The 56,154-nt window shown below is 40.2% G+C and overlaps 3 protein-coding genes and 1 long non-coding RNA gene across 6 annotated transcripts; all 4 read left to right on the top strand.

Annotated features, from left to right (window-relative positions):
* Nucleotides 1–1,285: 1,285 nt before the first annotated feature.
* On the top strand, nt 1,286–15,375 carry RNPC3 (RNA binding region (RNP1, RRM) containing 3). 3 transcript variants are annotated; one of them, XM_068199678.1, is made up of 15 exons: nt 1,286–1,534; nt 2,615–2,662; nt 3,755–3,873; nt 4,495–4,575; nt 5,299–5,410; nt 5,884–5,952; nt 6,526–6,674; nt 7,595–7,720; nt 8,460–8,596; nt 9,384–9,545; nt 9,713–9,807; nt 9,887–9,945; nt 10,495–10,627; nt 11,476–11,548; nt 15,148–15,375. In XM_068199678.1, the coding sequence occupies exons 1-14, from the start codon at nt 1,301–1,303 to the stop codon at nt 11,533–11,535; spliced, it is 1,584 nt and encodes a 527-aa protein (XP_068055779.1). In that variant the 5' UTR covers nt 1,286–1,300; the 3' UTR covers nt 11,536–11,548; nt 15,148–15,375. The 3 variants fall into 3 exon arrangements, with proteins under 3 accessions (XP_068055779.1, XP_068055778.1, XP_068055780.1); XM_068199677.1 differs by having other exon boundaries at nt 14,236–15,375; XM_068199679.1 differs by having other exon boundaries at nt 14,163–15,375.
* Nucleotides 15,376–16,624: 1,249 nt separating this feature from the next.
* Nucleotides 16,625–24,771, top strand: LOC137479301 (pancreatic alpha-amylase-like). The gene is made up of 11 exons (XM_068199681.1): nt 16,625–16,757; nt 18,687–18,886; nt 20,347–20,493; nt 20,774–20,971; nt 21,505–21,735; nt 22,610–22,743; nt 22,829–22,951; nt 23,052–23,151; nt 23,363–23,484; nt 23,594–23,719; nt 24,308–24,771. Exons 2-11 carry the CDS (start codon nt 18,719–18,721, stop codon nt 24,492–24,494), a joined length of 1,536 nt encoding a protein of 511 aa, XP_068055782.1. The 5' UTR covers nt 16,625–16,757; nt 18,687–18,718; the 3' UTR covers nt 24,495–24,771.
* A 4,771-nt stretch (nt 24,772–29,542) lies between these two features.
* Nucleotides 29,543–35,624, top strand: LOC137479297 (pancreatic alpha-amylase). Its single transcript, XM_068199676.1, has 10 exons — nt 29,543–29,861; nt 30,467–30,613; nt 30,808–31,005; nt 33,075–33,305; nt 33,964–34,097; nt 34,183–34,305; nt 34,406–34,505; nt 34,717–34,838; nt 34,948–35,073; nt 35,321–35,624. Exons 1-10 carry the CDS (start codon nt 29,691–29,693, stop codon nt 35,508–35,510), a joined length of 1,542 nt encoding a protein of 513 aa, XP_068055777.1. The 5' UTR covers nt 29,543–29,690; the 3' UTR covers nt 35,511–35,624.
* Nucleotides 35,625–36,062: 438 nt separating this feature from the next.
* On the top strand, nt 36,063–45,135 carry LOC137479298 (uncharacterized). Its single transcript, XR_011002147.1, has 3 exons — nt 36,063–36,389; nt 41,742–42,288; nt 44,581–45,135. It is a non-coding gene; the product is annotated as an uncharacterized lncRNA (long non-coding RNA).
* The last annotated feature ends 11,019 nt before the right edge of the window (nt 45,136–56,154 follow it).

The following is a 56,154-nucleotide window of genomic DNA, read 5'->3' as shown; positions in this document are numbered from 1 at the left end:
AGAGTTTCAACAGCCTCAGAAAAAAAAAAAAAACAAAAACAAAAAACAAACCAACAGTACTGCTGGTGTTATCTAGAGAAAATACACTGCTCTATTTGCACAATGTGTCAATTATTCCACCTGTTTCCCACTTCATAGATGTTTCCTAGCTTATACTTATGGCAGCTACAAAAATGCAGTAACAGATCCTGTAAGAAATTGCTTCTACATTTCTGCTTTTCTCATAGATCTCTTTAGAAGATCCTTTTTTACCCATCTCCTTCCCAAACTCATTTGGATGAATTTGGATTGTTGTCTGATCGACTTAAGAGACTGCTGTGAGCACCCACAATGGCCGGGTCTTTGCCCCAGCTGTCAGTGTTCGGTCACCAAATGTGCACGGCCAAGTCCTTCCAGGTGCACCGTGCACACAGCGCCAGGTCCGTCATGACCACTCAGGAAAACTGAAGGGGCCTTGAGGACTTTATGGGCTGAAGGCCTTGCTTTTTCTATGGAGAGGTGTGGGAAGCAGCCGTCCCTATGGACCAGGTTCCAAGCACGTTCTCTCCGTGGCTGGCTCCAGCACAGCCTGGGTGTCCCTGTGTGCTCCAGCTGCCGGAGGCACGGCAAGTCCTCCAGGCCCGGCACCGCGCCTCCGTGGGACCCACAGCCTGTGGCAATAATGACACAGGAGGCACGGCTTTTGCCAGCCAGCAAACAGCTAATTAAGTACGGTGAGACCTGAGATTTCATCAGTCAGGATCGGGGATTCCACTCTCTATTTAAAGATCAGAACCTGTATCCTCCAGAACAGGGCAGGCTTCAGAGCTGCCTGTGTGGCTGCGGTGGTAGGTGGCAGGAATCTGTGCATCCACAGTGCTCCCGCTGATTATCCCCTCACAAGTTGTAATTATGGCGGTGTTTTCCTCGGCCAGACACAGCTGCTGCCCCGAGGCAGCAGGTTCATGCCTGTGCCAGCCACGCCCCAGTTCACGGGAGGCAGACAGGGACAAGTCTCTGCAACTAAAGGCTGAGGAGAGGGCATTTTGAGAGCAACATTCCTTAGGATTTGGTGTGAGGACAAGCTCCTAAGTATTAACGGGGAAGGGGTGGCTCCCCCTCCCTTGGGAGCACCCCGCGGACCTCCCCAGGCGGGCTCTGCGCGAAGAGGCGCGGCGCTCCCGCCTCAGCGCGCACTTCCCGCCACCTCCTGGGGGCGCCAGTCTCGCGAGACCTGAGGCAGCGGCCTGGCCCCGGCTCTCGCGCGATTTGCGGCGCTGGTTCCGCTGGCGGCGCTCGGCGGGGCCGGTCCTGCGCGGCGATGGCGGCGCCGGGCGCTGAGGAGCTGCGGGCGGGCGGGCCCGGACCCGCGGCCGGCCCGGGGCTGGGCCCCGTCCCCGGCGCCGTCCCGCCGCACCCCGGCGTCTCGCGGCGGCGCGGGCGGACGCTGCTGGTGCGGCACCTGCCCGCCGAGCTGACGGCGGCGGAGAAGGAGGATCTGCTGCAGCACTTCGGGGCCGTGTCTGTGCGCGTCCTGTCGGACCACGGGCGGCTGGTGAGGGCCGGGGCCGGGCCGGGGCGCAGGCTGGGCTGAGCCTGGAGCCGGGCTGGGCTGAGCCTGGCGCCGGGCTGGGCTGAGCCTGGAGCCGGGCTGGGCTGAGCCTGGAGCCGGGCAGGCGCGGGGGTCCCGCTCCCGGGGAGCCCCGCGGGGCGGTCGGGACAGCGGCCGGCTCCGGGTTCCCGTCCCGGCCGCCGCCAGCCCTGTGCCCGCGGCTTTGGCCTCTTGCTGCTGCCAGCGAGGCTGGGCTTAAGCCGTGCAGAAGGGCCTCTTGGCACGTGCAGGGATGCGGTTGCACAGGACTCTTGACATCTCTGGTTTGCTTTCTTCTTCCTCTAGATTACGAAAATGTGAATGTATTTGTTTTGCGATAAGTATTCTTTAAAAAGAGCCTTGTGTTTTGCAGAACTGTAGATGGATTATGTCTGCATATTTTATCAGGGTCATGCTTCATAGGACATCGGATATACTGATTTTGTTACAGTGATTTTGGGTACGGAATCGTGTAGTGGCAAGATGGGGTTAATAAAATTTGTTAAAACAAATTTAACTTGGAAAGGTGTATTCTGTGAGGATTTGATTTAATTTGGAAAATTAGGGGGAAAAGTAGAAACCATAGAAACGTTCAGAGCACAATAGTTATAACTTCTGTAGCAGGAGGAGCGTTACCGTTAGTAAGAGTTGCTTTGATGAAAATGTTTTGTGAGGTGCTCCAACGAATTTTCTGGTTTGGAAGAAGATTAGAACTCTTTATGTCCTTTCTTGCAGTTTAGAATGGTTTTTGCTTGCTAGAAAAAAAAAAAAAAAAACCAAAAAAAAACAAACACTTGTCCTGTATGCCTCAAACTACTGAGCTCATGTCTTAATTTTGACTGCAGGAAGTACTTTTCCAAAATTCATAAGAAAAATGTTTTCTAGTCCTTCATGTTTGCCCCAGATGGGAGTTAGATGACTCCCATCTGATAATTTTCAAATATGTAAGGTTGAACTAACAAAGTGCTTGTGGCTCAATGTTTTACATGCAATCTCTGACATTTTTTGATTCAAATGCATTTTAACTTTTTGTTTGTTTTCTAGAAACATACTGCTTTTGCCACCTTTCCAAGTGAAAATGCAGCTGCAAAGGTTTGTATTGAGTTTGTTATTGAATGTTTTAGCAAAGCAGTGAGTTACCAGTGCTCTAATGTGGTTTACACATCATCTGATACTTAGTGCTAGGAAAAAAACAAAGCAACACAATGTAGTGTAAGAGTTCTGTTTCAGGATTTGCTTGCAGGACTTGATGACATTCTGGAACACTTCTGTAGAGTTCTAGGGAAGGTGGATTGAAAGGGGTTTGTGGAAGTCAGCTGATCCAGCCTGGCCAAGTTAGAGAAGCTGAGGCTGGTCAGAGCGCTGTTCAGGATATGTGTGCATTTATATGCAGACTATAAACCAGAGTTTCCTTGTCTCCTGCGTAATTGTGTATTTGCCATAAAAGTCAGCCCTAGTGATTCTCACAATCCAAGTCTGCCTTGAATGCCCAACTTTGATAAGAAAACTACTGTATTAATAGAGGATATGGATGCCAAAAAGGTAATATCAATAATGCTTTTTAAATACTAGTCTGGTTAAAAAGCCTGTGTCAGAACTTTCCTTTTATACCTTGGGTTATTTTTTTCATTGCTTCTGTTTTTTTGGCCACATTTTAAAGGACTAAAAAAGTTAAAGACTGTGTGAGGTGAACAGTGGTGAATTAGCTGCTTGTGCCAGTTGTTAGCAGCCTGCTGGGCTCTGGACTTGAAGAATGCTGGATCTTCCTAGTGCCACTGTTAAGATCCTGATTTTAAAATTCCTAGCTGTTACCGACAGAGTTTAGTTTGTTTATACTGCAGGAGCAAAAGCTTAGTTACTTGAAATTCCAGCAATTTAGTAGGCTGTGTGAAAAGTCTGATTGTTAAAGCTGCTGCTGTGTTCAGGTGACCAACCTCTGCAGTGGTTCTGGCTGTGCAGCCTGGACCCTTTCCTTCCTGCCAGCAGGGAGTGCTGCTAAAAGCAGGGCTGGGAAGCCACAAACACTGCAGAGCTCTCATGTCCACAGTAGCACAGGCTTAGCTTAAAGCAGCTGGGACTGCATCCTGTGGCCAATGTACCACTCAAAGGAAAAACAGTTATGCTTTAAAATGATTCTCATGTTGGTCCTCTTCCCTTTCTTTTCTCCTCTGTAATTACTTGAAGGCTTTATCAAGACTGCATCAGCTGAAACTTTTGGGTCACACGTTAGTTGTTGAATTTGCAAAGGAGCAAGAGAGTGCACAGGTACTTAGCCAGCCTTCTGCCTCAGACAAGTGCAAAAGGTATGTGCAGAGTAATTTCCTTGCTGTGTTTGTGGTCAAGGGAAGGGGATTCTAAATTCATGATACTTAGGTGGTACTTGTAACTCAAAAGGATGAATTGTAACCACTTGGAAGTCTTAACAACAGGCTCAGATCTATAGGACAGTGACTGCATTCCTCCCAACAGAATTGTGTCATTTGCACCTGTGGAATGAGCAAATAAGTGATAAAAGCTATGTACTAGTGCTTAATTAAAAATAGCGTAGTAGAGTTTTCAAGTTATTTTTTCCACTTTCTGAATATGGGCAATTTAATACCTTTGAATTTATAGTCTCTGAAGAGAGTGCATGATAAATAATTTCAGTTCTTTTCCTTTGGATTTAAGTCAGGAGTGTCTGAATATAGGAAGACTTACTTAAATCTGCCTAAGTACTTATTTTAGAAGACTGTCACTATTGTAATTATCCTCATGTATTAATTATGAATTGGTAGCAGCTGTAGTAATGCAGTTGGTAAAAGATGTTCAAAATATCTGTGCTAATTTATTTTTTATATTTATTAATAGATGATGCATATTTTATGTATTACATAAAGCATACTTAATTTTTGCCCTGTTTTAATTAAGACTAAATTAATTTTCAGTTTAGAAGAACCAGTGAAAGAAGAAGAGAAGATAGAACCAAACTGTGTTAAAATAGAGAATGGAATTGCACCCAACCATGGGTTAGTGTTGGGTTTTTATCTTACTTACTTTATTCTGTTACAGATTATTTTGAGCTGTATTATGTACTGAACAAGAGTCTTGTTTCCTCCTATGCTGCTGTTCCTCAGGCATAGCTATAGAAGTTGTCATAAAGAAAAGATGGAGTTTCAGTTCCTCAAGTTTAGAATTCTCACATCTGCATAGTGACTGGTGCTTTGAGCTGTGGACTTGTGGATTGCAGAATGGCCTTCTAGCACTATGCATTGCTTTCCTGGGAGGTTGGAGGGCTGAGGTTCTCCCAGTGTTAACAGCAGAATACCACTGACTTCTTTTTCCTGATGTTTCTTCCTTTTCCCTCCCCCCATTTTCATTTTAGCATACAGGAAGTAGTCCATTTTTTGAAGCTAATGCAGCCCTTTGAGCATAGAGTTTCTGATATTTGTACAGGCTGCTATGCTGTGCTTTTGGTTTTGGAAATGTTGATTGTTTCTGTTTGCTTTAGGCTTCTGCATGGCTTGATACTTTCAGAATGCCCAAGTCCAGTAAATCTGTCATGCACTGGGGACTATTTCATGGTGTTGAAGGCATTTTAAGTGGCTCAAAACTGTTCTAGAGGAAATAATAATATTTCAGTGTTACTTAAGATGTAATCAATAGTTAAGGCTCTAGTAATCATTAATTGTTACCAGTGATTAAGTGGCAATAATGTTAAAGTGTCTTGTTTTCAATCGTTTTTTCCTCAGGCTCACCTTTCCCATCAATTCTTGCCTCAGATATTTGTATCCACCACCTTCAAGTGCAATTCTAGCAAATATAGCAAATGCCTTGGCAAGTGTGCCCAAATTTTATGTCCAGGTAAGTAAAAAACAAGAAAAAAGAGTATAAAATTAAAGAAATTTAATTTTTCCTCTTATAATTATCCACAGAAAGAATTATTTTTGTCATCGTAAATACTAACTTGTATTTTCTGTGACAGTGTTAACCAATCTTAGTTTTTTGCTATGCTGAGGTAATGAGATTTTATTAACCTGAGGTAGATTACTTAATTGACACTGAAGATTTAACTGTATATACTCTTCCTAATTAGATGTGACTTGAGTACCTGGAATTTCATTCTGAGAAGATGCTGTACTTTTTCTATTAGCCTTGTTAGGGTGTTGCTTATATTGACCATTAGTGTAGGATCTCAAGTGCAAGTTTTACATTGTTCATGGACATTGAAACTGTGCTGATTTACACCTGCCAGGAGTGATAGGCTCTTTTAGCTAGCAAGGAACTGTTATCACTTACTTATTCAAAGGAAACCTACTTATTTTGACTCATTTCAGGTACTCCATCTGATGAATAAAATGAATCTTCCTCCACCTTTTGGACCAATCACTGCTCGCCCTCCCATGGTAACATTTTAAATATATGTTTTCAGTACTGTAGGATTGTAGGATTAATAATTTAAAATGTTAGCAGCATAGTAGGAGATCTAAATTTCTATAGGATTGCAAATCCTGCTGCATTTCACTGGGTACATGTTGGTCTTCTAAAGCAATTCTTTGGACTGTACTTAGAATAAACCATCTATGGTAGCAGAACTGGAATGTTTCAAACTGTTGGTTTACTGTTGAAACTCAGATGGTTTTGGAACCTAAGCCTTCACCCATATGCTTTGACTGTATTCTTCTCAGGAAAGTCCTTGAAGCTGAGTGCAAAGTGAAAATCCAAGGCCATAGTTGCTGTATTTTTTTATCATCTCAACTTAAAAGAATTAAACCATTCACTGATATGCTTCAGAAAGCAGATTTGTTTGCTTGTGGAAAGTTTTTTATTAGTAATGTAGTTTACCAAAATGGTATCTAGATCCCTATAAGCATACTTGGAGAAAATACTTGTTAAACTGTTGTTATTAAGAAAATAAGATATGTTTAGGTTTTTTCATTTAAAAAGTTTAATTTTTTAAACATTTTCCCCATAATTAGTATGAAGAGTATTTACCAGTGCCTGTGCCACCTCCCCCAATCCCACCTCTGCCTCCTGAAGAGCCTCCTTTGCCTGAAGAGGAAGAAGAAGGACTGTCTAGTGGGGATGAATCAGAATATGAAAGCGATAATGATGAGGAAAAGGAGAGGTATGCATTTTACAGTCATTTGCAAGGTTTTGGGCTCGCTGAAAGGGGTGGTTTTACTTCTCCAGCTTCTAGTTCAGCAAGTGGTAATGTTTGCAGTATATAGATGTAGCATCTTGTAGACAGTATGTAGAAATATTTCCAGATGTTTAGAGAAACTCCAGAGTGCAGAAGGTCTGTGCAGGTTTAAATGCAGTAAGAAAAGGAAAGTGGTCTATTGGTGTGCAAATTTTCATTTGTTCCCATGTCCAAAAAAAGCCCAACTAAACAAAATCTCAGCTTGAAGAGTGCAGATTTATGGAAGCAGAAATTACATTATTTTCTGATGTATTCATTGTTCCACATCTCTCTAAATTGACTCCTCAGCCCGAATCGTATGTGCACACCAACTTCGAGAACATTCTTTGTACATCAGCAGGTATTGCTAGGGGTGTTAATATTTGTGCTGAGGATTCTCTTGCAGTTTTGCAAGTGAATTACATCATAGCTGTATTTTTTTTAATCTTTAAACTAACTCTGAATTAAAAAGTAGCTTTTTTTCTTTGCTGTCTAAACTGAGAAGTAAATCAGAAAGTCCCTATGCTGTATTTGGAAAAACACATCATTTGGAAAAAGGTACCCCTGTTGAGCATTATAAAATCAGGTTCAGCTTGGGGCATCACAGCTTCAGTGTCCCAATAAGGAGCATGCTTGGGGAAGGAAGGGCATCACTGACATGTTAGGATTATGGTCAGTCCTTAAGTGCTCTGTGTGTGTTGATTTGCTGTGTGTTGCGGCTTCAGTTTTAAGTTAGTTAATTTTAAAATTGTATTCTGAAAAGTTCTATGTCAAGGGCTTTGAGGAAAGGGGAAAGGTTTTTAAAATTAGTACTTTCAAATAAACTGTAAACCTCTTTGTTTTGTTTTTATTTTTGTCTTAAATAGAATGACCAAGTTGATGGAATTAGCAACCCTTAAGCCTAAAAGACCAATAAACACAAAGAAACGTGGTGTTAGAAAAAAGCAAAGAATTAAAGACATGTTGAATGTTCCTGTGTGTACTTCCCACAGGTTTGTGGTTTTTGCACTTATCCTATTGGTTTTATTGCCCTAAAAATCCAAATTTTCCTCTAGTTTGAACTAAAGTCTGCTTAACAACATTAAAGTGTGCCTGATTCAAGCTCTGTTTCTCTTCCTGTCAAACCAATAGAAATTCCTTTTCCTAAAAAGATGACTAGTTTTACATCACAGCTGTGACTGAAGCAATTTGGATTTATTGTTTGGGCTGCTTCTTAAAACAAAAAATTAAAAGTATAACACTGGAAGAATAGAAACTGGCTTGTTTTAAAGTAAGATTGAGTCTTAGAACTTCAGTTCTATGCCATAGTAGACAGCAGTGCAGTATTTCTATGTTGTGATGAATGGTTGTGAATACGTTTTTACTAATGGCTGCCTGCTTCCTCCAAGTGATTTACTACATTTTTTTTAAATGTTGTATATTTTATATACTAGGTGAGAGCAGCAGCAAGGCCAGTTATTTTTCATGCTTAAGTTACTGATGAAGGTTTTAATAAATGCCTGTGTGGATGTCCTGTGGTACGTGATTGTTGTTTTTGCTCCCACTGCCAGACATACCTTCTGTATCTGCAGTGTTGTAATCACCTGTAACTCTGTTGGGTGAAATGTATGAAATGGAGAACGTGTGTTTGTAGTAAACAACTGCATAAAATCTAACTGGAAGAAATCTTGTGTTTGACCATGCATTCATCAGTGTCTGAATCTTTAATTAACGTGTTGTTGTTTTAAACAGTAACTCGCACCCTACACTGTCACCTTCAGATGTCTTTGAGCAGCTGCAGCACGTAGGTCATAAAAAAATAGAGTTTCATATTAGTACTGAGATCCCAGCTGTTCTTCAGATAAACTCAGAAAAGGAAGAAAAAAATGGTAAGAGAGTTTGTACTTCAAATGTATTTAATGTTCAAGTCATGTGGCTTCAGTATATAAAACGGTGCTGAAATTTGCACCAGGAAATTCTTTTCCCTTACTGTATTGGAGCTTGCAACACCGAGTTGCATCATATTTGTATTTGCTGTTTTTCCCATGTTACAAGCTTTGGAAAGGATCTAGAGGATATTAAAGGTCTCTCTCCCATGTGCTCTATAGATTCATGGTGAATTGCACTGTCTTTTAAATGTTAGGATGCAAATGTTACAAATTTTCAGTATTTTATGGTGTAAATGAATATATCAGGCTAGTTTCAGGTTTTCCTTTTCCAGCTTTTAGAGAGCAGCATCCAAGTGATTGCCAACCCCTTTTCTCTGGTGCACTGATTATCTGTCATAAAAGTGCAGGGCAATGATAACAATGAGGTATGATGGCTTTTTAGAGGGTTATGGTCAGTCTGTGGTCAATCAATATTACTTTACAGTAATATCCAGTTTCTTTAAGGGAATATAGTGAAATGGATACAGGATTGAACAGCAAGGCAAGTTGTATGCTAACTAATGTGTGTCATGGCCTTTATTTGTACTACCTGGGGTTTTATAGGACTGTACAGAGCAGGTGCTTTTTTCAAACCAGGGATTAAGACTCATTTTTAAGGGTGTATTCAAATTGCCTTACAAAGTCTACTCTATTATAATGTTGCTGGAAAGAGAATTGTTTCTTTCTGGCTCTTGATCTTGGTGTGACTAAAGGTACAAACCACTTATATAATTTGTTGAAATTTCAGATCTTTATGCAGCCACGGAAGAAATCAATAATACAGGCTTTGGAAGGATTTTCCCAGCTCCTAGCTCAAATGATAAAATGGAAACTGAAGAGGAGGATGATGAAATACCATCAGAATTTATTTCTAGAAAGGATCTAGAAAAAAACAGACTTTCTAGAGAAGGTAAAATTGTGAGAATAGATGATCTAGTAACAGCTTTTTGATTTGTTGCAACAAATAGCTTAAATAAGTGTTTATTTTCTTAATTGAACATATAGTAAATTATTTTATACTGAGCAAATTTGCAAAGTAAATTAACTAAAGCATGGTTTATTTTTTTTGCCTTCAAGAAATGGAAAGATATTCTGTTTTCAAAAACTATGAGCCAGGTGATCCAAATTGCAGGGTATATGTGAAGAATTTAGCTAAACAAGTTCAAGAAAAGGTAAGTAAACTAGCAAATTAAATATCTATCAAAAGGGCTTTTTCTTAGCATTTATCTTACACCTTCACTTTAATTTCAGGATCTTAAGTTCATTTTTGGAAGATATGTTGACTTCCAGTCAGAGGTGGAACGCAATATGTGAGTTCATTTTGTACTTGGTTAGAATTAAGCCTTTTATATTAACTTCTGTGGCACTTCTGAAAACTGGGATTTTGAAAAGGGCCATATTCACATTTTATGTCTTTCTGTATAAACAAATAATGTATTAGACCTAAAAATCTTATTTTATGAAGATGAGGAAATAGAATTTTATGACGAGTGACTGAAGACCCTATTATTTTGCCTTTATATTTTCATTCCCAGTTTTGCTTTTCTTGGCTGTGTGACACAGAATGAACTGTGTAGGTGATTGTGTGTATTGATCATTTTGCTTATGTCCTGTTTTGGTAGTAATGCACATCAATTTGCCATCCTGCAGTTTAATATTACCTTTTAATAAATGGTTTCCCCAGGCAAAATGGTCTCCAAGGAGATCATGCCTCCTTGTAGGCTTTGCTTCTTTTTCTGCTATTTCTCCCACCTGAAGCATGAGAATTGTGCATTTGTTTGCATAATTTGCATTTGTACTGTGAAATCTGCAAGGTTTGTTAAACATGAGTAATTCCCTCTTCTCCATTGTGCCCCTAGGTTTGATATCCGTTTGATGAAAGAAGGCCGGATGAAGGGACAGGCTTTCATTGGACTTCCCAATGAGAAAGCAGCTGCCAAAGCACTAAAAGAAGCAAATGGCTATGTCTTATTTGAAAAACCCATGGTAGTTGTATCCTTTTCTTCAAGCATTTACATTATATTCTTTGTAATCTCTGCCAATCTCTAGTTTTGTTTTCATAATGATCTGCAAAATAAAAAATACCTTAAGAAAACCAGTCAGCATAACACAGTGCATGATTTATGGTAGCTGAAAAAAACACAGAGGCAACTTCTCTGAAAAAGGAAAGTAAAAGTGATTTATTTAAGAACAGAATTTGCTGGTCTTACATCTTTGATCCTGCAAAGACAATACAGAAGATAATTTAGCTTGCATGACCACTGTATTTAAATTAAATACAAGGGTTTTGACTTGGTTAGGTGTATGTTTACAGAATCAAGAACATAAGAAATGTTTCTGTAAGAGAAAGTGGTTCTAGATGGGTTTTTCAGCTGGAATAGTCCTTTTTGATTGCATAGCACTGGGTTTTTGTGTGAAAGTACTTTCTTAATTTTCACTGAAATATTTCATAGTTTATTTCAATTTCGTTATACTCACATTAACCCCAGCATCTGCTGCTTTTCTTGTTTTTCCTCCCAAATACTGAGACATCAAAGTTACGAATTCATGCTGGGTTGGAAGTTTGTAAATATCAAATATTTTTCCTACTGTAGTTACCCGGCTTGCATCTAATCCATTCCCAGTTAATCCTCCTTATGGGCTCTCTGATAACTCTTGTACTGTGTATCAGTGAGGTCCTAATCTTTGACTAATAGACACTGTTATAATACTTCATACTGTAGTGGAATTGATTCACAGATAAAGGTCACTTTCTAGACTAAATTGCAGAAGTAATCTTTTTTGTCTTTTCTAATTGACTTCTACTTATCAGACATGTGTAGTCCTTAATAGAATCTCAGCAATTTGCTCGTTCAGCTAGACCAAAGCAGGATGCCAACGAAGGGAAAAGAAAAAAGTAAAACCCTGTGCAAGGTATGGACTCTCTGCCTGAAAGCAAAACCAAAGGATTGGGCTGAGGGGTTTTGTTAGTGTTTGTTTGGTTTTATTTACTCTCTCTTTAACAGCTTCTTTAGGAATAGTGATGATGGAGAGGAAATGTTCTGTACAAATAAATTTTCCTAAATGTGTGCTTATATCATAAAAACAGAGTGCAAGGTATATAGTTGGTTTAAGTTTAAAACTTTCCTTTTTCCTGTGTTTAAAACCTCAGAGACCAATATTTTCCTAATCCTGATATTGTAGGGCACTTGTCAGTTTCTCTAATCCTTAATCTGCAAAGATAAGGAGAATATTGTGGAATTTTGTGGAATTGGACCACTTATCTTTTAGTAATCTTCCAGGGTTTTGGTATTGAAAAGTGTTGCCTCTTAACTCTGTCCTTTCCATCCCTGCCATTGTAAAGTGATCCTGAAGAACTGGTTCCAGCAATAAACTTCTGCTAGCTGTAAAGAATCTTTGCTAACTTGAGAAAATGAGTTCTTAGTGCTGTTGCAGTAACCTTTAAACTTGTTTGAATTAGTGAAGGATATTCTGTCAGGAAGTGCTGCTTAATGTTGCATCGATCAAAACTTCCTTTGTTGTGGAATGTGTAGGTCCTCATTTTTGGCATTATTTAAACATAATGAGAAAGTACCTTCCGGGAGAAAGTTGTTATTTAACTTTTATTTCTTATCATGTAGCTTTACTTCACTGCTCCCTTCTCTTGAGTATTTATGTGAGAGTAAATCAAGCAAAAATCAGCTCTAATTTACCTGAATGGTTTCATGGCCTGCAAACATTTGTATAGTGAACTCTAAAATGACCATGTGGAGTAACTGGTGCACGAATAAAAAGCATTTATTTCTCAATCTGCACTCTCTGATACATGAGTTAGCTCAAATTTAAAGGGCACTGACCTTAATTTCTGGTTACAGTTGAGATCACTCTGGTTATGCCTCCGCTTAAAACAAAATTAACTGAAGTCTTAGCCTGAGTTTTTATGAAACATTACTTAGCCAATGGTGTGTTTTTAATCTGGAGCTTGAGCCTTGTTACTCTGAAGAAAACCTGAATTTGAAATAAAGGATGTGAAAATTTGGTTTTGATTTTTACAAATTGGCTGTAAAGCCCACAGTGTGGTTATTGTGATGGTAGTATTTCTGTTGTTAACAGCTACTCTAATTGTAGGTTCTTCATTCCATCCATTGTCTAAGGATTTTTAAAATCAGATTTAGGCTTGTTTCTCTCTTTGGTCTTAATTCCTATTTTGCCTTATTGTTTGTAGTTTGCAAAATCTGTATTTTGTCAAATTAAAGATCACTTTTTTATAGGCCGCCTTCTGTACTGGTCATTGAAAAGAGCCTTGGCTAAAGTTTTGTATTAGGATCAAGTATTTATGAGACTATTTCAGTCTTGTTTGTCACTCCTTTCTTGTTAGAAAAAAACCTCCTATTTGTATTATTTAGTGTCTAATATGATTATTTAGGGCTCTTATATTAAAAAAAATGAAGCATTTTAGCTATTGGAGAACCTGATAGATGAAATTTGAGCACTTTTATTCTTTTAGGAATTCCTTTTTTTTCCAACTCATTTTGTATACTAATTCTGAATTCATGAAGCATGCTAAATACTTGAATTGTTTAAAGAAAATAAGAAAGTGCTTATTTGTTATAATATTGATGGTCAACTCAGAAGCTTTTTCTAGAATGAGCAAACCATACTTATGCAAGATTTAATTGTGCATATGAAAGTCTTCCATGAGTTACCATCCTACAAGGGTCTCTGGTGTTCTGTTCATGGGCAGAACATTCTCACTTACCTTGACTGTTTATGTGTTGTAATCATTACAATGTGCCACAAAGTTACACAGGTTTCTAAGGATCCATGACATTTAATTAAAAATATTTGTTGCATTTTCCAAATAATGGTTAAGCTGACCCCTATTTCTGCATGACTTTTTCTGTTCCTGCTGGAATATTTTGATGGATGCTGATTCATGATGCAAAATTCCGTGATAAAAACTTGAGTCTGCTTGAGTCTAGGGTTGTTTTTCTGTTGTGGGTGGATTTTGTTGGTTTGGTTTGGTTTTTTGTGTTTGTTTTTTTTCTACAAAGGTTTTTTTTTTTTTTTTTTTTTTTTTTTTTTTTTTTTTTTTGACAAAACAACACATATGGTTTATAAAATACTGCAGAACTCATTGCTGGCTGAAATGTCTTTTTATTGATGGACTGGCAAAAAGTTCACCTGAAGTGACTTTTTCCTGTAGCTAAAATACAACTGTTTAGGAGAAAAGTTATGTGAAAGAAAATGATGTTGAGAGCTCTCCAGTTTCTTCATAAGGAAGAAGTGGTTTGCAAGCTCTCATTAGAGGGAAACATGATTGAGTTTTGGACCTGATGGAAATAAAGTGAGTCTGTAAAATGGCAAAGACTTGAAGGAGATGGAAAAATCTGCTGGTGTCCTAATAGTTCCTGTTATCAAAAAATGTATTTACTTCTGAATATGAAGTTTAGTTTTGATAAATTCATCAGCCCTCATTAAATCTCATAAGGGGTTAGAATTGGTTTTTATCAAAGAAGCATATTTGCTTTTTTTTTTTTTTTGCTAGGTAGCATAAAGTTATGTGTGTGCAATACTGAGAATCAAGTAAAATTAAACCACATTCTGCTGTTCTTCTTTAGAAACATTCCTGCGTAAATACTGCAATAATACTGTCATGCAGAGTGTATCCTTTCTTGTTGTATCCTTTTTTGTGCAATGTTTCCTGTAGCACACAACTGCATCTTAAATTTTCATGTAGCGTAGGTGTGGGGAGGAGTTAACATATTTTAAGCTTGAGCTACTCCAATAACTTTAAAAAGCAAAATTTTTCAGGGGGGAAAAAAGAAACCAATGAGTTGTCTGTGTTGTGTGAATAGACACAGTGAAGGTTCTCAGTCTTAAAAGGTGGCCTTCACCTTCTTCCTCAGATACCCTACTAATTTGTGGTCCTGTTCCTTAGAGGAACAGTTCTAGCTCATACCAGCTGATCTGTGTGAAGCTGTGCTGAGCTCACACTGACCAAGTTACCTTTACTCTAAAAACATAGTAATAATATGTTGGCTAAAATACATTGCAGAGCAGTTTTAATATTAAGGGGTTGATCAGTATTTTAGATAATTTGATGATTACTGTTCTGATACATGAGAAACAATTTGGAGTTGATTTAGTTAATACATTCCTTACTTTGTCTTTTTTGAGTAAATAAGAAAATTACAATATCTTGCAATTAAGTATTTGGAGCTGGACTAATAATCAGCTATTAATCACTGCTACCTTTTTGTTGGTTGTTTGGGTTTTGTTACATTGCTGTCTGCACCGAGGTAGTGTTGTTGCTAGTGACCTACATGTTTCCTGTGGGTTTCATACTACATTACTGTTTAACATTCTGTAATCTAAAATTAACACAGTCTGCATTTATTAAGATGTATTTTTCACAGACATTAAGCGCTTTTTAAAACACTAAACATCTTTCAATTTAGTTGTCAAAAGCCAGTATAACACTCCTGTTTTTTGGTAGTTCTTACTTTTAACATGCCTTTGTGATGTTCCAGGTCCCTTTTGTGTTCCATCTCTTTCAAGTATTATCGAGCTGGGGAAGAAGCAGTGTAATCATCAGGACTCTTGAACTGTGCGTAGTAGCATTTCTAAAGTATTTAAGGCCAAGAATAAATTTTCCTGTCTTAAAGATTCCACATGTCTTTGAATAACAGAAGATTATTACATCATAAATGTATGTTAGATTGCTTGTGAAATCTAATAAATTATTTCCCTTTTCTTCATTTTGCTGCCTTCTCTTTGTTTTGACTTTTGTTCTTGGGGTTTTGGGCAGAACAGGTCTTCCTGTCTTGAAAACCTAGCAGAAGGACTGGTGCATTGGCCTGAATTTGTACTGTGAAACTGGGCACTGTTCTTCCTTAGTAATTGACTTGCATTGTTCATCTGCAGCTTGAAAATTGTCACTGGTGAGACTGAAGTAATTAAAACCAGAGTAGCAGTTAAAACTGGTATAGATGTGGTCCTTGCCCTGTAGAGGGTGATGATGACAGTAGTCACATAGGATTAGCTACATACTGTGGTGCTTAGTGGAACTGTCTAAAACCATGCAATGGGAAATACTGCAATGACATTTAATAGACAAGATATTCTAGTCCAGTAGACTTAAAGGAAAAGTTACGCCATAAATGACTAAATCATAGTTGATGGTGTGGGAGCTGGCTGGTGTAAAAGATTGGTTATTACTCCAGCTGCAAACAGTCTAAATCACTAGTATTGGTGGCTGAACCAAAGTCTGTCTTTGCTATTTTGTTCCAGTAGGAGCTGGCTTAGCAGATTACTTTCAAGTGCTTTTACTGGATTTATTCTTATCTTACTTGCTGCATTTCCATGGGGACTGTGTAATTGTTCGTTCAATCCTAGAGGGCTTTTTCAACTTAAATGCTTCCATGGTTCTGCAGTAGAATGTCCTAACACCCATGTTGAGCTACACGTACAGGCCCAAAGGCCCACAAGTGAATTTTCAAAGCGCCGAAGTAGGATAACAGCAAGGTGGTGCTGTGCTCAAGGACAAAAGTGCTTCATAAGAAAGTGCGGAAAGCGAACGTTCAGAGAGCTGTGCCCCGCCCGCGCCGTCCCCGTGGCGGGGCGGTGGCGCGGCCCGGCGGAAGGGGCGGCGCGGGCGGGGCGGGGCGGCCCCAGCACGGGCCGCGCTCCGCGGGCTCCGCGCCGCGCGGCGAGCCCTGCCGGGAGCCTCCGGGGGCGGCCGAAGCGGGGTTGCTTCGCCTGCAGGAAACACGGGCCGGCTGAGGGGGCTCTGTGGGGAGCCGCCAGAAGGCACAGGGCCATTGCTGTGCTTCCCTGTGACAGCCTCTGGCACCCGCCGCTGCCGCAGCTCAGCGTCGGGCGTCCCGCAGGTCTGGACACGCTCGCAGGTGTGTTGGCGATGGCGGCCGGGCGGCGCGGCTCAGGCCGTGACCCCGCAGATGACAGGGTGCCCCGAGCTCCCGTGTTGGCCAAGACAGCGGTAGGGCCTTGCAGAGACGCTCCGCTCCCAAGTTCTCTGCATTGCAGTCTATGTTGCTCACTTCCACATAGCCTCTTAGCCTTTTTCCAAGTTTCAAAAACATTTTGAAGCTATAGCCTTCAGAGTGCAGTGAGTATCTCAGTATCCTCATTCTCTTATTATTGCTTGCATTGAAGGCAGAGCAGCCATAAACCTGTTTCAGAGAAATAAAAATCTACATCGAATCTTTAAGCAGTAGTCTTTGTAGCTGGTTGGGTCAAGATACATTATTCTTACTACTTGGTGTATTTACTGCTGTAAGTAAAACTTGTCAATAATTTATTAGATGATTTTCTCATCAGAGAAGATGGAATTTTCTTAACTCATTTTCGCTTAACCTATGTTCTTCCTATCAGGGCCAAAAAGCATTCATGAAAATGGAAGTGCACAGAACAACTGTTTGTGGCTGAAACTTAATCTGTTTATTTTACCAGAGATCTACAAGTGAATAATTGTATTAAAGTTATTTTGTTCACAAGTAGAAAAGTCAGCTGAATATACCAAATGCTTAATTCTAAATAACTCTGCCTGCTTGTGAGGAACAATGACAGCTGATAGCAGCTGTCAGGTTCTGGAAGGCTGGTTCTACACTTTATAAGTGGTATATTTTGTGCCTGAATTTGCTCCAAAGAGTGCTCCACTGCCTGAGAGATATGGATCATCCTTTCCTTGAAGCAGAAATTAGGGCAGTTGTGTAGAAGTCACGTAAAATTTTACATCAGCTTGTGTCTGGGTAACTATCACAGCAGGTTGGAGTTTTCAGCAGTGCATTCCCAAGTGTGTATTAAATCAGGAAAAGCACGGTTTCCTTTGTGTAGCAGACCTAAGGGCCCTTGTGTTCACGTTTAAACCTTCACTGAGGTGTTTGGTTTCCCTTGTGACAGGAATCTGTCTTTGCTCTGTGTTGTTTCTGTAAGATAACTTTATATAAAGAACAGATAGAGAATCTTGTTACTTTCCTGTAAGTATTTTGTTATTTAAGGGAAGTATTAGTTCAGCCATTCGTCTGCAGAAGTTTTTCTTGTAGGACTTTGTATCTCAGACTCTCTAAATCAACTTCTAAAGGGGAAGAGTGCAAAATAAGGTTCTCAACAGAGTAATGTAAACCTTGGTAGTTGTTTCCTTTCTGGTTTGTTGCATGTTGTATCTCTAGGTGAGGAAAAGAAGAGGCAATTTTGATATAAGGATTGTTGTCTTTGTTTGTCCCTAAGTAAATACAAATAGGGTATGAGTTGGGAAATGCAGTTCCTAGCCTAGCTCATCAGAAGGAAATGTAGCTTCAAGCCTCTGGAAAGCTCCTTTTGCAGAACTCTACTTGGGCACTCAGAAGGAGATTTCTTGGTTATGGAGCTTCACAGCACTTCTAACATCTGCATGCCATTGCCCATGTTCTTAAAAGGAGAATATCTCCACACAAATCTAACAGGTGTGCAGAGATAAGACATTCAGCATTTCTGTGTTTGAGTCATTATAATTAATGATTTCTGTATCTGAGAGATCTTCCAGGTTTCAGGCTGTTGTTTGAATTAGAGATGTGATGCATATCATGAATGACAGACTCACGTATGTTAAACCTTGAAAGTATCTGGGGTTTCATAACAAATCATAGTAAGAAATATGCTGCCTCTGCAAGGTCTTATCCAAATATGTTCAAGTTGTAGTAACATGATTTGGAAAAAAAAAGATGCCTCCCAAGAATTAATAGGAATGTAAAATAATGTACATTAAAATGAGAAACAAAATGTCCATTTCCATCTATATAAGTATTCCTTTTCCCTTTGGGGTAGTTTTTGGCTTTATGCTAATAAAACCACAACTTTTGCATTCTGGAGGCAGCCTCCATTTGGCAACATCTGAATTTTAAGTGCATGAAAACAAAGTTACTGTTAGTATGGGAATTTGATAGAGTTTGGATAAAATGCAGTTCTCATACAAAGTAACAGGTAAATAACACCCAGAGATGGGTGTTTACCTTTAAATGTGTATTTTCTAATGTGTAGTTTACCCTCTTGCAGGAACATTGACAGTTAGTAAGAAGAGCATAACTGATCACAGAGCACTGGATGGGGATCTATTTTCTGCTGTTAGTTGCAGGGCTTTGCTGGGGGCAGTACAACCCCAACACTCTACCTAAGAGAACCTCTATTGTGCATCTCTTCGAGTGGCGCTGGCAGGATATTGCTCTGGAGTGTGAACGCTACTTAGCTCCTAATGGATTTGGAGGAGTTCAGGTATGTCTGCTCCTATCAGTAGGTAGTGAAATTGCTACACAGATGATAATTTGTTTTTCACAGAAGATGTTCAATTTGTCAAAGGACAGGTACTGAACAAGAAAAATAGAAATTGGTAATGGAAGTAGTAAATGCTGACAAATATATTCTTCAGGTATCTTCATGCAAGCATGAATTTATTTTATTGCTCCAAAGTGCATGTTTTGAAGTCTGTGCTATTACATTTAGATGAATTAGAATTGCACATCACTTGCTAAATCTTTTTTTTACTGCTGTGAAGAGTCACCTATGTTTATCTGCTTGATATTATTTAAACCAAGGGAAGCTCTTAAGAGCTAGATAAATGTAAAATGAAACTATGACTGAATAAAGGGCTTCCAAAAAAACCAAAAAAATGCTGAAGGTTTTAAATAATTAAGTAAAAAAGGCTGCTAATTGTGTTCACCCAAACTGACAAGTTTCTCTCTGTGTAGCACAGTGTCACAGTAAACCACTAAGAGACCCTTCTTTGCAGGAACCTGGTGTGAGCAGGCAGAAGTGAACTGATCGCAGGTTCTGGTGAAGGTGTTCCTGTGTGAGTCAGTTCTGTCTGAACGACAGAGACGTGTTCCTGTGGAACTAGAACTGCCACTTGGGTGGGGTAGCATGGCAAGAGAGCAGTCACTTATTAAAGTATTTCTGTTTGCCTGTCAGATTGCTCAGGAAAAATTGGTGTGAAGGCTGCTTGTCTCTTGTAGCCCAAGAGATTGCAAGCTGGCCTGAGTGAGAACTTTTAAATAATCATCTTTTCTTTGGAACGAACTTTCCAGGAACGCAGACCAGATGGACTTTAAATTGATTTCTCAGACTGTGGCCTATGCCGGTTTATAATTTTAATCCATTCTGTGGCAGGGTCTCAGGAAGTTTTTTTCAGATGATGACTTGCTGAGCTGGTCAGGAAGGTGTGGCAACTAAGAGGCTGTAGGGGTGTTTCTGAGAAATGGTTGGATCAGGTTGTTGTGCCCAGAGGCTTGGAGGTAGCAGCAAAAGCTTGTTGCCTGAAAAGTCTGTAAAAGGAAGAAGTATAACTCGCGTGGAAACTTATAAGAATTAGGTCAAGAATGTACTCATCCAAAACATTACAAAAATGGGAAGTTGAGTCAGTTTTAAAGGCAGGATGTTACATCAGTTGTTATGCAGTCACTTCCTTCCTCTGCTGACCTAGTCCTTCAATTTCAGATGCTTCTTTTTGAAGTTTGAAGTCACAAAGAAAATTAAGCCACTCTGTTCATGGACCTGATTTTTATACTGAGTTTCTATCTGTTGAAGGCCAGGCCTAAGTCTTTTGTTTCCAGCCTACTACAATGTAAGCAGAGGATACCAAGGATCTAAGTGGGTTATGTTCTTTCTCTAAAAATACTAGGCAAACAAATTAAACACTTTCAGTATCCTGTTACCAAGTGCCATTGTTTTATTGGCAGATTTCACCTCCAAATGAAAATGTTATCATTACTGACCCCCAGCAACCATGGTGGGAAAGATACCAGCCTGTCAGCTACAAGCTGTGCACAAGATCTGGAAATGAAACTGAATTTAGAGACATGGTGACCCGGTGCAACAATGTTGGAGTAAGTACTTTTAAAACCTTTTGGTGTTTACAATGCCAAGATATAGTCAAGCAGTGATTCTACCATTTAAAAAAATAAATGCAGCGTTACCTGCCTATCTGCTGAGCTGCATGTTTTATCATCCTTGCTGTATGCTAATAAAAAAAAAAATTGGAAAAAAATATTGGTTGAAGCAAGCAGAAGTAGGGGGATAGGGCAGGAGGTATGGGAGAGAGAACATTAAGTAGTGATGCTGTGGGAAGTAGCTTTTTCAAATTGTTATGTTCATAATGTTCTCTAGGTGCACATTTATGTGGATGCAGTGATCAACCATATGTGTGGAGCTAATGCTGGGGCTGGTGACCATGCTACTTGTGGAAGCTATTTCAGTGCAAAGACTGAAGATTTCCCAGCTGTGCCCTATTCTAGCTGGGAATTTAATGATCATAAATGTAAATCTAGAAGTGGAAACATTGAGAATTATCATGATATATCTCAGGTAAACCTACAATTATGATTTTCATATGCATCTGTTCCTGTGCTGTGATTTCTTTGCTCTCATTTACAGTGAGACCTTTTTTAAAAGGAATTTTAAAAAGCCTCATGTAAAGCCATCCAAATTAATAACAGAGGTTAGTGTTGCTATCAGGAACACCACTTCTTAAAAGGATAGCTGTACTGGAGACAATGGCTCAATTACAGATTCAGACAAATGAGCTTAGGTTATTAAGACAGTTTAAAGCTCATAAAATCTATTTTGTGTGTTAAAAAAGATAGAAGTTATTATTTGCCTTTTATTGTAATTTGGAAGATTTCCTTGGTCTCAATTTCAGAAGAGAGGGGTAAATTCAATTTCTTATTGCAGCTTCTGTGTAGATGACTTTGCAAAGGAAAGAAATGCATGGGAAGCAAAGGCTACTGAAGGTTTTATTTGGCATCATAATATAAGCCAAGAACATCCAAAAGGTGTGGAACACTAACTACATGAAGTTTATTAGGTGAGAAGGGTTTGATTTCAGAATTTTTGCCCAGGTGCGGGACTGCCGCCTGGTCAGCCTGCTGGACCTGGCCCTGGAGAAGGACCACGTGCGCTCCAGGATTGCCGAGTACCTGAACCAGCTCATCGCCATCGGCGTTGCGGGGTTCCGGATCGATGCTGCCAAGCACATGTGGCCTGCGGATGTCAAGGCCATTTTAGACAAGCTGGAAGATCTAAATACTCATTGGTTTCCTGCAGGAACTAAACCTTTCATTTACCAAGAGGTAATCTTTATTTTTTTAAATTTTACTTTACAAACATATTTCTTGCTGTCCCAGTACAGACTCAGTCACACATAGCAATGCTTTGCATGGGCTGAGCCCAAGCAGATCTACAGAAATCATCCTTAATTTCATCCTCAACCATAACCTACAAATATCTAATCTGCCCATAAACGGTAATTGATGTGCAAAATGACCCACTTGTTTTGGACCTTCTGGAATTTGGTAACCTGGAAATTTTATTGAGATGAAATTTACTACCTTGAAGTTAGTGTAAAAATTCTGTTGGTTTAAAAAAGAGATTTCATTTCCTGAATTTTAAATTCTGGATAATAAATTGCAACAGAAGACATAAATGTTGATTATGGGCTGAAAGATTATTTTCCAGTGGCATAACAACTATTACTGGAAATTCTGAATTTGTGTTTTACATTTGAATACCGAATTGGAACAAGTAGGTAAGTGTTGGTTTCAGTCAGTAGAAGCTAAAGTTGCTGCATGCATTTTATTAAATTAGTATCTTGCCTGCAAAGTCTAGGCAAATAGAAATGTTCTTTAGCTCCATAGTGAAAGGATGCAGCCCAACTGCTGGAAGCAGAGGCCTTGGTGACCATACTAAATATAAAGGAAATACAGCCCAAGCCTTAATCATGGGTAAGTGATCAGCTGGGGTAAGGAGATACAGGATAGAGATGGAAAAGAGGTTCACAGCTGGGCTGAGCTAAAAGAAGAAAATAGCCTTACGTACAATTTTGCAAGAAAGCCAAATAACATAAGTAGCTCAAGTACTGTCCCCTTGCTTAAAGCAATGTCTAAAGCAGTGTCTTATTTGTTTGGTTTTTGAGTAGAAAGACATGCTTTATCTTTCCTGTACCAGGTAATTGACTTGGGTGGAGAGCCCATCAAAGGCAGCGAGTACTTTGGAAATGGCCGAGTGACAGAATTCAAGTACGGTGCCAAACTGGGGACAGTGCTCCGCAAGTGGAATGGAGAAAAGATGGCCTACTTAAAGTAAGGATGAAGGTGCTGCAACTTCTCCAGGATTCACTGGATACACCAATTGACAGGGTAGCTTCAAGTCTGTGTTTTTGTTTAGGAACTGGGGAGAAGGCTGGGGCTTTGTGCCTTCCGACAGAGCCCTGGTCTTTGTGGATAATCATGACAACCAGAGAGGACACGGGGCTGGTGGAGCTTCTATTCTCACCTTCTGGGATGCCAGGTAAGGATTGCTCTGGTCTGGGTGATGCTTCTTGCTTTTGCTTGTTTGTGTGTTCTCTGGCAGGTTCCTCTGTCTCATTCCTTGTTTGTCCACCAAACAGGCTCTATAAAATGGCGGTCGGTTTCATGCTTGCCCATCCATATGGGTTCACACGTGTGATGTCAAGTTTTCGCTGGCCAAGACATTTTGAAAATGGAAAGGTGAGCTATTAACGCTGAAGATCCATCCATGGGGATTAAGGGTGAGAGCAGGGCCAGAGAAGTAGACCAGTGCATTTCGGGTTGTCAAGTGGTTTCCCTGTCCCAGGCTGGATGTAGCCGGTGAAACTTTAATGCTCCCTCTAGCTTTGCTCTCCAGAGGGGTTCTCTGCTTTTTCAGTCAGAAAATATAAATCTGTCTTTTTAATGCCAGGACGTCAATGACTGGTATGGACCCCCAAGTAATGCAGATGGCTCCACAAAGGCCGTCACAATCAACGCGGACACGACCTGTGGCAACGACTGGGTTTGTGAACATCGCTGGCGTCAAATCAGGTAGGGCACTGGGGAGAAACAAGAAGTAAAAGCGGTTGCTTTTGCTTGCTGCTCCATGTGGTTTTCGAGGTGTTGCAGGTGCAGTGGCAGACACTGCTTGTGTTTTCAGGAACATGGTTATCTTCCGTAACGTGGTGGATGGTGAGCCTTTCTCCAACTGGTGGGACAATGGCAGCAATCAAGTGGCTTTTGGCCGTGGTAATAAAGGTTTCATCATCTTCAATAACGATGACTGGTGAGTAAAGGGAAATAAATTATAATTTATTATGATTATAAGAAAATATTATGTATTAAACATGTATTTTTAAAAATCTAGTTTGTAATGAAGCCTTTTAAGATGTTGCTAGCTTGAATAGATCTTTTTAATGGATGCCTTAGTTATTGACAATTTAAACATAGCATTTTCCACTCTACCATAGACACTCTTCACTCTTGGCAGCCTTGTAGTGTGGTCTTTCTATTTCCCAGTTCTGAAGCTGGCTGTGTCACTGTGTCACAACCAGCAAAATCTAAATTTATAGAAGTGAGCAAATTTGTAAGGTCGGGAATATGTTCTAAATGTGACAGTTTTAAAAACTGTATTGAAATAGTTTATGCAAGAACGAGATGATAAGAGAACAGGAGTATGTCAGGGCTGTAATAAGTAGCTGTAGGTTGTGGTGATGAGCAATTTGAAGCATGCAGTGATTGAATAGAGTCTGCAGTGTCCAGAGAAGTGCTAGAGGATAACTCCAGACTTACTTAATATCTGAGGTTTTCAGTATGATTTAAAGAGCATTTTAGAGTCCTCATAATGCTTACTGCACTTCATTCTTTTCCAAAGGTCCTTGAATGTGTCTCTACAGACTGGTCTGCCTGCTGGCACTTACTGTGATATCATTTCTGGGCAAAAGGAAGGTGACTTCTGTACAGCAGTTGAAGTTCATGTTGCTGCTGATGGTATGGCTAATTTCCTAATTGGGAATGAAGAAGACCCATTCATTGCCATTCATGTTGATGCTAAATTGTAACCAGATGTATTGTGCATGTGCTGTTCCTTCTCCTCTGTGTCTTTGTTAACAGCAAACAGATGTGCAGAATGTCCTGGCTCTCAGGACTGCATGAACCAAGACAGAGCAAAGCATGTTAGCAGTAATACTAATGAAATATTGAGCAGCTGCTGTACAGAGATGGGAGCTGGTGGTGCCAGTGCAGATCTGGGAGTGGTGCTATACATCTGTGTACATTTGTAAGTGTACTTTATTCAGTTAAGGTACTAATAAAAATGGAAGGAGAAGATTGACATTATTAAACTTAAAATCGTGCTGATCTGTGCAGAAGTGGAAATGCAGTTCTCCTTAGGGAAAGCAGGATTGCTAAAATTGACAGGATATCCAAAAACCAAGGGAAGACCCCTTTGTGCTGAAACATGGCACAATTCAAGTGGATTTTCTAGTCTTCATATTCTCTTAGAGTATTGTTTTATTTTTAGTATGACTCAAGTTTATTTGTGGAGGATTGTCGCCAAGACATTGATCTTACAAGTCAGTTCCAAATGAAGACCTGAAATCATTTCATGAAGAAAAGTCAAAGGTCTTTTATTTTGAAGGAGGAAATTGTAGGAGATGCAAGAAAGGACTCGGAAAACAGCTCTGGCTTTCAAATTCAGTTATATATCAGGCAGCTGAAACTCGATCTGCACTATCATTTGCATCTAATTTTGGGTTTTGTTCCTTGACTCTGGTGAATCATTGATCACTTAAAATGAGATGAAACACCTTATGCAAAGTTTCTGCAGGAGAAGCAAATGCAGCTCTGATCACTTTCCATCAGCTGCTCTGCACAACCATGTTAAGAAAACCAGTAACAGTTCATAGCAGGGACTGGGCAATGACACCAGAGAAAGATTAGGTATGAGAACATGTCCATTCCTAGTTGCCAGTGGGATTCACCTGGTGAAGACCCCAAACCTCTTGTAGGATAAATCTGTTACTGATTAAATTATGCTGTTGTATTGGTTTTGAGTGGCCTGGTTTTTGGTAGCCGGGGTATCACGGAGGTGGCTCCTGTGAGAAGCTGCTGGAAGCTTCCACCGCTTCCAGCAGAGCCAATCCCTGACAGCTCTGAAGATGGACCTGCTGCTGGCCAAAACCGGGCCAATGAGAGAGGTTGGTAATGCCTCTGTGCTAAGATATTTAAGAAGAAAAGCAAAACAAAGTCACACAGTTTTTCTTTTAGTCAGAAAAGGAGGTGAGAACACACTTTGGACACACCAAGGTCAGTGCAGAAGGAGGGGGAGGAGGGGCTCCAGGTGCCAGAGCCAAGATTTCCTCTACCGGCTGTGGTGATGCCCATGGTGAAGCAGCTGTGCCTGTGCAGCCCATGGGGATCCATGGGGGATGCAGAGATCCACTCAGCCCATGGGGAAGGTGCCCATGCCGGAGCGGATGGATGCCTGGAGGAGGCTGTGATCCAGTGGGAGACCCGGTGGAGAGAGGGGGGCCCTTGCTTCCAGGCTGGAGCAGCCTGTCCTTGGAGGATTGTACCCCATGGGAAAAGAGACCCATGTTGCAGCAGTTTTGGGAGGCTGTGTGCCCATGAGAGGGACTCATGCTGCAGCAGGTGAGGTTTGGCTGCTGCTCTTGAGAGCAGACCCACTCCAGGGCAGTTCACAGAGAAGTGTCTCCTGTGGATGGGACGCCATAATCTCAGAGGAGGAGGACTCCTCTCCCTGAGTAGCAGAAGAGAATCTCGGTGATGAACTGACCAAAACCTCCATGCCCTGTCTCCCTGAGCTGTCAGTGGGAAGGAGGGGGGCTGGAGTGAAATAGTGTTTTAAGGGCTTATTTTACTTTTCATTATCCACCTCTGATTCTGTTTGTAATAAACTCACTTTGCAACCTTAAGTTGAACTCATTTTGCCCTTAAATGTTTTCTTCCAGTCCTTATCTCACTCATGACCCCTTTGTTAATCTTTTTTTCCCTCTCCACTGCCCAGATGTGGCAGGGGAGGATGAGCAAGCAGCTCTCATGGGTGCCTGGTGTTGGGCCAGTATAAAATCATGACAGTTGTTCATACCCTGTCCTGAACTCAGTCTAAGCCTGAGGGCGAGACACCTCTGAATGCTGGCAAATTCATTCATTCTCTTAACGCTGTTAAGATTTCCAGTCGTCTTTCAATCAGCTCCCAATCTTTTTACCTTCCAGAGCCCCCTTTGAGGGCCTGTGTGTTATGTTTTGGTGCAGGGATTGAGAGACACAGACCATACTATGCAAGGAAAACCATTTATTACACCAGTTTACCAGTATTTATTGGACTCTTAAGTTCCATACAAAATTTTCCACTTGAAATCCTTTGCCCCTGTTCCCTTAGTGACACAGTCTTCTCAGTTATCATCCTTTCACCAGCAATGTCCTTGTTACATTCTTTTGCCAGAGCAGTCAGAGTGACCAGACAGGATGTCTTAACTTTTGTCCTTGCCTTGAGTTTATCTCTCCCAGGACCAAGAGGATGGCGCCACTAACCAGTTCACCTTCTGCAGCTGTCTGATTTTCCACATTTCCCCCTTTTTTGTTTTTTATGTAAAGGGTTTGTGTACCCTGATGTTAAAACAGTTTGCACCTGTAAGGCCATTATCTTTTTAAGACTATTACTGCTTATCTGTTGGATACAGATAAGATACATGCAATACAGATCACAATCAATGAAAACTTATCAAATACAATCATGTCACTGACAAAGAGACTTGTATAGGAGAACAAAAGGATGATGTCTAAGTGGGAAGTGGAAATAAATGGCTGGGGGAATAAGTGGGAAGTGGAAATAAAGTTCAGGGGTTCAGGGGCTGTGCTGTTTAGGCAGGAGGAAGTTAACATTACTGAAACTGAATTGATCTTGATAGCACTTAACAGAACTTAAAATAACAGACTTTAAATTGAATTTAACTTTAATTTAATTTAAATTAAATTTAACTTTGTTTATGCTTACCAAACACATAAACTTGACAGAAATTAATTTGAACAAAAATTAATCTTAACAGAAATTAACATAATGGTACTTAACAGAACCTTATTTTGGCAGAAGTTAAGTGCAACAGAAATTCAAATTAACAGAAGGTAAACTTAACATCACTTAAATTCAACAGAACTGAATTTTACCATGACTTAAACTGTAGTAAATTGAAACCTAACAGAATTGAAAATTAATATCACTTAAATTTAACAAACGTTATTTTACCTCTATCATTACAAAAAAGTTACTGGAAATCTGTCATACAACAGTTAAACATCAAGGAACAGCACGTAGGTAAACAACTGTTCCGTGACCAAAATAGCAGCAGCATGCGTTTGCTGGAGGGATTAAACTGCTGCAGGTAAAATTCAGGGTTATAGGACTTAGTTAATGGCTCTCAGTGAATCATCTCTCCAATAAACAATCCTGTTAAAAATCACAGCTCCCTGAAAAGACAAGGTTAATTTTAACAAATGTATTTCAATGCATGCTGCAGGCAATCTGACAGCAGTGTGCCACAGCTTCAGCACTTCGTGCAGGGCATGATCCTGCCATGCACCGGAGCTGATGGGCGGCTCTCGGCAGGCACCAACTGGGGGCCTGCAGGTCGGCACTGCTGCCCGGGTGCGGGAGGAGGCGGGAAAGCTCTGACAAGCCGGGGGGTTTTGAGCCCAGGGGGCTAATACCAGCCTTGGGGCCAACTGTGGGCAGGGGGAGCTCCGAGGGGGTCCCACCACTGCCAGCAACACCGCGCACCAAATTAAGGATCGATCCGTTCTGTGGATTTGTTCTCAGGATCTGTGGATCCATACCCAGGTTGGTTTTCGGTCTCTTTCTTAGTACTCCTGTTGCAACTGCTTACAGGAATTTTTTAATCTCAAGGTCTCTTTCATTTAGGAAAGAGGTTCAGGGTGTTTAACCCATAATGACAGTGGCTCCAATATGGAGAAATTACTGTAATATTTGGAAGTTGCACTGACACTACCGGAACATCTCCCCAGTAGTCACAATTCCATGGTTTTTTGTTCAACGAACACCACTGATCTAACTTAATCAGCTGTGCCAGCATCTTGCTTTCCATTGGATTGTGACTCGCAAAGAAAGACCCATCTCTCATCGTTCGTAGACAGAGGGGGATGTTAAAAGCTCCTCTGCACAGTCCTTGCCTGTTGCTGAGGGGGCACCAGGAGACGATTCTTTCCCAGCACCCTCCTTAGCTTCAAGAGTTTCTAAAATAGCTCTCCAGAGAGGTACAAAACCAGCTGCAATCTTATCACCTCTGATCACCCCGTTCATCCCCCAGTTCCACTGGAAAGGCCATGCTAGCCTTTAACGTGTGATGCTGCCCAGTGTAAAATCAGCTTAGGAGAATGAGAAGCAACTGATTTTCTGTGTTTCTTTAAAAGTTCAGACATAAGTTCAAAGACGTGTTTTTCTTCTGAAGGCATATTAGTGCCCATGTGCCCCACAGGTCACCATCAAAACCTGAAGGGATGGATGCTGGCTGGCTCCTGCTTCCTTTCAGCAGCACTTCAGTTCTGGGGGCATCCCCGCCGGACGGCCAGATAGGTGAATTCTTGTTCCTCACACGGGACAGCATTCGCGGGGGTTGAGAGACACGGACCATGCTATGCAAGCAAAGCTGTTTGTTGCATCAGCTTACCAGTATTCATAGGTCTTCAAATTCTGTACAAAATTTTCCACTTGAACTCCTTTGCCCCTGTTCCCTCAGTAACACAATCTTCTTGGTTATCATTCTTTCGCCAGAAATGTCCTTGTTACATATTTTTGTCAGAGTGGTCAGAGTGACCAGACAGGTCACTTGCCTTGAGTTTACCTCTCCCAGGGCCAAAAGGATGGTGGCACTACCCAGTTCACCTTCTGCAGCTGTCTGATTTTCCACATTTTGGAATACTTTTGATAAAGTATCTTTGTTTATGTGATTTGGAAAGAATGCAATTCTGGATTTGGGTGCACTGCTCCTGGACCACTTAGTTTATGATGGCGTATAATCATTGTGAAAAAGTATTTTATCTTCAGCTGTTGGGTTATTCAGGAGAAAAAACAAACCAAAGGAATGATATTGAGCTATCTATCTAAATAATAACTGATGGCATTGATCCATGTGAATTCTGACACCTGCTACAGGAGCGTTGTCATCTAGCAGGCACATAAATAGCCAGTGAAGAGACCACAGCCTTACACTGAAGGCACCATGCAAGTCCTTCTCCTCCTCCTCGCAGCGGCAGGGCTTTGCTGGGGGCAGTACAACCCCAACACTTTCCCTAAGAGAACTTCTATTGTGCATCTCTTTGAATGGCGCTGGCAGGATATTGCTCTGGAGTGTGAACGCTACTTAGCTCCGAATGGATTTGGAGGTGTTCAGGTGAGTTGTTTCCTGTGAGTACAGGAAAATGGCATTGTAATATTTGATTAATAAGTTATTAATAATTAATAATTTGGTTAATAACGCCTGAGTTGTAGACAGTCATCTCTAAGTAACTTTGCTGCTGGGGAGGAAGAGTAGGAGGTAGTAACTGCTTTTAGAAGCAACCCTAACTCTGCAGGACCCTATAGGAATGAATGATGGTGTATGTCTAGCAGATCAGTTACAAAGGGCCATGCTGAAAGGCTTCCCTTGAAAGCTACGTAGAAGGTAAAGCTCTTCACCTTCTTCTAAAGGAATTATGGAAGCAGTGAGGTTTGGCATTACAGGTAAAAATAATTCCTGTGGCTTCAGCCCTTCCATGCACATGTCCTGGAAAGCAGGCCCATGCTGGACCCGGGCAACTCACAGGAACAACCCAAAATGTCTTTCTTGCCAGTGTACAAGACAGACATCTCACAGACCTGAACTTCTGCTGTGGGAGGGAGAATGGGTTGGGTACTAACTTTCCTCTGAGGGCAGAGATCCTGAGTGCAGATTTTGCCCTTAAAATGTTGAAGTCAAACCATTTGATTTCTTATCAAAGTACATAATTTCATCTGCAGGTTTCACCTCCAAATGAAAATATTGTCATTACTAGCCCGAACAGACCCTGGTGGGAACGATACCAGCCCATTAGCTACAAGATCTGCTCTCGATCAGGAAATGAACAGGAATTCAGAGACATGGTGACCAGATGCAACAATGTTGGAGTAAGTGCCTTGAAAATCTGTCTGGTACGCCAAGAAGTGCTGCATCAGCTGAGGGAGGGTGCTGCTGTCCTCAAAGGAGGTGTAAACCGAGAAGAAACTGACAGGGAAAATAATCAACAGTGATGTGGTAAAGCCCTGGCTATTACTTCACATTTGCTACAAAACATACTGAAATGCACATAATGCTTTTCCAGGTTCGTATCTATGTGGATGCTGTTGTCAACCATATGTGTGGGGCTGCAGGTGGCTCAGGCACACATTCTACCTGTGGAAGCTATTTTAATGCTGGAAGCGAAGATTTTCCAGCTGTGCCATATTCCGGCTGGGATTTCAATGATGGCAAATGTCACACTGGAAGTGGAGAAATTGAAAATTATGGTGATATGTATCAGGTAACTTCCCCTGGAAAAATTTTCAAATCTTTTTTTTTTTTTTTTTGATATGTTCTGTTAACTCTGCGGTAAAATCAAACGGTGTAGTGCCTCACAAAACCTGTGCTTAGTCACTTGACAAGTGAATGAAGTAGTGACCATAGGTACGTGTGGCCAAAATATTCTAAGTACCGAGGAATCAAGAACCTATGTGCAGATGTTTGCTCCTGAAGATGTTTGCGCCCAGTGTCCTCAGCTCAGCCTGTGAGCTCATTTTTATACCTTATAAACTCAGTTATCATGAAAAGGAGCCCCCTTGGAAAAATGACAGCAGTGCAAGGTGGTGCTGTAGTTGCACAATTTACTGGATTTTGTAGTTGGAATATGTAGCAGTTCTTTCTCAAGCTCTCCCTTCAGCCACTTTGCAACAATGCATTGTAATGTTTCTGCATTTGCACTGCCTCATGTAGGGCTTGTCCTCCACGGGTTCAGGTGGCTTCTGCTGTGGTAATCCCTCTAAGACATATCTCAAATCCTGGATTACAACAAGTTAAAGGTATTTCCATTACAATGTCCACTCCCAGTTCCTTTGGACTAGACCATCATGTTTAATGTTGCAATGAACTCCTCCCCTTACGCCTGCTCTGCCTTGGATTTGCCCAGAGACTGCGGTCTCTCAGGGCTGTTCCTGCCCCAAGTGCAGCCATTTCTGTGTGCTGCAGGCTCTTCAGGGGGACATGGCTGCTGCATGGATTTAACCACAGCCACAGGGGCTCTGAGGGACAGCTGTTCCAGCACGGCCCTGTCCATGGACCTCAGTGTCCCCTGAAACAGATCTGCTCCAGCACGGCCTCACCCACAGCCACTGTCCCCTCAGAAAGCAAACCTGCCCAACCTGGCCTCGCTCCTGGCTGCAGTCCCTGCAGGGTGTTCCTGCTCTGCTGCGGCTTTATCCACGGCCACACCTTCGAGGTGCTCCAGCCCAGTCTCCTGAACAGCTGCTGGTGCCTCAAGCTGTACCTGCTGCAGCACGGAGCTGGCCTCGGGCCCAACAGAGCTGGCCTTGGGCCTTCAGGGCCGCCCCTGCTGTGGCCCTGACACAGCCACGGCCACAGGCACCTCAGATGTACCTGCTCTGGTGGGGACTCTTCCATGGCCACAGGCACCTCAGATGTACCTGCTCTGGTGGGGACTCTTCCATGGCCACAGGCACCTCAGATGTACCTGCTCTGGTGGGGACTCTTCCATGGCCACAGGCACCTCAGATGTACCTGCTCTGGTGGGGACTCTTCCATGGCCACAGGCACTTCCAGATGTACCTGTCCCACCTGGACTCACGCACAGGTCACAGTCCCTGTGGCTCGAGTCCACTCTGGAGTTCCAGCGTGTCCAGTCCAGCAGCACAGGAGCAGCAGCGCTGCCCCGGCCGGGTGCCGGCCCAGGCCATCGCCAGTGGCGGGATCAGAACATCCCAGAGCGAGGGGATCAGCAGCACAGGCTGCAGCTGCAGCCAAAGCACAAAGCAGCCGCTAATGAGCCCGAGACTGTCATGCACAGTGAGGCCAGTGAGCCCCATGGCAAGCACAGGAGCCTGTCAATCACTACCCAAGCAGCAAAACCAGCTGTAAATTCCATCTAGCACCTTAATCATAGCCGTTGTTAATTCAAACCCTTTGAGTCCCACATTGGGCACCAAAGAGGACTTGTGGTTTAGCTCAGCCAGCAGCTGAACACCACTCAGCCTCCTACTTTCAGTGGGATGGGGCAGAGAACTGGAAGAGTAAAACTGAGAAAACTCATGGATTAAGCTAAAGACCGTTTCATAGGTAAAGAGAAAGCCACACACATAAGCAAAGTAAAACAAGAATTTATTCACCACTTCCCATTGGAAGGCAGGTGTTCAGCTGTCTCCAGGACAGTAGGGCTTTATCATGTGCAACAGTGACTTGTGAAGGCAAAAGCCTTTACTCTGGATATCACTCTCTCCTTTATTCCCAATCCAATACAACCTCATTAACCACCACCCAACCTCCACCCCTCCTTTGGTGTAACACACAGGTATCTTTATTTTTTTCTTTTCTGTTGCACAGGTCCGGGACTGCCGCTTGAGCGGCCTTCTGGATCTGGCCCTGGAGAAGGACTATGTGCGCTCAAAGATTGCGGAGTACATGAACAATCTCATTGACATGGGCGTAGCAGGATTCCGAATTGATGCTGCCAAGCACATGTGGCCTGGGGACATAAAAGCATTTCTGGACAAGCTGCACAATCTAAACACTGAATGGTTTTCTGCAGGAACTAGACCTTTCATTTACCAGGAGGTAATCTCCACATTTTCTCCTTTATGCATGCCTTTGTCTTTTGTATCTCTTTTGCCTCCTCCTTCAGAGGAACAGCAATACATCCTCATCTAACTTACCCTAGAAGGAGCTCACAATTTACTTAGAGCAGCCCTGCAGACATAGGTAGTATTGCGCGGCTACGCGTTAGTTTTCTCGGCCCCGGTCAGGTCTTGAGCGCCCGGCTTGGGCGTCTCAGCTTTTTGTCGGAGCTGGGGCTCGCCGCAGTTCCCGGGCGCTTTTGGTGCCGCGCTCCGGGGTGGGCTGTTGGCCGCGCTTTGCCGTCGGCACGAGGGAAGAAACAAAGAGGCAGGGAATTTGTCCAAATCCATCCGCGTGGCGGCTGGATGCTTTATTTCCTGTGAGAGCTGCGGTGGAAAAGCTTCAGCCCGCTCCCAGCTTCGTACAGACTTAAAAATGCCTCCACAACAGATTGTCAATCAACTTTACCATTCCTTTCATCAGTCATGTTTTCACATGTGTCCCCCACACCTTATACTGACTTTGTGTTGATCTACACAGCAAAAATACATAGTTACTTTCTTCTCAATGTAAAGCAAGAACTCGTGTTAAGTTCTGTACATTGCATTTTTGGTCTTTGTAAGACAAGAAGGGATGCAGGTTTTCTTTCTTGTACCAGGTAATTGACTTGGGTGGAGAGCCCATCACAGGCAGTCAGTACTTTGGAAATGGCCGAGTGACAGAATTCAAGTACGGTGCCAAACTGGGGACAGTGCTCCGCAAGTGGAATGGAGAAAAGATGGCCTACTTAAAGTAAGGATGAAGGTGCTGCAACTTCTCCAGGATTCACTGGATACACCAATTGACAGGGTCGCTTCAAGTCTGTGTTTTTGTTTAGGAACTGGGGAGAAGGCTGGGGCTTTGTGCCTTCCGACAGAGCTCTGGTCTTTGTGGATAATCATGACAACCAGAGAGGACACGGGGCTGGTGGAGCTTCTATTCTCACCTTCTGGGATGCCAGGTAAGGATTGCTCTGGTCTGGGTGATGCTTCTTGCTTTTGCTTGTTTGTGTGTTCTCTGGCAGGTTCCTCTGTCTCATTCCTTGTTTGTCCACCAAACAGGCTCTATAAAATGGCGGTCGGTTTCATGCTTGCCCATCCATATGGGTTCACACGTGTGATGTCAAGTTTTCGCTGGCCAAGATATTTTGAAAATGGAAAGGTGAGCTATTAATGTGGAAGATCCATCCATGGGGATTAAGGGCGAGAGCAGGGCCAGAGAAGTAGACCAGTGCATTTCGGGTTGTCAAGTGGTTTTCCTGTCCCAGGCTGGATGTAGCTGGTGAAACCTTAATGCTCCCTCTAGCTTTGCTCTCCAGAGGGGTTCTCTGCTTTTTCAGTCAGAAAATATAAATCTGTCTTTTTAATGCCAGGACGTCAATGACTGGTATGGACCCCCAAGTAATGCAGATGGCTCCACAAAGGCCGTCACAATCAACGCGGACACGACCTGTGGCAACGACTGGGTTTGTGAACATCGCTGGCGTCAAATCAGGTAGGGCACTGGGGAGAAACAAGAAGTAAAAGCAGTTGCTTTTGCTTGCTGCTCCATGTGGTTTTCGAGGTGTTGCTGGTGCAGTGGCAGACACTGCTTGTGTTTTCAGGAACATGGTTATCTTCCGTAACGTGGTGGATGGTGAGCCTTTCTCCAACTGGTGGGACAATGGCAGCAATCAAGTGGCTTTTGGCCGTGGTAATAAAGGTTTCATCATCTTCAATAACGATGACTGGTAAGTCAGTGGCAGAAATAGTTTCCCAGAGAGAGCAATAGCCTCCCTCATCAGCAATCCAACATGAGCTTTTTGAGTGCATGCTGGGTCCAGAGAGCTAAAATGGGAGTTTAGCATGGGTAGTATCAGAAAGCTCTTGCTTTACAATGCCCTTCAAATAATAGAGTAAGATCATGTTCAGAAATCTTATACACCATTTGACATACCTGATTTAAAAACAATGGATAAATTGTGTTTATTTTCTCAGGAATATGAATGTGGATGTGCAAACTGGACTGCCTTCTGGTACCTACTGTGATGTTATTTCTGGACAAAAGGAGAACAACAAATGTACTGGAAAGCAGGTGTTTGTTTCTGGTGATGGAAAGGCTAATTTCCAGATTAATACCGATGCTGAAGATCCATTTATTGCAATTCATGTTGATGCCAAGTTATAATGCGGGAGAAATATCCTCCTCTGTTTGGTCTGTGTATTACTGTTTCCCCGATATGTTATTCCCTGCTTTTTGAGCATGAGTGACTCTCTATCGAATAATAAATGGCATTCAAATTGAAGAGTAGTGTTCTTCCCCTAATGAATTAGATGTAACGTTATCCCCTCATAACTAGTGGCGATGCAGTGGTAGGTTTTAAGGCAATGCCACACTCCAGTTCCCATGTAACAAAAACACTGGAGAGAAAGAATCCAAGCCACCTAAAATGGCCAAGCCAAAGTGCAGTATTTCCAGGGCTGATCCATGCACACACATTTGTATCCCAGAGCAGCCACCTTGTGGGCTGTCAGCTATGAGCAGTGCCTACGTACAGAGTTTGTCCCTTCCTTATGACAAATCAAGCCTGGGGTCTGGGTCACTGAAGGAAGCTGGGCTGTGCCCATCAGTTATTCCAGCCTGTGGCATCAGTGAAACCAGCAGGTTACCTGGTTCACAGTCAGCTTGTGCCTGGACAAAGCAAAACCTCAGCTCTTGCATCGTTTACCCCAGCAAGCGAATGCTGCCTGTGCAGGTGCTGAAGGTGCCTGAGAACAAACGATGTATCCAGGCATTGCTTCCACCTTGTGCCACTGGCTGAGGCATGACAAATTCCTGCCTCTGGTGTGTTAGGCACCCTTATTCTCTAATATCTCAAAGACATATGCAAACACAGTACACGTTTGGCAGCCCTCCCAAATCCCTTGTCAGCTGTGAGAAAATGCTGCGGTAAAAGTGAGTGTGCAGGCCTTGCTTTAATTCAGAATCTCTGCTAGGCCAAAAGTGCTGACTGCATCCCATTCTGGAGGGGAAAATGGAAGGAGGTTGCTCCAATTTGAGGTCAAGGTGCCGTTTGAGGTTTCCTTTCTGTGGTGTTGGTGGTGGATATTGGCTCTCGGTGTGCCCAAGGGCTCCCAAGTGTCTGTCAGGGCAGTCTGGGTGTGGGAAGTGTCCCTGGCCCAGCACTGGACCTCCCATCTGTCTCCCTCACTGGCTGTTGCCAGCATCTCCTGGATCCATCCACTCAGCCCCTGCACCAGTGGAGAGGTGCCGAAGATCTGGGGACTCACGTGGCAGGGTGTTGGTAGCCTTTGCAAACCGGTTATTGGCCCACAGGGGCAGGTCAGGGAGTCCTTGGGCCCCTCTGAAATTGATAGGAGCTGTCTTAAGCCCTGCATTCAGCTCTACCCCTCAGAAACTAGGATTCCATCCTCTATTACTCAGACATTGCCCAATCCCAAATGGAATAATCAGTTCACACATCAAATTGCACATCCAAGCCCCACACCTTTTGTGGCAAATGATGGAAATGACACACGCTGATCTGAGGTGTCCATAAATCAACAGGCTGGATATGGAGAAGGTTGTCCGTGCCTGTGAACATATGTGGATCCACTTTCCAAGGATGTTGGAGCGCAATGAGTGTTTTGCTTAGTGTAGGTTCACGTAGCTCTGCATTTCACAGTGGCATGAAATAGAACATGGAGAAAACAAAATCATGAGACACTTTCTTTAGGTGTAAGTAAAACTTTGTGGGCCAAATGTCCACTGCTTTGAAAGGACCTAAATTGCATTCAGACCTTGGGTTTTGTTCCTTTTATTTCAGGATTTTGGTACATTGCATTATAATTTGAGCACAAAGATGATGAAGAAAGCAATCGTGTCATCCACAGCAACACCAGATCTTTCAGATAACTCACTAAACCCAGAGTTGCAGTCAACCTTACTGCTGATCTCTAAGTTTTCAAAAGACTGTTAGTACTAGGAAACGTTTATCTTTATTTTTAAACTTTCTCTTGCTACTCTTCTATGTGAAGTGCCGACATTAAGGCCTTAAATTTTTATACCAGTGTTCAAAGAAAAATTGAAATTATGTTATGAAATTATCATATTTAAGGTAAGATATTTGCTGGGGCACATCAGGATGGCACAACAGTTCTCCTGAATTGTACAATTTTAGAATTTTTTGGCAGAGTGCAATATTTAATTTTCTCTTAGAAACAGTGCTCATTTTCATTGGCCAAACCATGAATTTAGGTGTGTAATAATATCTAATTCTAAAAATGCACTGTAAATTTACAATTATGTTAATTTTTTTCTTTTTTTTTCTATTTATTTTTCTTTTTCTCTTCCTCCTTTTTGTTTTTCATTTTGTGTTTTTTTCTCCACCATAGGTCTGTATCCGAATGGGAGCATAATGGTGATCAGAATTTAATGGAAGAGCAGTACAATAAAACAAAGTGAATAGTTGCTTGTATGTACAACTAGTCACTGCTCCTACTTAAGTTAGATGTGTATATATGTATAGAGAGAGAGAGAAAGACACACACATTCAGACAGTAAACACTTTCACATTCACCCAAACAGAAATGTTGTATTATTTGATAATTTATCCTTCTAGTGGGTTAAATCCACACAGTTAAAATTGTATATTTGTCAGATGAGTGGAAATAAACAGTGAGATTAGAAAAACCATGAACTCCTAGTGTACTATGACTGGACCAGAAAGTTGTTTACTGAATTATTCATGACAATTTATTTTCTCAGCTAAGTGCAACAGCAAATATAGAAACTTTTGTTCAGCTCTCCATGCCTTTGTGTCATCTTATTATTTCCCTGAATCACTGTTACTTTTCTAAGAGAAGAAGGAGTTTTGTAAAGGGAAACTAACAATCTATTGTCTCTTTTATGGAGACTGTAAACATTTTATTGAAGTTATTTTCTTTTAAGGGGAAACAAATGAAAAACTCAACACACAACACTAACTTTTAAATTGCTGATCGTGTGTTTATCTGCAATCTGTGTTTTTAATAGTTTTAGTGTATTAGTCTCATTGCACAATTCTGAACAGTATACAGATACTTCCTTTGCAAGTGTTTTCATGTTGTGGCAATTTTAATTTTGCCTTAATGTCAAATCAGAATGGTTCTAAGAATGAATGCTAGTGACACTGTTTGAGATGATAGTGGTGAATTATCTCCAGTCAGTAGAGTCAAAGTGAGAGTGAGTGCTTGGATTTTCACCCAGTTGGCACACTAAAGCACTTAGGGTGGGGATAAATAGCCAGATTATTTAGTGTAGGATTAAGAAAGATGCTGTCGGAGAGCAGTAAAGTGTGAGCTGTGCTGTGGCACTTCTGAACTGAAAATAGAAATACTAAATGTTTGTCAGAGAATGACAAATATTTGGTATTTCTTGGTCCTAAACTAATAATTAGATTGCATTATCCAGCCAACAAGGCTGAGAAGTAGCTAGCTTAATTAACTGCACACCTTTACAGACATCTAAATCTCTCTTCACTTTTCATTTACTCTACTTCTTTTCAGCATTTGTAATCACTCTTTTGATTATATTTAAATATATGTAATTTGCGTGGTCTGGTAGAAAATGGCAGGACAATATTTTACTGTAAAGATGCAGCAAGATCATATTGGGATCAGCAACATATCAGAACCTTCCTGCTGAGATCAACCCTGGGATATCTGGCATGGAGTGAATGTGGATTTCCATGGAGTGGTATTATTACATCTCAGAGAAGTTCCTCTGAACCTTGTGAAGACAAATAATGGGGTAAGTAAGGCAATAAAGTCTAATAACATTTCTGCCTTTGCTCAAATACCCCTTGAATCTACCTTTGTCTAGACAGTGAAGTTAGCAAAGGACAGCTGGTATGTGCAGTGGTGACAGGGACAGGACAGAACAGTCAGAGCAGTGTTGGACAGAAAGCAGGGCAGAGCAATCAGGTGGCAAGCTAAAAGGAATACCAATACTGACAAAAATGATAGCTAGAACAAGACAGATCACAGAGAAGAGTCAAAGTCCTAGATGACTTGTCTAGAGGAACAAACTGTATTCATGGGTAGAACTTGCAGATTGAAAAGGGAAAAACAGGAATAAATCTAGCAGTTCAACAAGCACCATGTTTGTGTCTTGTAGATAGGACATGCATGCTTTAACTGGGAAAAAAATTTTATCTTAGAACAGCTATGAATGATAGAACTTTATGGTGCTGTAACCTGTAGCAAACTATTTACTTTATCATAAAAGTAAAGACCTTGTGCTGACAAATAGATTGCCATATTTTAGTATCAGGCTTGTAAGCTATGTAAGAAGAATGGGATGTTAAAATCTCTTGATAAGACAGCTCAGATGATACAAAGAAAGAAGGAAATGTGTCATTAAAATATGAGCAATGGATTTGGATCTAGTTTTCTACTGTTCTTTAGAAAACATTTCAGTATCTCTCCTACAAATGTTTAAAGTTAGCCATCTTTTACATATAATAACTACCATATTCATTGCCAGCCTTGATATCATAAATTAAGTTGTGGTCTCTACATAAATACCCCATTGCTTGCTAAGGGAAGCGAATGTGGCAGCTCTACCAAAAAAGCCAAAAACGTAAAAACTGCCAAAACAGAAGCCAAAATAGCTGCAATAAAAACCCATTTTCCTGATTTTTTTACATTCTGGGAATGTGGGAAAATGCTTTCTACAGCTCTTCAGGAGGAAAACCATATTACCTCTGCTGATGCTCCTTGTGGCACTGTGTGGGTATCAAAACATCATTGTACAACCAGCCAAGTAATTTTTTCACCTCATATGAGAGTGGACAAGGTTGTCTTAATAAGTCTACATCATATTTAGAAAGCTGGGAAACTGGAGAAGGGATGTAACGTCACTGTGGAGGGCTGTGTGTTTTTTCTATGGGAACATCCCATAATTCAGCCATGATTCACTATCTTCCTATTTGTTATGCAGGAAATACAATTGCCCTTTTACATGTCTGCTAACTTTGGAAAAATACTCATCTTCTAGAGACACTGCTGGCTTTCTGTTCATTTGATCTTCACGCTCAAATGGCCATGTTCTGTTTATCCCACACTTAAGAGATCAGAAGGTTGGATAAGACCATTGGGGTCATTTCAGTTGCACTATAATTACAAGATGATCCTCTCAACACACCTCTTAAATGTTTTATCTGGTCTACTTTGAACATGACTTTGTTGATCCATCTGTGACTTCTTTTGAAGTGCTACTCTACTGCCTAATGGACTTTATGGGTAGCTTTCTTTTTATCAGAAAGATAAAATTTATATTTTCACATTATAGTTCATTGCTCTTTAATCACCTTAAAAAACACCTTTTCTTTCTCCCGACAATATTTCCTCCCAACTGCAAGAAACTAAGTGTATGCTGCATGTCAGTGTAGTGTTGAATAACAAGAATTAAATCAACTGCCACAAAATGAAATGCACTTTCATTTTTCCCTTCCTCTTTTTCATCTAGGTAAACACAAAAAACTTAACAAGATTTTTCTAGTCCTACACAATTCAGTAGAATTTTGGCCTCAAATGATCTGATACTTACAAACTTATAAAATTTGTTAGCTAACCCATAATAAGTGCAGGTGTAAATAACCTTGTTTCTACCCTGCAAATATTAGGAAACAAGTGGTCTGACTAGTGTAAAATCAAGAAGCATATAATTGTGTGTATATATATGTATGTATATATACATATATATATATATATGTATGTATGTATGTATATATAGTGTGTGTCCTTACACACATATGCACACATCTTACACATCTACATCTATGTGTTGGGTTTTTTTTCATTCCTTATGCTTTCAGAATATCCCTTAGGCCCTTAGCTGGAAATTAAATGAAATATTTATGGATCGCTTTATGCTCAATTTCTGCAAATTACTTTTTAGCAATCTGAATTATCAAATAGGTTTCTATTTCTGGTAAAATTAATGGTGCAATCTCACATTTCTTGTGCATCCAGAATTTTCATTGAGATCAAACAGATATCACTATAGGAAAAAAAATTAGCACTGAGACTGACAAGATACAGTTAACTTGTTTTGCTTATGCATATTTCCCTTAAAGTGTTTGAAATATTGAATCTGATTTTATTGAGTTCTGACTGAGATTAGAACATCTTTAAGGATGCTTGTATTATTTTGCAGTGAGATGGAATTTTAATTCACCCTTATCCTAACAAATGAGGGAATAGTGGAGAACTTTTTACTGAAGCCCAGCACCCTTTATACAGTAAAGCATCTTCAGTCTGAACTCTTCCTACTCCTTCTATTTCTCAGAAATGGCTGCTCTTTTTCAAACTTGTCTTTATGTTTTTTTTTTAAAGGAAACCTGATGTCTGTCCTTCTCCCTTCACTATTTTGCAGGAATACATTCTGTTTCTACACGGCCACTTAAAATATTTACTGTGGTGGGAGGTGACTTCAGATTTGGAAGAAGGAAAAGAGAGCAGATGATTTCTCTCTCTTTTCATGTGGAAGAGTCTCATAAAAAAGCAGAAGAGTTGATCGGTCTGTTTGGTGTCTCATTTCAAGGCAGTCACATACAGAATTAAATAATTACTTGCTCGGCTGTTCAAAATAATTTGTGCTGCTACTAATTAAAATTACTTTGGACCTTTAGGAGTGTAGTGCTGTAGAGCACCTTGGCAACAACTCTTCAGGCCACAGCTCCATGCAGTTTTCTATTATCCTTGAAAAATAAAAGGCATTCTGCTCTCAAAAAACCAAACTATCAAGAAAACACAATTCCTTGTGCCCTGTCATATAAAAAATATTTTCTTCATAGCTATGTAATACTCTTTAAGATATTCTCTACACTCTCTACATCATCTGCCTGTTTTTAGCTTAGAGCCATACTACACAAATCCACAAATGCTTCTATCAGCAAAATTGAGGAGTTTACAAAGTGTTAGTAAGTGTGACAAATTTTCTAAAACAAATATCTAAAGATTTTAGAGAAACTGTCCATGCTGCCATTGAAGTCATAGGCACAATTTTGTTATTTTAAACTATCCTGCTGTTTACTTTAGAAACAATATGCTCTAAGCCAGAGATAGTGTATAAAACCAAATTCTGTTGCTGTATCATTTTGAAAGTATTTAAATTGTGCAAAGTAAATATGTTATTTCTCTAAGTACTTGTATGTTTATATTGCATATACACAGAGATACACAAAAAAGGCAGTGTTGGATCTATATTTATAATATAGATGACATCACCTGTGTGTTTAAGAGAACCTGCATTTGTATGGAATATAGCAGAGTTGTAAGCTTTGCTGAGTATCTCACTGAATTGAAATAAATAGCTTAGGCTCTTCAGATTCCATTTTTATGCTCAACAAACTGTCACCAAGGAAGTAGCTTTGCAGAGTTTATGACATTTTTAAGAGATTTGCAGTTGTGCCCTGAATGCATTCAATTACACTTAGTATCAACCTTCAGAATCACTTTTTACCATTATCCAGAGGAAAGTGCATTGTTCAGAGACAGTATGCTAATGTCATCTATTTGAACATCTGACATATTGAAACAGGTCACTCTCTATGGTTGAAAAAAAGCATCAAGTTTATATGAAACATCAGAGGCCCTTTTTCCCCAATTTGCCCAGCCCAGCAGTTAAACTGCAGTGACAGGAGGCTAAGAGAGACAGGCTGAGCCTGGGAAATCTCAGCTGCTGTGAAGCTGTGTAGTGAAGAGAAGCATTACTTGACTTTTCTTTTTAATGTCATGTCATCCTATGATTTTTCAATTAAAAAGTATTTCAAAAAAATAATGTGTAATTCAAAGATAAGGCCCAATTGCTACATGTTTCTGGGATCACAAAGTGATGTGTCAGTAATGAGTCTCTAACAAAACAAAACAAAACAAAACAAAATTAAAAAGACAGTCTACAGAAGTGCACTCTTACATAGACATACTGATGTGCCTAATTAAAGAAGCTGAATCATGATCATCAGGATAATGTAAATACTAATAAAGTTAATAGCTTAGCTTCATCTAAATTGGACTGTTCTGGAAAATAACCACTAATTGGTATTGATAGGAAACGATGAAATAATGTAATTTTTTCTGACAGTACTATACCCAGCACACAGAAACAACTTCACTCCAATACTAGACAAAAGATTTCTGCTGAACTGCAAATAAGCACAAAGCATAAGTGGTGCCTTTTGCTAAGTGCCAAGCATCAACAATGCAGCCTCAATTAGAAAAAAGTTCGAGTTTTGGCAACTGTAGCAAAGCACTGTAAGTGTTGGCAGGGTTCGGAGGCCCAGGTCAGCTGGCTGGGGCTGCAGGAACAGACACGTGGTGGTTTCTTGCTGGAGCAGCTCTTCTCAGGCAGCCTGAGCCAGGGGAGCCAGCCCCGAAGATCCCTGGTTCTGGGAGATTTCCCTCTTTGGGAAAGTTAACACTTTGTTGAAGTCTTTACAAGTCTTTAAGTGATAAAGTTCTGGAATGGTCTGCCCAGAGAGGTGCTGGAGTCACCATCCATGGATGTGTTTAAGAAAAGACTGGATGTGGCACTCTTTGCCAAGGTTTAGTTGAGGTCTTAGGGCATGGGTTGGACTTGATGATCTTGAAGGTCTCTTCCAACCTAGTGATTCTGTGATTCTGTGAATTCTGTGAACCCTACAAAGCTTTCACTTTCTTATTGTTAAATCTAAGACAATAAAATTCTGCAAGGCCAGTAATGGCTGTGCAAGCAATACAGAAACCCATTAACTAAGTCAAATGATCTGATAATATCCTGTTCTCTAACACTTTTCTCCTATTGAGCACTGAAGTAAAGGTTCTAACATCAGCCTGTTACTTTCCCTCATAAAATGGAATATGTTCTTCTGTAGTTTGAGAAATTATATTAAAATCAGAACACTAAAAACTCAGTTTCTCATATTAAAAACTACTTTGTCCATTTGTTGTATGTATTACACTTTATATTTATGCAGTTATAGGACCTTTCTGCATTATGGTTTACCAGAAAATATAAAGATAAAAATTCAATGGTTTTCATTGCAGACTTTAGTTTCACCTTAAGAAATGTGTGTATATTTTAATTTCTGTGTCATTGGCTTTTAAAGGTGTCTGAAAATTCTATTACAATTATACAGAATGACTCTTTTAAGCAGTGCCTTTGCTGCTTAATTTGATGCCTTTTAGTCATTGGTAGAGCCTAAACATTTAAACTGACATTCTGATTTCTACAGCTTCAGCTGCTAATTTTGACTCAATGAATATGTGCCTGCTGCAGGTCACCATCACTCCTACAGATGGATACCATTAAAATGTTGTTTCTGCAACGAGAACAAGGTATACAAGACAGGTGATCTTGTGATTTAGCTCTCAGAACAAGATCTTTGCTGATGACAGAGCAGATGGTCAGCTTTGCTGAACAGGAGAATTAAAATAACTAGATATATTTTGGCAGATGTTCACTACATTCATGCACAGATAAATTTAATTCTCATCTTTTGTCTCAGTCAGGTTCTAGGTGTAAAGGATGTTCAGTACATCATGTATAGTGTGTTCTGAAACCTGAACCATCACAACACTATATTTTCTGTTATCACTACAGTGAAAGAATGATTTATTTTGCTTTTATCCATCAGAAGACATAAAGATTGTTAAAATATCAATTTATTTTCATATGTTTGCTTTCTGTTTTTTTACAGAGGGAAAGTTTCTTACCAGGCAGAATAGTATTTTCGGAATAGGCTGTTCATCTTAGGAGTAAAACCAGGAACAATGTAGCACAGATCTTCCAGCAAGGAAACACCTGGATGTCAGTAAGTATTATTACTCCGTCCTGAAACTCATACATAAATACAGATCCTATTTTTTGTGTTTAGGATATTACCATTAGTAGGCTACTCACTTTGGGACTTTCCAGGCTGAGGATATTACTACCACAACCCATCTATATTGATTAGTGATCAGGAAAGTTAAAAGAAAATACTTCACCAACATGTACAGCTTTGATAAGCTTGAATATGAGAAAAGTTTGTCAGGAATCCCTGGATTATCAAGAAAAGTTATTTGCCAGTAAATTCTCTCCCTAATAATGTGGTGTCCCTGGACTTTACCTCCAAATCAGAAAATTCTTCTTCATAAGCTGTGTCCTGAAAGAAAAAGATGGAGTTCATGAGTTCATGTACACTATACAGTGTTTCACACTGGTGAGATTTTCAAAGTTATCTGTTTAGTAACTGGCAGATTTCTACAGGAGCTTAAATCCAGAATATTGAAAACTACTGCTTTCATAGCAGGTAGAATATTTCCAAGATGAATGTGAAAGAGCAAAGACACAGGGAAGCCATTGCTCACTTACAGTGCCTTGCTTCACATATGGAATGCCCTGGCTCGTGGTGTGTGTTTGGTAATACTTTCTCAGGGTCACCAAAAGATTGATAACAAGAATATAAGAAATTCTGATTTGAACAGAAAATAAGCAGTTTGACATTTTTCTTAAGAGAGAGAAAAATGTCTTGCCTGTTAATCTGCAGCAGAGGTCACAGCCTCTTTCCTTCAGTGAGAGCATCTAAGTCCAGGTGCTACTCAGCACACGTGAATGAAGAGTGCAGACACTTGCTGAAGGATATGTGTCTGGAACAAACTAAGTTCAAAAGCGGGCAATAATTAATAAGGCAGCCTTTATAATCAGGTGTCTCACAATGACCCTACTCCTTTCCTTTCAGTCGAAAAAGATAAAATTGCATTGTTAAAGGACTGATGAACATTCAGATATATTATGACATTCAGATATAGGCTTTTTTTTCTTTCTATGAATTTTTTATAACTGGGACAATACTTATTCTATTGCATGTGCTACAGCATTTCAGGAATTCTTGCCAATAAATAAAGATCAAAAAATTGCAAAAAGAAACAAAATTATAAAACTTGTCTTACCACAAGATGGCAATACTGCTTAAAATATCAAGTTTACTCAACTGAAACGAAAGTGTTATGAGCTTTCATAGCAGATAGTACGCACACCACTTGTTTGCAACAGTGTGAGATGGATATTTTCAAAGAAGACAATCACAAGTTAGTGATATCCGCAGGGTTTGCTTTAATTTTCCTTTTAAGAAGTACTGTAGAACAGGTTCTTGTTCCATATTGTGGCTCAGACTCCAGTGGGATAATGTAACTGGATTTCAACAAAAAACATGTAGAGATAAGAATGAACATATTGCAATCAATTAACATATTGTGCACTAGCTTTCTCTTTCATGTCCTCAGTTTCTGGAGAAGAGAAATTTGAGGCCATTAAATACTGTCTGGCAGCTATTCTTGTTGATTAGCTATCATGTTAATAATCACAGCCACTTCCAGGCAGCAGAGAGAGCAGATGCAGGAAGCTGCCATGGCACTGCTTCATCAGTATAAAATGTGCTGCATACAAAAGGTGTCATTCAGAGCAAGCAGATAAAATGATACTGTATACTCAAGGGTAAACATCATATTCCCTTTTGTGAAGCAATACCTGGTTATGTTATTAAATAGTTCTTGCTGTTGTCTCTTATAACAAAACAATTGCAGCACAGTGTTTCTGCAGCAGCAGCAGCTCAAAGACAGGTGGGGAGCTCCCAAAATGGGAATGAGAGCTGGGTGGTGTCACAGCCAGGCAAAGGGGGTCCTCATGGGCACAAACACACACATGCAAGCTTTCACAGAGCTGAAAGGAATGGTGGAGAACTATAAAGAAATTCTATTCCAGGGACACACATAATGATATAAACCCAGAAAATCTAGTCTTGCCTCTCCACTAGTGGCCAGAGAAGGCCTAGACACACGCATACCTCCAGAATCATGAGGGAAATCTCTCTCAGCAGGTCAGCCCTTGCTGCTTTAGTCTGTGTCAGGCAGCACTGCTGGGAGCTGGCAGTTGCAGCTGCAGAGCTGCTGATTTGCCACACTAATGATTTGTCATGGTGTAGTCTGAACTTGTTAGTCTGCCCATTGCCATGACAGGCCAACATTTCTATTTCTGTTTGCAGTGGCAGATGTAAATAACTACATAAATCACTAGTGCAGAGCCTAATTCAAGGCATGTTTTTCAGCAATGTGAACACAGTGCCCAGTAGTGGTCGATGAAGAGGAATGTTATTATATTTAACTGCAGGGTGTATCTTTTTTCCTTGACTTATACTGTAGCATGTAACTCCCATTAACTTTAAAAGGTTATAGACTCTAGGAACATCAAAGTAGAACATACCCTGAGAAAAAAAAAGTCTGTCCTCTGGATGCTCACACACAGCTGCTATTGACATTAATTTAAGGGTGCAGTTCTTAGCCCTAAGTATACCCCTTTCTACTGAATATGGAACTGAGCTCAATTCTCATGGAAAAGTTTTACAGAATTTCCAGAAAATAAAAACTCTTAAGAATATGCTTTAAACCAAACTATTTAGAACCAAAATTTTATCAGACAATGAGATACTTACTGCATTGCACAAAACGTTTCAAAATAAGCAACAGCAAGTATCTCACCCTGCTTTATTTGTAGGTCTTACCTGTCTCATATCTTGAACTGCATGGGCTCACTCTTGCAGATAGAATTCTTTTCAAGGAGATGATGATCAAGTGCTAGATGAACCCAACTTTTCCATTCATTGCTTGCCTGAACATCCAAGCATTGTGGACACACAGCTGAAGCATTATTTTTAACCTAGATTTTGCAGCATAATTATCATCTATAGCTATCAACATCTACTCTTTATGGAAGTAAAAACTTCACATTGATCTCAGTGTAACCTCTCTGTCATAATTCAAGTTTTCCTGAGAAAAAGTAACATTTCTCCACACAAGTATTAAAAATTGAATTTTCTCCTAAACCTCCAGTATTTATTTGTTTGTGTGTCCCATGGGGGAGGCTCTGCCTTTAGAGGTGATTTGACAAAAAGCTCTCTTACCCACCTTCCGACTCAAATTCTCAGCTTTTATGGAGTGAAGTAGGGGTGAAGGATATGTGTGCAGCAGGCTGAGATCGTACAGCTTTTGGTGCATTCCCAAGTGTATGGGGTGCTGGTCCTTAAAAAGAACCTGCCATGATTTACCATAACAAGCCAAACCTACTACAGGTCAGGATGCAAAATGGTTCTCTGAAGCAGTGGAGATCTGGAAGATCAGAAGATCAGAACAGGAAAGGGTTTAGCAGAACTTCTAGTATTTTCCTGTGCAAACATGGAAACACAGTGTGGCCCAGACCGTGCATTCATAGGTGTATCTTCAAAGCAGTACAAGACACACACAAAAAAATCATAATTGATATTGCTAATTATTTTATTCATGCTGCATTGTGACATCACTTACCTTTCCTAAAACTCAGAATCTCTTTGCTGCATATTTTGTAGCATGGCAGTGTGGAAGAAAACATAAATAAATAATAAAGTGACCTGTAGGCTAATACACTCCCTAGTTCAGAAGTATTTTCAAGTATATATTTTTAGATGACATGCCATTAAAATAAAAAATTAATAAACAGAAGAAAAAAACGCACCGTATTTCATTTCAAATTAAATACATCTAGGTAACTTGTCACTTTGCCACACCTTATCAGAGGATGACACAAGGAACAGGCTCCAGGACCAAAGGACAACAGCTGTGCTATAAGTCACCTTGAATTTCAGCACTGGATCTGCTGTGCCAGAGCACAAGCCCCACATATTCTGTCCAATATTCTGTCCTTGAAAATGACCAGCATCTATAGAAAGTGCAAGAAAAGGATGTAAGGGACTATGGGATAGCTTCTTTAGATGTGAGGAACTGCTCAATTAAATAAAATAAAGGTTTCTAGCCTTTACACTTCTTTATTCTATCTTAAATATAATCAGATCATTCCTTCACAATGTTTTCAGGTTAAAGAATCCTTACTACAGCAACAAATATTTTGCTACCATTTTTATTTGCTATTAAAGAGCAATAATGCTGCCACAGAGGCAAGGAGCACAGGTTTTATTTCTGTGTTTGAGTGGTGGCAGAAAGCACTTTCCAACAGAAGACACTGGCAGAAAATTAGAATAATGCTATGGCCACAAGACAGATCTAGAGTTACAGAAGGTGACACAGATTACAGTATGGAAGGAGGCATTTAGCAAGCAGCAGCTGCTCCTTGTGAGCTGGCACTGAAAGAGGAATTGGTTACCTTGTGTGTGTTTTGCCTGCAGGTGCTGTATGAAGGAAATTCATAGAGGAAAGCCCCCCGTGCTATCATATCCTTATCTTTACCCTGCAGTGACTTCCTACATAGACCAGCTCTAACAGGTGAAGACCAATACTGTTATGACACTGAAAGTTTGTGGAGACCACCATCAGCAAGAAGAACCTGAACTGCTCACAGTGAGTGGTGTACAGTTGAAATACTGTCTGCTAAAGGATGGCTTCTGGCTATGTTTCTGTGGTCTTATTTACCCCAGTCATTTTAGCAAAACCTGTCTGAATCTCATCTACATCTCTAGATCTCTTTGTACATGCTTTTTACATATTTTCTATGAGACTGCAAAGCTCTGCAAGGCTTTATATTCTTTCCCTGGTAATTGAATCTATTTTTTGTTTTTGGAAAGTGATGTAATTTTTGAAAATTTTCCTAGCAAAAGAAAGACAACACTGTGTACAAGTCAAATGTATTTGGTTTAAATTTGTTGTCATTGAAATATTTGGAATATCTCCCCAGCTTATCTCCTTCTACTCCAGAGTATTTAAAATCTTGTAACAGTTTTGGGTTTTTTCCCTCCACAGATCAGACTAATATAGAACTGCTAGAAAGAGGAAGAGTAATTGATAATGAGCAGGAAGACATGATAAATTTTTCAGCAACCTCTGGATAGCACATAAAGTTAGGAAACCAGCAATAGGAGAGACGAATTTTGAAAACCCAGAAACTTAAAAATAGTAAAACAGGTGTTCTGCTAAAACTTTAACATCAGCATGCTTAATGATACCAGATGTTGTATATTTCCGTCATATCTATTAAAAAGCCCGAAGACGGTTATAGGATAATTTCAACATTTTTGCATGAAAAGTGATCCAGTAAGCAAATATTCTAATTTTATAGAAGGAAATATGGCACTGTAGATTTAGCTTCTCAACACATTATTGCACTACTGACCAGAAGAGTTAAAGCCAAATGAGTGAGCAGATTTCCCAGCTCTTTGAACACCCAGTGCTTACACTGAACAACCCTAAAAGATATGCCAACTTCAGAAGTTTAATGCACATTTTCAAAATGCATAGTCTAGAGAACAATTCAGACAGAGCTCTCCAGGGGCTACTTTTGTGTTTATAAGTATTCAGCTGAATTTCTAAATCAGAAGAATAGAAGCTTACATTTAGCAGAAAGATTCTCAAGAGCATGAACACTTCTGAGCTCCATCTCAGTGATTTAGCTGGAAACTATGGAACTAGAGGAACCTGCTAGGATGGTTTTACTACCCAGTTTAATAGAATCAAAATTCCATCCCTTCATATTTACTCTAAGACAAATAACTTTAAATATACTTAGCGTGTTTAATATTAGAGTCCTCTTACTTTTCTTCCTTTAAAATAAACATGTTCTATCCTTCTAGGAGAAAGTTTTAGTTGTAGAAATTCACATTAATCACAGTACTGTTCCTGTCCTGTGAGAGATGAGGTCTCTAAGTTTTTTCTATCTTTTGCTAAACAACAATTAATCTTAGAAAATGTACATTAATAATATTTGTTTAACAGAAAACACATGTGGAAAAGGGCAGTCCATATGATTATAGAGAAGGTTATTTAATTTCTTCTTTTCCCCCCTAAGGTTTGGCCCTATTGGTTTATAGGTAGTGGAGAGGATATGGAGTGCCATTATAGCACTGTTTTCTACAGAAAACTGGATAGTTACAATATTTCATTGATGGAATGGCAGTGCAATATCCCTGCATTTGTTTGTTTTCTCATGCATAGAAAGCATGAGGAAGTGCTGCTTACATCATCAAAACAAACTCTCATAGAAATTTTATAAGCTAGCAAAGCACAGATGTTGAAGGCATATGTTAGATCACTATTATAGTTTATAGGCTTAGGAAGACTTTCTCTGCTCAGGTCCTCAAAACTTTCTGTTAGAACTCAAAATGAGCAGGTGAAGCAAGTTACGAAGCACAGCTGCATAAATGTCCTTTCATTCCCCAATAAGGCCTTTCCCAACAAAAATGCAACCGAAATGCTTTATAATAATGAAAGTGTCCATTATTTAGAACAGTTTCTTCTAGTTTTCTCTTTAGTATACTTTTATTTTAATAGACAAGGCCAAAGTGCAAATCACTAAAGTCAGTTTATGTTAAAACTCCCCATGTTAGATAAGGATGGAAACGTCACTTGTTTTAAAGATTCTGCAGGTTTTCACATAAAAAAAATAATTCTGTGAATGAGTTTTTTGCTATATGTGCTATTTCATTGGTTAAAGAGGCAATTTTAAAAAGAAGCTTTTGCTTTCCCATTTAGAATTGTTCTTGCATCTTAGTTCCTATGGATTAAGGCAAACCTAGGATACTCAGTATCAGTTTGGGTGCCAAAACTTATCCACCAAATCTGTGGTTTTGCATCTAATATCCAGCAATCTGCAAACAATTGTTAAAAGCTCATGGTAGCTTGAATTTAGGGACAGCAATATTTTACTTTCAGCTGTGTAGGTCTTTAAGGTTCTGATGCCTGACTTACACTTTGACACCTATTTTCATAGTAGTCCATGAAAAGTCTCTGAGTCACTTTTTCAGCCAGGGGTCTTTCTGGGACACAGCCAAAACACACTGCAATTCCTCATTGTTACTATGCAACTGCCAACACCAATAGACTTGGGATAAAATCTCATAAAAGATTTTTTTCAGCCAACATTTCAGGAACCTTAGAGCCTTTATAAAATTTAATCAAGCATTTTATTTCACAAGGTGCCATAAAAAGCAAAGCGGCGCAATAACGAAGCCCAAGTGGATTACCACTTCCTCTCAGCATGAGAGTGCTTTAAAAAAAATTCCAAACAGTGATAAGGCTTCAAATATCTGAATGAAAACATCACTTACATATAAAGATGGGAAAGCCCCAGCAGTCCCTCTGTGCACACAGGCACACACACACTGCATGAAGCAAGAGATTCTGGAAGACACTGACCCCACTGAATAATGATTGTCTTTCCTGCCTCTCACCAACATAGAATCCAGGATTTGTCTTTCTGCCTAGCAAAGGCAGCTGTGCACACCAACAGCTACAACATGCAGGGTGGGGGAACGTTTCCTCGCACCAGAGCCTTAACAGGTCAAATGAAAAGGTCTTGAGACACTGACTAAGCCTGCGAATTAGATGTGAGTCTAACAAAGTTTAGTCTGGACTCTAGGAAGCATTTCTTTCCTGAGAGGTTGATCAGGCACTGGAACAGGCTTAATTGCAGTTTTGTAGTTTTAGATAATTCCAGACAAGAAAAATCTAAGGGACATTCTAATCAATTCTAATCAATGAAAGGCACAATTTGTCTACTTAGCCATTGTCATTCAGCACAGTCACAAATATATTCATCATATGTATCATACTTACTAAGAATCATTCACATATTTTAGTCAATAATACCATATAACTGATACATGTGAACATCACAATATTTATTTCAAGTGATTTATCATCAAAAGAAGTTTGAATCTTATAATGGTTTACTGAGACTTGATTCTTGACTCCAAAGCAACACAAGGGCACATGAATATTTGCCTGAAATTTTGATGGGCTGAAGTACATCAGTATTGTTCGATTTAAGTATCTTAAAATCAATTGTGGATAGAATAACCATACTAATCCATCTCTAATTTGCTTCTAATTATGTCTCATACATCTATCATCATTCAAGTTGCACTTTTAGGCAGTAGAAGTACTATGGAATTCACGTGTCCCTTAATGTGCCTATTTCTGCCAAAAAGCTATACTAAATTCTGCTTGAAAATTGTTGTTGGTAAGAGTTGTACACCAAATCAATACAATAATTTCATAATGGCCACTCTGAAGTTATGTTCAAAAACAGGCCACTCTGAGGTTATTTTCAAAAATGCTCTGTTTATATATATTTGTGCATAGAACACTTGTAGCAGAGAAACTGTGGAAGTACTGGTTCCTTTCGAGACAAGATAAAAATCAATATTTCATTAAATGTTTGACTTTATATATATATCTATCTACATTTTCATAGGAAAACAACCATCTTAAAACAAAGAAGAAAGAGCCATTGGGGGATATTATTAAGTTAAATAATCAACACTTAATCTAGTATTTCTAATTTTCCAGCTGTGAAGCACTCCAAACTGAAAAAGACATGTAGTCTTCAAAAGGAAGGAAGGAAGGAAGGAATCAAATTAATAGATAAATACAGCTAAAAATGAATTTCCTATGTTAAAAAGTTGAATGTTTTAAACCAGCTTGAAAAGGCTGATTAAAAATATCTACAATGGAGAAATGCTTTCTCTTTCAATACAGCCCACTTGAAAGAGACAGTGAGGACTGAGAGACAAAGGGTAAGAAACTGTAGATTTATTAATGTTTTGCTCCTGAATTTCTTGATTAGAAGCAAAAATGAAATGCACCAGGGACCCTATTTCTTCACGGGATAAAGCCAGAATTTGAAAATGTTTCAGGTACAAGTACACATCTGTGAATTTTAGTTATAATATGCAAGAAGAGACTGACAATGAATTTTGCCTTGCAGAGTATTGAATTTGCATGGATTATATTTCAAAATACAAAATTAAAAAAAATCTTATGATTGTTAAAACTGTATTTAACCTGCTTTTCTCAGTTCTTCTTTCTCAAGGTCATTTACACTCACTCATACACATACATGCACATTTTGTTGCTTAAAGCTAATTCACTTTTGTTGATTATTCAGCAGTGGAAGTCATACACTTCTCCCAGAAGCATCATTACAATGAATTAATAACACTGTTCACTGTTATTTTTATTGGAAAAAATGACTTTCAACTATTATGTCTCAGCTGGAGCAATCATACAATATCTTAGGTTATCTTATTCATGCCACATCTTAAAAATAACTTGAGTGCCAACCTTAATTGGATTAATATTGTAGGATATATTAAGAGAACATAATGAAACACTTTATTTCTTTAGACATTTCCCAATATGGGTTTAATTAAACTCCCTTTATCGTTGTTGTTGTTAATTCTGATCAAGTTTTATGAATCAATCTTGAAGAAAACTAAAGAGGAGATATTTTGTGTACTGGAGGCCCAATTCTGCATTTATTATTTGTGACACTTCTATGGTATTCTACTAGAAATTTTAGTGTGTAAGGATAGAGGAATTATACCTTGGCAAAGAAAAGATAAAGATAACTCAATTTACCTCTCCTGGGGACCAAATAACAAAGACTGAGAATATATTGATTGCTCTCTGGAGCACAGAGCGGGCTAAGCACGGGAATGGGCAAGGCAGACACTGCTGTCACCACCACAGGCTTCCAGGAGCTCTCCCTGGCTGTGTGCCACCTGCAGGGGAGGGGACAGAGCCCTGCACAGCCTGGGTGCCATGGCCTGCCTGCCCTGGGCTGTGCCAGCGGGCAGGGGCTGCCTGCGTGCCCACGACATTGCCCTCAAGGGGCAGGCTGGCTTTTCCTTGGCTTCCAGCAAGCCCTGCCCAAAGGACTGAGTAAATGATTAGGAGGAAGGTCGTGCTATAAAAGAAGTCACAACAGCCCTTCCACTCGTGGCAACTGAAGGGTAGGGGGGTTTGATTTCTATCCTCTGCATCAAACAGAATTTGCCCCGGTGACCCCTTGCCCATTAGAGGAAATGGCTCCTCTCTCGCTGGCTCCTGTAGCAATGTATTCTCAGTTTGTTGCCTGTCTCAAGAGTAACCATGACAAAAGCCAGACAAAGGCAATCAACGACCAGGAACAAAGCAAAACAAGACAGCTTTCCTTTTCAGCAAAAAAAACCCCACAGATTGTTTTTCAGCTTACTCTTGGGCTCTTCATTTTATAAAGTGATCATAAGTTAAAAGACAGTGGAAAATAGCCCACAAATCCAATAAAATTTAGAATACGCAGCTACCAGCAATACCAGGGGATTTCCAACCAATATATTAGCCAACAAATCAATAACAAGAGTAAATCCTTCTGCATTGAGGGCAATCAAATGCTCACTAACAGGTACTATCACCTATATTAATATAATCCCCCAAGTGTCAAAGTTAATACCAAAGGAAGCTTATGCTTCACATGTGATAAGCTGAAGGATATTTCTTAATAATGGTTTAAATAAAAGGAAATTGCATGGAGATTTTGCATTAAATGATCCTGAACTGAGTTGGCTCTGCTGAAATTTCTTCTTTCTGGCGATGCCATGTTTGCTTATCCCAGAGAACATCCTGGTCCATCAGGACTGTTATGCTAAGCTTGAAATGAATTCACAATGCTTTTAATTCAGAGACTTTCAAAAAGTGGCTTGCTTTCAAGAAGTTTAAAAATACTTTTTTTTTCCTGACCTGTGAATGTCAGGAAACACATTGTAGTGTTTATTTCAAACTTACTTACTGCCTGTGTAACTTTCTAGCTGACAGTTTAGTACTGGTATGTCAACCAAACACTCACTTATCATTATCATGAATAATTTCTCATCTGGACTCTGATGACATAACTATATAGTGGGAATTTAAATATTTTAACCTGAAAGATCCTACAGTGGATATTTTGTGGTTTTGTTTTAGGGGAAGAGCTATTTGTTGATTATTTACATCTGTGCATAGTCCAACTCCAGAGTTTGTCCAGTCTATCT

This window comes from Anomalospiza imberbis, chromosome 9 (assembly GCF_031753505.1).
Source record: "Anomalospiza imberbis isolate Cuckoo-Finch-1a 21T00152 chromosome 9, ASM3175350v1, whole genome shotgun sequence".
In the NCBI taxonomy this organism is placed as follows: domain Eukaryota; kingdom Metazoa; phylum Chordata; class Aves; order Passeriformes; family Viduidae; genus Anomalospiza; species Anomalospiza imberbis.
This window is presented reverse-complemented; position numbering and strand designations above follow the sequence as displayed.

Coding starts and splice junctions, on each gene's coding strand:
- RNPC3 (XM_068199678.1), top strand. CDS start 1,301: ATGGCGGCGCCGGGCGCTGAGGAGCTGCGGGCGGGCGGGCCCGGACCC. Junction 1,535..2,614: donor TGTCGGACCACGGGCGGCTG/GTGAGGGCCGGG, acceptor TTTGTTTTCTAG/AAACATACTGCTTTTGCCAC. Junction 7,721..8,459: donor CCTGTGTGTACTTCCCACAG/GTTTGTGGTTTT, acceptor TGTTTTAAACAG/TAACTCGCACCCTACACTGT.
- LOC137479301 (XM_068199681.1), top strand. CDS start 18,719: ATGGGGATCTATTTTCTGCTGTTAGTTGCAGGGCTTTGCTGGGGGCAG. Junction 18,887..20,346: donor ATGGATTTGGAGGAGTTCAG/GTATGTCTGCTC, acceptor TTTTATTGGCAG/ATTTCACCTCCAAATGAAAA. Junction 22,952..23,051: donor CTCACCTTCTGGGATGCCAG/GTAAGGATTGCT, acceptor TCCACCAAACAG/GCTCTATAAAATGGCGGTCG.
- LOC137479297 (XM_068199676.1), top strand. CDS start 29,691: ATGCAAGTCCTTCTCCTCCTCCTCGCAGCGGCAGGGCTTTGCTGGGGG. Junction 31,006..33,074: donor ATTATGGTGATATGTATCAG/GTAACTTCCCCT, acceptor TCTGTTGCACAG/GTCCGGGACTGCCGCTTGAG. Junction 35,074..35,320: donor ATCTTCAATAACGATGACTG/GTAAGTCAGTGG, acceptor TTATTTTCTCAG/GAATATGAATGTGGATGTGC.